General features: G+C 37.8%; 2 protein-coding genes across 3 annotated transcripts; both read left to right on the forward strand.

The window, feature by feature from the left end:
* Positions 1–31,896: 31,896 nt before the first annotated feature.
* Positions 31,897–36,682, forward strand: LOC107817045 (GPN-loop GTPase QQT2). Of its 2 annotated transcripts, none has more exons than XM_016642816.2 (7): positions 31,897–32,030; positions 33,030–33,098; positions 33,216–33,324; positions 33,458–33,684; positions 34,952–35,242; positions 35,877–36,082; positions 36,202–36,682. In XM_016642816.2, the coding sequence occupies exons 2-7, from the start codon at positions 33,039–33,041 to the stop codon at positions 36,476–36,478; spliced, it is 1,170 nt and encodes a 389-aa protein (XP_016498302.1). In that variant the 5' UTR covers positions 31,897–32,030; positions 33,030–33,038; the 3' UTR covers positions 36,479–36,682. The 2 variants fall into 2 exon arrangements, with proteins under 2 accessions (XP_016498302.1, XP_016498303.1); XM_016642817.2 differs by having other exon boundaries at positions 31,906–32,030; positions 33,027–33,098.
* A 1,587-nt stretch (positions 36,683–38,269) lies between these two features.
* On the forward strand, positions 38,270–55,298 carry LOC107817044 (general transcription and DNA repair factor IIH helicase/translocase subunit XPB1-like). Its single transcript, XM_016642814.2, has 20 exons — positions 38,270–38,495; positions 38,618–38,661; positions 38,766–38,838; positions 39,961–40,129; positions 40,225–40,447; positions 40,561–40,617; positions 40,804–40,947; positions 46,584–46,664; positions 47,887–47,974; positions 49,707–50,044; positions 50,666–50,741; positions 50,835–51,028; positions 52,094–52,257; positions 52,366–52,438; positions 52,815–52,928; positions 54,131–54,211; positions 54,324–54,383; positions 54,486–54,569; positions 54,676–54,818; positions 55,035–55,298. The coding sequence occupies exons 1-20, from the start codon at positions 38,480–38,482 to the stop codon at positions 55,120–55,122; spliced, it is 2,310 nt and encodes a 769-aa protein (XP_016498300.1). The 5' UTR covers positions 38,270–38,479; the 3' UTR covers positions 55,123–55,298.
* Positions 55,299–69,643: the final 14,345 nt, after the last annotated feature.

A 69,643-nucleotide genomic window follows, 5' to 3' on the forward strand; every position in this document is an offset into this window, starting at 1 on the left:
TTAATCCTGTTCCCAGGTATACCTTTCGTTCGGGCAAGCGCTGGATTAATATGACTTGCTCCAATTCTTCGATCGTTGATTGGGTGGCGTCAGAATCATCGGGAAGCACGAAGGATCGAGGAATCCTATGATCATCATCTTCATCGATCTTCTGATTTTCTGGTTAGGTTAAAGCTGGTGTCTGTGATTGCTATTTGGCATCTTGTTCCCCTTTTGAGCTCGATCCCTTTATTGGCGAAGGCGAGGATATCAGATTCGCTACCTCGACGGCAAATATTTCTCTTGCGGCTGGTTGCTCTCCGTACACTGTTATGACCCCCTCGATGTTGGGAATTTAAGAACTTGGTGTAGGGTCGAGGGTACAACTCTCATGTTGTGGATCCATGACCTTCCAAAAAGGGCATTGTACCTCATGTCGCCTTCGATTACGTGGAACTTCATTTCCTGGATGGTCCCGGCCACGTTTATCGGCAAAATTATCTCTCCTTTGGTGGTTTCACATGCCATATTGAATCCGTTTAGGACCAGGGTCGCGGGTACGATCTGGTCCTGTAGACCGAGTTTTTGTACGACCTTCAACCTAATAATATTGGTCGAGCTCCCTGGATTAATTAACACACACTTAACTTTAGTTTTATTCATAAGTACAGATATTACCAGTGCATTGTTATGAGGTTGTATGACTCCTTCTGCATCTTCATCATTGAAAGAATAAGTTCCTATGGGTGCGTAATCCTGAATTCGAGATCGCTTTTTCTCTCACAATCGATGTCTTAGTGCGTTTAAGCACCGACCCTTGAGGGGTATTGACACCGCTGATGATCATGTGAATGATGTGCTATGGTTCTTCTTGTTCATTCTGCTTGCCAAAATCCCTGTTTTTGAAATAGTTCTTCGCCCTGTCGCTTAAAAATTCTCGAAGGTGCCCTTTATTGAATAACCGGGCTACCTCCTCTCTTAGTTTCCTGCAATCTTTCGTTCTGTGGCCATAGGTGCCATGATATTCACACATTTGATTGGGATTTCTCTGGGCAGGATCGGTCTGTATGGGTCGAGTCCATTTAGTGTCTTTGATGGGTCCGATAGCCGACACGATGGCGGATGCATCAATGTTGAAGTTATACTCCGATAATCGAGGCGCTTCCTTAGATCCGGTAGGCCTGTCAAACCTACTTCTGTTCATCGATCTCCGAGACCCTTGACCTCGATCACTTGTCTTGTTGATTTGTCCAGGGTTACGTCTCGATTCATTGATTCTGTGGTTTTTGTTATACGGTCGATATCGATCCCTGATCGGACCTTGTTCTCGATTGATATCCCTTCGAGCAGCGGGTTCAGCCCCCAACTGATTATCTTCACTCTAATTTTTGATTGGTACTGATTGTGCACGTTGGCCCAAGTGATAGCTGGGTACTCGATCAGGTTATGCTTCGGTCGCCATGATGTCGTCAAACTTCGTTCGTTCAAACCTTGAGTGAAAGCTTGAACAGCCCAATCATATGTGACTGGTGGCAGATCTATTCGTTCTATTTGAAAACGAGATACGAACTCTCTTAGCATCTCGTTATCCTTTTGTCTTACCTTGAAAGGGTTTGATTTCCTCGTTGCGACCTTTATGGCCCCGACGTGTGCCTTTATGAAAGAATCTGGTAACATGGCAAATGAATCGATCGAATTCGGTGGTAGGTTGTGATACCAAATCATTGCTCCCTTCGAGAGGGTCTCTCCAAACTTTTTCAACAATACAGATTTGATTTCATCGTCCTCCAAATCATTACCCTTGATGGCGCACGTGTAAGAGGTGACGTGTTCGTTGGGATCGGCCATTCTGTTATATTTGCGAATTTCGGGCATACGGAATTTTTTGGGGATTGGTTTTGGGGCCGCGCTCGAGGGGAAAGACTTTTGCACTAATTTTTTGGAATCCAACCCTTTTATCATTGGTGGAGCCCCCGGGATCTGGTCGACCCTGGAATTATATGTTTTTACTTTTTTATCGTTGGCTTCGACTCGCTTTGTGAGCTCCTCGAGTATTTTAACGATTTCGGGAGTAGTCCCCGATTCTTACTCATTTGACCTCACTATGGCTGGCTCCGTTCCATGGGCAATTTCTCGGGGTGGATTGGGCTCCGGCCTACTTGGTAGTTGGGTTTGGCTCTACAACTGAGATATCGCTACCTATTAGGCTTGTACCATTTCAAAAATCATACGCAAGCTGACGCCGTTTTCCTCAATGTTATAGGTGTTTCGAGCTGCAGACCGAGTGCCACCATGAATGTTATTTTCAGGTTCATAATGTATGTTCGCCTCAATGGCTACATGCGAATTGATATCTATCGGCACTCCGATCCGAGCTCCAACGGCGTTGACAAGTGGTCTTTCGGTATTGGTTGTCAAGTTGTTGTTCTCATCTTGAAGACCAACTTCGTTGTCGATAGGTAAAGCCATTTGATTGGTAGTTAGTCGTTGCTAATCCGAGATACTTTCGGAAACAAGCGCAAAATTGTGTGTTTTTGCAGATTCGTATCAAATAACCACTGTTATCCTTATCCCCACGGTGGGCGCCAAACTGTTTACCCGAAAAATGGATAGAGTTGAATTTGTACGTAGTTCTAAGGATATATGGTATGGCTTAATACAAATCGTAGGGATAAATAAAAATATCAAATATGAATTGCAAAGAATGCAAAGTAAACAAGGTTGTAAAGAAGATGATTTTTAGGACTAAGCAAGTTGAATCAATTTATGAAGCTTAAAAGAATAACTCTTCAATAGAGGAGAATATGGTGCTTGAATTACAATGTAAGCCAAAAAAACTGCCCTCTACAGAAATGCAGTCATCCTCTTTATAGTGGAGGATCCTACTTTAGATATAATTTAAAATACATAGTGGAGAATCCATGATAAATCAGTTTTTCCTTAATTTCTGTCGAGATTCTCTCCCTTAGTGTGTTTGCAACGGCTCTCGTCTGTGAGCTCGAACTCGATCGACCTCAGTGTTGGTAGGTAGTGCTAATAGAGCTTGATATGGACTCGGGATCAGGTGATGATTCGTACTCGGTCCCGGTTGGCCTCTGCCCCTTAAGCTCAAAATCATTTCATCTTAGTTTGATTCGAACCCGAGCTCGATGATGACTTCGAACTCGGTGTTTGACTTATACCTGGAATCTGAAGCTTGTTTGTACCATCTTCGGAACCCATCTCGAAGTCTTTCTTCGATCCATTATGTTTCGACCTCGATCAATCATACGAAAGCCGAAATCTATTTCGACCGTATATAAAGATAGCACTCAATTTAGAACTAGTAGAAAAAGTGACATAGTGATAGTTAAAGTATCCTGCAGTGGTTTAAGGAATGGATTCTTGGAGAGGGGATGGAGAACAAAAAAATCACACTCCCTTATGGGTGGGGCCTACAAAAAAGTTTCTTGAAGGAGTGCGAAGATTTTGTAATGTATCATTCAATGTTAGGTGATGGGAGCATGGTAAGTTTTTTGGGGGTACAATTGGTGCAGGTACAACACTTTGAGTATCACTTCTCCTAATATGTACAAAGTTTCATGCCAAAAGGAGTTGCCAGTCCAAGGGACACGAAGGCTACAAGGTGGAGAATTTCATCGTGATTTGAAGTTTAGGAGGAACTCGCAAGACTAGGAGATTTATTCCAAAGGTTGATTGGGTCGTTTCACGAACAAAAATTACACATGAAAGTCGATGTTTGGAGATTTTTAGGGGGGATAGTGGTGTTTCTTTGTTAAGTCTTATTATGAGAAACTTCTGGGCATGGAGGAATCAACTTTTCCATATCTCTCTGTATGGATCCTGAGGTTTTCGAAAAAGTTGTGCTTCTTCACCTAGTTAGCTACAAGACGGGTGATCCTCATGGCTATTAATTTGAGGAAGAGGAAGATTACATGTATCAACTGGTGATTTATGTGTAACTGTTCGAGAGAAGATGTGAATCATCTTCTTCTAATTTGTCATATAATGTCTCGTTTGTGTTTGGATGTACTGGGATGGTTTGGTCTTCAACGATGATGCCACACTCAGTCAAAGAAGCCATGTTCAGCTGGACATATAGAAGACGGAAAAGAAGACGGAGGGCGTGGATGTAGTCCAAGGGACACGAAGGCTACAAGATAGAGAATTTCATCGTGATTTGAAGTTTAGGAGGAACTCGCAAGACTAGGAGATTTATGCCAAAGGTTGATTGGGTCGTTTCACGAACAAAAATTACACATGAAAGTCGATGTTTGGAGATTTTTAGGGGGGATAGTGGTGTTTCTTTGTTAAGTCTTATTATGAGAAACTTCTGGGCATGGAGGAATCAACTTTTCCATATCTCTCTGTATGGATCCTGAGGTTTTCGAAAAAGTTGTGCTTCTTCACCTAGTTAGCTACAAGATGGGTAATCCTCATGGCTATTAATTTGAGGAAGAGGAAGATTACATGTATCAACTGGTGATTTATGTGTAACTATTCGGGAGAAGATGTGAATCATCTTCTTCTAATTTGTCATATAATGTCTCGTTTGTGTTTGGATGTACTGGGATGGTTTGGTCTTCAACGATGATGCCACACTCAGTCAAAGAAGCCATGTTCAGCTGGACATATAGAAGACGGAAAAGAAGACGGAGGGCGTGGATGTTGCTCCATTGAACTTATGTGGACCGTGTGCAAAGAGAGAAATAGGAGAGCTTTTGAAGAAATAGAGCGGGATGTTGTACAATTGAGGAAACCTCTTATCACTTTATCTCTTTTTGGTGCACCGATGAGATCCCTACAAGTATAAAAGATAGGGTGATGTTTATAGACAATCATATTTTTGTAAGGTATTTTATTTTTTGGTATACTTCTTCTATACGGGCGAGTTTTTGCCCTTTTCCTGTAAAACTTGATTACCTTATAAAAAGCTCACCGTAATGATGAAACTTCCCTTGTATACTCGCCTTACTTCCATATTATGTGTCGTCTTTTATGTTACAAATATTTATTATATACGATTCGTACTGACACGTGGTGCTAGTGATGAATAGAGAATACCCCTAGTGTGAGAATTTGTGCAGGGAGTTCATTGTACAAATGAAATTATTTCCTATTTTTGATCCTTTGGATAGCCAAAATGCTTCAGATGCTTAGAAAATAACAAGTTTTTATAACTTTTGACACACCTCCTTTTTCCCGAGGGATAGAGGGTTTTTTCAATTAAAGTGACATTATTCGAAATGAGATTATTCATAAAATTACGTGCTCATAATTGTTCGATGATTTGATGATCATAATTGTCATGTTTCACAGACTTGCTAATTTAGTGGATGTGTCTTTGTACTCTATTGACTAACAAGTTACTGGGCTTTAGACCCATCTCTAGTTGGAGAAAAGAAAAGGGCCAAATGATTTTCGAGCCCATTTTGCTTGTTAATAAACCAAAACAAACACAAAGAATTACGTTGCCCACAAGGTGTTTGACAATTTGCCAACATACTTGCATTCTTTTTTTTATTACTAGATGTTTGATGCCCGTGCGGAGTACGGGACCAACAATTCGAGTTGGACTGTATTAATTAGAGCTAGACTGTATTAGTATTATCTGTTGTTATCTGCAAATACACAGAATAAAAGCCATTTCGTAAATTCAATTATCTTTGGAGTAAATATGGATGAATAGATTTGTTTTGAATAGCATAAAGAAACTGCTTTGTAATCTTTGATAGGAACAATGGGAGTCAATGGTGTTTAGTGTAATTCATTATTTGAAATGGAAAGATTCAAGCATAAAATATTTAGATTTTTATGCGAAACACATACCATATTCTTGCATGAAATATTAGAAATCACTGATGAACTATATTACATGGCCTAACTTCAGATGCAGTATCTTCAAAACATCGGTTGTTCCTTCCCTTCCAAGTTGTGACGAGCAAGTACAATATTTATGTTTGTTTCCCTATATTAATCTTCCTTCCTATCTAGCTTCTGATATATAGTTGACACAGATTATAGGTTCTGCCATAATCAGTTATGATATCATAAATTTGTATAGCATGAAAACTTGAATCAAACAAAAAGATATGTCCTTCCCAAGCATACATTAATTTTTACCCAAGCAGAAGGAAGGAAAATAACATTTTAACACCAAATCATCTCGCACTTATTGATATTATATTTGTCTTCTTTCAACCTAAACGTTACTTGGACCAAACACTTCATCGTAAGCACTGGGGAATTCAGACGACATTCCTGAAGGTAGGTAAGTGATATTTGACTAAAAATCCATATTTTTGCATTTAATTTGCCTGGCATTATACCTCGATCTAGTTAATTTTTGTGTGAATATTTGTGACTCGAGCTTAATAATGTTATTTATATGTGTAGGGGTCAATTGGAAGTGATTTGGGGAGTTTGCATGCAAATTGACGTCAAAAAGGGAAGAATTTAGAGGAAGTATAAGTTTGGTGACCAGGTTGGCGCTAGGTACCTACCAAAATGCCAATGACAGAAGACCAAAAAGTTTGTTGCCCAGGTTGGTGCCAGGCGCCAAGCGAGACGCCAAAGGGTGAATTTTATCCTAATTCGGCTGAGACTTGGGGATTTCAACCCTACTCGTCCCCAATATATATAAAATGGGTTCTAAACCTATTTTTGAGGGGCTAACATATTTTGGACCAAGGGAGAGCACAGAGCCACCGTGGAGGCCGAAATTCATCAAATTTCATCTTTCTTCCATCAAACTTAGTAATCTTTACGTTTATTTGGATGAATTATTATTTTGCTACCATATCTATGTGGAGCTAAACTTCGCGTTCTAGGGTTGTTGTTGTCATGAATATTGAAGTTTATTAATTACATCACTGTTAATTCGAGTTATCGTTGTTGGTTGTTTCTATAATTCTGTGCATAATTGCTTAATTGTTTGGCCACCAGTTGAGTTCTATTTACTATCTATGCTATGCTTGAGAAAGTCGTGTTTAGATTAGAGTAGAATCAGAGAGAGCTTGTTTCTGAACCCGTGGCTCGGAGAGAGATTTCGCGGTTAGGATAGGAATATACCTAACAGTCTTGCTTAGTTGAATATCGTACTATATTCGTTCATGATAGACTCAATACCATAAAAATATAGGATTGATATATCGTGGATAGGCGAATAGTATTGTGGGAATATGCTATTCATATAAACTATCCGGTCAACTAGCAATCATAGATAATTCAGATTAACAAGTGTAATTACGAAATTAATAGGATTGACAAACCGACCACTACCCTGGAATCTTCATCTCCTTTGATTAAAATCCAACCACAATCGTTTGCTCCTAATTAATTTAGCTAATTGCTTGTTTAATTTCTGCAAAAGTAGTTTAGTAGAAAAATAATATTTTTTATTATCTTGGACAGTATATTGATTTTAGTTTGCTTAGTTAACGATTAATCTAAGTCTCTGTGGGTTCGACATTCGACTTTCGAGTCACTTTATTACTTGACGGCCACGTATACTTGAGTGTACTTGGAGAACCAACAGTAGGCAAAATTATGCGTTCACACCAGAAAATTCACCATGTGTGTATCCATCTTCTTGTCCGGCATCTGAAAAATTTTGGGATATGCCTAGCATGTAATTAAGATTTCATATTGTGATCAAATTAATATTCCAAAGCCTTTATAATTTGTGAAAACAAAGAAGAAAAAAGATGCATATCCAGCAGGGAGCTTGGAACGATAGAGAACCTAGACTCTTGTCTAAGCTTTCAAAGAAAAACTTATGCTTCCGTGATTACTTGGGGGAAAAAAATTAAAGCTCTACGATGTGTAGCAAACACCATACCACTTAACTTAGTCAAACTGGATCAGTTTTAAGGCTGTCAAAACCCATGAGTTTGTTGGTAAGGTAAAAAAATACAGCAGTTAAGAAGTACTGACACCTTTTTATTTTGTATATTCAGAAGGAATTATGTGCTCGAATAATTATGTCACATATTACCCCTCAAGATGTATAGTGATAAGACAGCCTTGTATGATGCATAAATAGAAGAGTAGTTCATGTTAAAATGCCATCCTCCCACTCATATAATACAACTATCGATAAAATCAGAAAACTAAACTTCAGCTACATTCGTGAAAACTCGGAGAGTAGGGGAATAAAGGTTTTAATTCTTCCTTTCATCTTTTATAGATAAAACTAATAATACCTCGAAATGCAATCTTAAAAGTTTATCAACTTTAAACTTCCACAAAAACAAAGGAAAAATCATCTTTGGAGAAAGTCCTTCAACCCTACAAGGAAAATCATGTTGTCACAAATTCATAGTATTGTATCAAGAGTACTCAAGAATAGAAAACTTAAAATATTATAAAACACTAAACTACATCTTTGAAAAACTTTTCACACACTTTATATGAATCAGGAGTTATTGAAACTAGCCATAAATCAGGGAAGAGTCTTAAGATGCTCTGTATGTTTGTTTAAAGCATAATCTAAAAAAGTAAAACCACAAGTATGGAATCAATGACTTCACTAAATCAACTCAAACAACACGATAGGAAGAGCTAGCTACAGTTTTGGTAGTAAAAGTATTTGGAACCTTAAAGATGTGTCCTTTTTTTTCGTTTTTATTTTTTCATTATTTATGTTTTACAAATCAACTATGATTATTGGTGTACTCATTTGAGCTCTGTGCAAGTATTTCTAGGGTGCACCAAGTCAAAAATATTAAAATAAAAAGCCACAAAAAAAACTAATTTTATATTTTAATTATCCTCAGTGAATTTATATGATTAGTTCACCATCTGCACATGAGCGAACATATTAATATCATCAAACATAGTTACAATTTTGTTGTACACCTAAGATCTTTTTCTTTCAATTTTTGCCTATCTTCTTCTGTTCTCTTCAAAATTTTCAGTTTCATGGCGGAAAATTCATGACTGTTGTTATAAATCTTGAATAGATAGCATTCATATTCCGATGGAAAACCCAACCCTTGATATATGAATCAGCCGATTTAATCGTCTCTATTAAACTCATTTTCTCAAATTCCCTTCTTTTTTAATTTCTTGATCTGCATTTGCAACTTACATCTTCTTAGTTGGCTTAACAGAGAATCCTTGGTTGGATACTTCTGTGACAAGCAGGAATTTTTAAAGACTAATGGTATCATAGGAAAGGAAGTTGATAGTAGTCTCCGAAGAAAGAGAGCAAAAAGATGATTCTCGATAGTTCCTTAAGCATAGGTGGCCAAAAAGAAAGGAAAGTGGTAATACACGTGGCAAAATATGAAGAAATTGGATAATACCAAGTACATGGTATAATTAATACAACTTTTTGTACAACTCTTCAATGCAGTGGCCAACCATCTCACGGCTCTTCTATATAGTAAAAATATAAATTTCATATTCCTGGGCCTTTCACACAGGAATTCATAATTGACTCATAAACACTTGTAGTTTGCTTTAGGCATATTTAAATAAATTATCATGATTATGGGTATGATTCCTGTGGCATAGTCATGATACGTAATCCCTGATTCGAGTGTGCATTTCACGTGACTCAACTGTAACTTCAAATAATAATAAAAATAAACATGTTGTAAATCGCGGGTGTGTCTCACGTGACGTGATTCGCAATGTATACAAAAACAATAAGTGCGCGACATCGCGACTTATTTAAATAAATTTCATAAATCCTAAAAGCAATTAAAATTTTATTAAAAGCGGTTAGAAAATTAAAAATGCATAATAGTCTTTAAACATGTATTAAATCAGATAATTAGGTTAATTATTAATAGTTGAGCGACCGTGCTAAAATCACGGAACTCAGGAATGTCTCACACCTTCTCCCGGGTTAACAAAATACCTTACCGGTCTTCTATGTTCGCGGACCAAAAAAAGAGTCAATTTCCTCGATTTGGGATTCTAAAATAAGTCGGTGACTTGGGACACCTTAATAATTATCCCAAGTGGTGACACTGAACTAAATAAATAATCTTATTTTGAATAATGTCACTTTAGTTAAAAAAAAACTCCCTATTCTTCGGAAAAAGGAGGTGTGACAGCTCTGGCGACTCTAATGGGGATCGAACCTAGAATCTTTGGTTCACGGTTCAAAATTCGAGCTTAGATGACTTTTATACTTGGCTTTTGTTTATTATCTGATCATACGTGTTTGGACCTAATCTGCTAATTGCCTCTCTTTACCGCTTTGATATTGCCGTGAACTGTATATAAAACTGTTACGACACCCTTCTTCTCTCTGAGTCTTCTAAATCTTCTGGGAAGCGTGCGCTTCGCGTGGCTTTTTTCTGTTAGAGTCATACCCCTAATTTTAGAACGAGGATCAGATAAGTTGCAAAGCCGGTGAAGCTTCTGTATTCCCGGTACGCTCCCCCTCCCCCCGGCTCGAGTTGTCCGCTCGGGTATGTCGTGTCTAGAACACACACCCAGGTTTTTAAACCTAGAATAACATAGTCCCATGCCGGATCCCTAGCAGGCACGTTTGTTTGCATCACGTGCATTTGATTTTGGAGACTCAACACATGGGTTGGGTCCGTCTAGGACCGGTGTACCCAAAAATTAAAAGTCCATTCTAATGCATTTTACGTGCTACTTGTGCATTTGTTTGATTCAACTATTGCATATTGACTGGCTTCTGAAATAGGAAAGAAAAATCAAGAAAAAACCAGAGAGAGAAAATAAGAGAATGAAATTCACCCGATTCTCATAAACTCATGTGTTCAAAAATCGAAATGTGTCAAAATTATACTCAAAAGGTGTTGAAAATTAGACTGAGATTTTGAAATATTCCCCGCTTCTGACCGAACACTGCGGGTCTGATTCTCACCAGATGTGAGATACGTAGGCAAACCTCATCGGCTTAGTCCCTAATTTTTAAAAATTCAAAAATATTTTCCTTTCATTCCTTTTTTAGAAGTCTTTCCTTAGAAAATTCAAAAAAAAAAAGGGACTTAAAACCCAAAAAAATATATTTTCCTTCTTTCCATAGTCTTTCATACGAAAAAAAAAAAATCAATCAAAAATCAAAATCCAAAATACAGGTTTCCTTTATGTTAAAGTATTTCCCCCAAAAATTCAAAAAAAATCAAAAACAAAAATTCAAAAATATTCTCTTTCTTCTTTAGAAATCTTTCTTTTGTAAGCATAATAAAAATCGAAAAATTGAAGTTAAAAAATATTTTTTCTTTTCTTTAGAAGTACTTTCGTAAATTAAAATGAAAACTCATAAATCCGAAATATTTTCTTAAAAGTCCCTCTTCCGACAATTGAGAGGCATCATTCAAAATCCAAAAATATTTTCTTTCTTCTTTAGAAAAAGAGAAAACGAATGAAAATTCAAACAAAAATATTTTCTTTTTACTCTTGAAATTCCCAAAGTTCAAAACAAAAGAAAAGAATTTTTAGAAGTCTTTCTTTCGGAAAAAAAAAATTCAAAACCCAAAATCCAAATTATTTTTCCATGATTAGGAGCCATTTGTTCCTGAACTATGTAATGATCTGATTCATGCGGCGTCATGATACGTAGGCAATACCTATCGGATTCGATCATAACCATAAACAAAGTGAGTGAAAAAATAAACAAATTAAAAAAAGAGAAAGAAAGAAAGAAAGAAAAGATGAGTGAAAAAGAAAGACAAATAAAAGAGAAAAACAAAGAGCAAAAACAACAAAAAGAGAAAAAAATCAAGATGTGAAAGATAAAAAAAAAGAGTGGAAATGAAAGAAAAGAGGTATAGAGTGAAAAGGGACATTTAATGGTTGGGATGAAACACGCAACCATTCAAACACATAGTAGAAGCTTTTAACTGTTAGGTGCATTGCGTCCCAACGTGTGATTTCCTATATGTTAAATATCTTAAAACTAACAAGGTTGTGATGTATGCAAATTAGCCAGGTTCTGTTTAGGTGGTTGGTTTTGTTGGTAATCTGGCTTCTCCTCCATACTTCACAAGATCTAAAGGCAAGGTTCCTATGGCCTCCGACAATCATCTACCAATTATCGTTCCTGAGGATAGCCCAGCATCGGCTATTCCACAACCAGAATTAGCAATTGCTCAAGAGAATAAGATGTTGCGTCTCCGCATGATGAAAATGTGGGACACCTGGTCTAATAGTAGGGAACCGCCAAGTGCAATCCCTCGGTTCCCTGAGTTGATCCCGAGATCAGGTGGGGTTGCCAACGTCTCTATGTCCAACCTATTTATTTCATGCAGTCACCCTCCAATGCCGCTTAACGGTCCCGGAATGCTTTCTGTGGTTCTCCCCCCAGGCGCCGGCCTCAAAGGCACCGCCAACAATGTTCTTTGCAGCACCAATTTTCACCACAACACGATCAACTATACCACGACCGTATGTTGAGTCTCCAAAGTTCAACTTTCAGGGTCCACAGTTTCAACCATAAATAACATATGTGACTCCATACTCATTTACTCAACCACCGTAATATGATTTGTCGGTAGAGCAAGAAAAGACTGTCAAGAATCCCGAGCAAGAGGAAATGGCTCGGAAGATGATAAGCCTGAAACAAAGCCTGAAAAACATGCAAGGCCTGAGTGGCCAAAAGAGTATCTCATACTCCGGGTTGTGTATGTTTCCCACATGTTCACTTGCCGACTGGCTTCAAAATGCCAAAATTTGAAAAGTACGACGAGCATGAAGACCGGATCACTCATCTGAAATGATATTGTAACCAGCTGAGGGGTGCGGGTGGAAAAGAGGAGCTGCTAATGGCCTAAAGCCTCATCGGAATTGCTTCTGAGTGGTATATGGATCAGAAAATTACCCATTGCATGTGTGGGACGATCTAGCCCGAGATTTTGTCCGCCAGTTCTAGTATAATGTGGACATCGCTCCCGACAAAAACTCTTTGTCTAATTTGAAAAACAAAATCACAGAAAGTTTTCGTGAATATGCTGTCAAATGGCGTGAGCAAGCTGCTAGGGTAAAGCCTCAAATGGACGAAGCAGAAATGATTGCGGTATTTCTACAGGCCCAAGAGGCGGACTACTTTCAGAACATGATGTCAGCTATGGGTAAGTCGTTCGTTGAGGCTATCAAAATTGGAGAGATGGTAGAAAATAGGTTGAAAACAGGCTGAATCTTGAGTCATGATGCCTTTAAGGCCACATCACAGGCCGTTCAGAATTGTTCGGAGGGTTTGATGAACATAAATTGGAGAGAAGAGGGAGCCATGATGGCTTCGAGCTCTAAGGGGGCCCGCATGGCATTCAACCAATCATATATGCTTCATAAGGTCCCTCAACACTATTATCCCCATTAAGATGCTGCTTATGCAGTGTCACCGCCTCCCTATGCGGCGATGAACGCGCAACCTTATACGCGGCCACATCATTATACATAAAACCGAGCTCCACCTCCCAGAAATTACCGTTCCTACCAAGCTCCATATAATTCCCAACAAAATGATCCCCAATACAATCCTCGCCCAAGAGAGCCTTTCAGAAAGAATCAGTTCACCCTTATTGGTGAATCATACTCCAGCTTGTTCCAAAAGCTAGTCAGGCTAGGTCTGATGCAGCCAGTGACCCTGAACTGGCCAAAACCTGAGTCCCCATCGCACCAGCTAATGCTAGATGTGAATACCACTATAGAGCAGTGGGACATGATACGGAAGACTGTTGGACTCTTAAGAGAGTAGTGGAAGACCTCATCGAGGTCAAAGGCAGTAATGCTTAGAGATGAAGAGGCCCCTAATGTGATGAACAATCCTCTGCCTACTCATACCAATGGGCCAGTAGCCGGCATGATCTGTAAAGATGAGGAATTTGATTTGTAACTGAAGTCTATTACAGCCATTGCCGAGACAAAAGAAAAGCCAAAAAATGGTCGTGAAGCCTGAAAGTTCCCCATCAGACGGGAGTCTCGGTAACCAGTCTTGCTATCCGTTCTGCGTCCGGATTATTTCAGGGTGTAATCCGGATGTTTTACTTTTATTGTCTTACTTTCCAATGTAAACCCTTATATCTTTAAAAATCTAATAAATGAAATTAATATTTCATTGTCCATGTCTTTTTTCTTACTTTTTCACTTCTCTTATTCTTTTTTTAGTTATGTTAAATGCAGATTTTAATGACATGATATGCTTGCGGACTTCATGCCCAGATCCAAAAATGTTGTCAGACCCCGAAATAATGAATCAAGAAATAGAATGCTTTGAAGACAAGACTTGTAAGAAAATAAGTAGACAATTGGAACGAAGTTGAGATTCCCTCTCTTCGGATCATTGTTGGAGCCGAGAATGAGGATAAAGATTAGGTCAAGAACCGATTGGAACAATTGACATTGATTGATGGAAAACGATTGGCCGCAGTTTGTCACAGGCAGTTATACCAACAAAGAATGGTCAGTGCCTACAACAAGAAAGTGCGGCCCAGAAAATTTAAAATAGGACAACTCATTCTGAGACGTATCCTCCCACCTCATGAAGAAGTTAAAGGAAAATTGGCTCCAAATTAGAAAGGTCCATACATTGTAATGATAGTACTGCGAAAAGAGAGCGTTGAACCTAGGAAGCATCGACGGAAATGTCCCTGAGACAACTGTCAACACGGATGTAGTCAAAAGTTACTATTTTGACCCTCTATGAAGCAATGATATTCTTTCATTGGGATGTCGAAGGCTTTTATTCTCATTATCCAAACACTATTAACCCCTTTTGCCAACTTGAGTCGGTTACCTTCCTTTGATTACCCTTTTTGGAACTTGGAAGTGTTATAGAAAAAAAAAGGAAAAAAAACAAAAAGAAAATGAAATGAAAAAAAAGGAGGAAAAATAAAACGAAAAAGAAAGAGAAAAGAAAACAAAACAAAAGAAAAATAAAACAAAAATCAAAACAATTCATGTTCTTTGAACTACGTTCGACTTGATTCCGAAAGGATACGTAAACACCCTCTTTCTGAGGTTCAGTCACACCAAATAAAAACTCACATTCCAAAAAAAAAAGTTAAAACTGGGGCAGATGTTACAATGGTTCGGCGATGATTTCGCCTGAAAGGTTCCAAAGTTGTAATTCAATCCAAATCCCTTTTTACCCAAATCCTTTTCAAATCCTTCCGATCAATCAACGAGAATGTTCAAGAATTGGAGGATACATTCACTTGGATGTGATGCAACCAAAATGAGACTATGAGAGAAATAAAATTAGAGTCTTATTGGTGAAAATCCTCACGGGCACCGTAGGGCGATGGAGAGCAGAGAAAATGAAAATAAGAGAGAGTCTTGTTTGTGAAAACTGGCAAAGGGCACTATAAAGGCGATGGTGAGAAGAGAAATGAGAGAGGCCAGTCGGTGAAAACATGCAAAGGGCACTACTGATCGAAAAAGAGGATCCTTACAGTCATTGATACTGACACAGTCCTAGGCAATGTTTCTCAGTTTCGAGGCAAAAGTTATGATGAATTTATGACAGTCGGACGGTTTACACAGATCGGGAATCCAGTCCAAAAGGCATGTCATGTTCATTGAAGTCCGCATGTACTCCAAATAAGTCCTTTTCTTTCCCCAAAAGGGACACCTCTTGTTTAAACTCATTTTCCCATTCCATTGTTTGCTTTTCTTTGAATCCCTTTCGGTCTAACTCTGTTCCAAAAATTAGGAAAAGAAGGGACAGTAAGACTGATTTACATGGCTTTTGTTTGATACAAGCTAATATTCAAGAAGGGACCCAGCCTTGACAGGGGCATCAGGTCAACCTTGACTGGCCATGGTGGCTGATGCTTTGAAATAAAAAACTCTCCAAAGGAGGAAATCAAATTGAAAGTGCCTACAAGGGCAAAATGAAGTTGAAAGTTTAAGTCCCAAGTTGCTAACCATTTTGGCAAAGTTTGAAAAGCCAAAGGTTCCCCAACTCTCTGAAATTGAAAGTTTTGGAGGAAAGAAGTCGAAAGTGAAATGCCACAAAGGCAAAATAAAGTTGAAAAGGTTAAGTCATACGCGGCCAACCGTCATGTAAAAGTTTGAAAGGTCAAAGGCTCTTTGTGGCCAGAAATGCAAGTGGTATTCAGGAAACAACTAGCAGCACGTTAAAATCATCATCAAAAGATGATGGGCCAAGATCAAGTGACTGAAACACGCAAGGCCGCAAAACCAACCATCGTTTCAAACTGACAAATTGTTCTTTGTTTGAAAAACAAGAAACAGGTGCAATCCAAAAGCAACCTTGCAAGAAGCAGGTGCAACCAAAAAGAAACTGCATGGGGGCTAGAAACAGCTCTGCAGCAGCAACAATTCCAAAAGGGAAGTCTTCTCCAAATTCTTTCCCGCATTTTACTCATTCTCTTAATATATAAAAAATGGAAATGAAAAGAAAGTAAAGAAAGAAAATTCAAAGTAATGGTGTCTCCAATCCTTAGCTGCAGTTTCCAACATAGGGTCTCCACTCCCTAGTTGACTTTATTTTAGACATAGGGTCTTCACTCCCTAGTCTGCTTTTCCAACATAGGGACTCCACTCCCTAGTTGATTTTATTTTAGACATAGTGTCTCCACTCCCTAGTCTCTTTTCCAACATATGGGCTCCACTCCCTAATTGATTTTATTTTAGATATAGGGTCTCCACTCTCTAGTCTCTTTTCCAATATATGGTCTCCACTCCCTAGTTGATTTTATTTTAGACATAGTGTCTCCACTCCCTAGTCTCTTTTCCAACATAGGGTCTCTACTCCCTAGTTGATGTATAGGGTCTCCACTCCCTAGTCACTTTTCCAACATAGGGTCTCCACTCCCTAGTTAATTTTATTTTAGACATAGGGTCTCAACTCCCTAGTCTCTTTTCCAACATAGGGTATCCACTCCCTAGTTAAAGTTATTTTAGACATAGGGTATCCACTCCCTAGTTGAAGTTATTTTAGACATAGGGTCTCCACTCCCTAGTTGAAGACATAGGGTCTCCACTCCCTAGTCTCTTTTCAAACATAGTTTCTCCACTCCCTAGTTAACGTTATTTAGACATGGGGTCTCCACTCCCTAGTATCTTTTCCAACATAGGGTATTCACTCTCTAGTTGATTTTATTTTTAGACATATGGTCTTCACTCCCTAGTCTCTTTTCCAACATAGGGTCTCCACTCTCTAGTTGATTTTATTTTTAGACATAAGGTCTCTACTCCCTAGTCTTTTTAGTAATATAGGGTACACCACTCCCCCATCACATTTCACCAACGTAAGGTACGTCAACCCTTAGTTGAGGCACCATTTAGACAACTAGGGTAAACCATTCCCAAAGAATCATGTTTTCTCCGGGTATACCGTTCCCAACCTTTTTATTGCTTTCAATAATGAAGTAGCATAGAGTTTTATTACAAATAACTCACGAAATTTTTCTAGTGAAATCTAAGGCAGAAAAATTTCGTTTGTTTGTTCGTCTTGGTGTATGAGCAGGCTTTACCTCGAGGCACAGGGTTCGAGATGACCAAAAGAAGAAGTCTCAATCCAAAATAAAGAAAATAAAATAAAATAAGTGAACCCAAAATGCAGAAGCGAGTGAAAAGATGTGGATTGCTCAAGACATGACTGAAGTCACGAATATCGCACTTCCCGTTTTGATCAGAAAAGCCGGAGAAGAACGAACTAGCACCTGTAGCTAGCAAACATCAAGATTCAGATCAAAGTCTGCATGAAGAACCAATCAAGACTCAAGATCAAGTTTCAAAAGACTTATATATATGAATCTTGTAACTCATAACTGATAGGCTTGTTTAGGTTCTTTTCATTTTGATTTTGGTGTAATAAGGGGTTCAACAAGCAGTTACAACAACAACAACAACAACAACAACAACAATTAGATCATAGCTTTTCGGTAGTCCCAATTACCAAAACTTCCAGCACTACACTGACCTGATTTTTTTATAGCCAAGGATATGTAGGCAACCTCCGAAGCAAAGTTCGGTCAAACTTTTTCAAAATGCTTGCGAATGGAGTGTCAAACGGGCAAAAATTGCTCGTAATTGCTCACTTTATCTTTGCCCGAAAACTCTTCGTATTTCCGAGCAAAGAGGGGCAGCCGTGAGCACATAATTTTTGCCCTACGAAAATACTCCTATAGAATCCACAAAAACTAATTTTTTTTCTAATTGTTTCTGATTTTATAGAATTTTAGGAATTCCTTTTTAATTGTTTGTTTGCATTTAGTTGCATTTTTTGTGCATATTTAATATCTTAAAATCATAAGAAAATATCATAAAAATGTTCAATTCTTTATTGCATAGCATTTTAGATTTTAATTGCCTTTTTAGTTTAATCACATAATTAATAATTGAAAATCACAACAAATACAATGGTCATTTTTATATTTTTAGCTCTTAGTTTTAAATTTATTAGTATTAAGTTAATTAATTATTTAAATATTAGAAAATAGTAAAGTAAGTCAATTTTACAAAATGGTTTAATTTGGATTATTGAGTTGTAGTGGCTAATTTTGCAACATTTAAAGAATAAAAAGAAAGAGAAATTTTCAGAAACCACTATGTTTTAGTGATTATTAGCTTGTTATAGCTACCATTTACTAAATTACTTCCTATAGCTATGTTTTCAGTTGTTATAGACTGTATTCGATGTATTTTTGCTACTGTATTCATGAATACAATAGCAAAACTCGGCGAAAAACAGCTAAGCAGAGAATGTATTCGACTGTATTCGTGAGCTGTATTCGTGAATACAGTAACAAAATTTGAGAAAAAAAGGTCTTCAGCTTCAAGTTCCTCAGCCCTAAACTCCGTCCTTAATCCACCGATATCCATGCCGCCGCCATGTGGGGCGTCGCCGCCGTTAAATGAAGACAGTTGTTGAAGAAGCACCAATTTAAAGGATCAAACGGAAACTAGAGACAGAACTTCTTCAGATCTCACAAGGCAAACATGAACAATCAATGTAAAATCTAAAAAAAATTTAGAATGTGTAACACAACTGTGTGAAAGAAATCGCCGGCCGGAGGAAGGGGTTAGGGGTGACACAACAAGGAGAGGGGAAGTGGTCGCTGGTCGGATCTGTCGTTGGCGGAACTCAGCCCCTGCTAGGGTTTCTAAATGCAGGGGGGGAAAAATCGAGGAAAAAAGAGAAGAAAGAGGAAAGAGAAAGGAGGAGAGAGGGAGAGAGAAAAATAATACACAGCATATTTAATGACTTAAAGGTAGGAAGTGGCCATAAATAGATATTTTGCTATAAAAATTAAAAGGTAGCTATAGGAGATAATTTTTTAAAAGGGTATTTATTTATAATAAATAAAATATCAACCTTTGCTATAGGAGGTAAAATTTCCTACAAAGAAAGAGAAGGCTGCTAAGGTTAAAATCGGACTTGGTCCAGGAATCAGGCCCCGTCCTTTACCAAAATCCCCATGTTAGCCCAATTCCTGACCCAGTCCACAACTCAGCCTGCTCCGGACCTTCAAAACGACGTCGTAGAGGACCTAAACCCATTCCCCTCTCTAACAAGAACGAACCCTCCCTCATTTTTACTAACCCTAGCAGCCGCCTCCCTATTCCCATTTCTCTCAAGACCAACGCTCTCTAACACTCAAAAAACCCTAGCCGCCCCCCCCCCCCCCCCCCCCCACACACACACACACCCCACTCAAACACATTGTTTTTGGTAGAAACTTTACATCCTTTTATTCACACTGACTTCTTTTGAAAACAAAAATCTGAAGTGCAAAAGAATAGATAGAAAACAAAAAAAAAAAGAAGAAAGAAGAGGAAGCTTTGAAAATCTGGGTTGCAAAAAGGTTTTTTTTTTAGATTGCATTGTTGCTGTTCTTCGCTGGTTCTCTGCTGCTTTTTGAATTTGCTGAGCTTTACTCTTCAGCTCGCCTTTATTTGGCCATTGTTTCTCTGTTTTATCCTGCATTTGGGGTAAACACAAAAGCTTTGCAATTACATTGATCTATAAAGTTGATTTGTTGATTTATGCCGGAACATGTTGAATAGATTCTATTGAGCTCGAAAATATATTGTTCTTATGTATCTGAAGACTGCTTTCTTGGTTTCGGTTTGTATGGTTATAAATTGATTGAAAACTATATGAATCTGGGTTGTTTGCATAATGGTTTGGAATCAGTTAATCAAGGTTTTAGGTGATAGAATTAGCACATCTCTGTACTCTTAGTCATAGTTCGAAATTTTCAATTGCTGGTTCGTGTATAACTTCGAAGTTTAAATATAGGCTATGGAATTGGAATTGTTGCAAAATGTTTGATTTCCTGTATGTACCAGTTATGTCAAAGATAGCAAGTTGAGTGCAGAACTTTGGAGTTACAGAGCCAAATGGGCTTAAGGCTAATTGGCCCTGCCAGCCCAGTAAATACGTGTTCACCAAATCGCTTGCAAATGCAATATGATTTCAATTGTGGCGATTCCTCAGTAAATCCAATTCCATAATGTATTTAGTGATCCTATCCAAACTTCTTTTTTTATTATCTTTCATACATGGGTGCGCTATTGATTTTGGCAGTAAACACCGTAGCTGTGAGACATTGAATTTGAGCTTCAAGGTTTAAGCTTAAGATCAATCAGACTAATTCAATTGCTTCGTTGATTTCTCATACCAAAAAATCTGCTGTGATAATGTCATCAATCTTTGTATGATAACACAATCGTAGGGTAAATGAATCTAACTCATTTCATAAACCTTATCCATACTTCTTGATGTCCTCACATGCAATCTCAAACTTCGAAAGTATCCAAATTCATAAATATCGTAGTTTGCTTTAGGCACATTTAAATAAATCATCGTAACTATAGATACGGTTCCCGTAACATAGTCATGATACATAATTCCCAATTCGAGTGTGTGTTTAATGTGACTCGACCATAACTTCAAATAATAATTATAATAAACATGTAAATCACAGGTACGTTTCACGTAATGCGATTGGCAATATGTACAAAAACAAACGAGCGCGACAATGCGACTTGTTCAAATAAATCTCATAAATATTAAAAACAATTAATAAATAATTAATTGCGGTGTAGAAGCAATAATGCACAATAGGTTTTAAATATGTAATAAATCACATAATTAGGACACTTATTAATAGTTGAGTAACCGTGCTAAAATCACGAAATCCGAGAATATCTAACACCTTCTCCCGGGTTAACAGAATTTCTTACACGGTCTTCTGGTTTTCGCAAACATTAAAACAAAGTCAATTTTCTCGATTTGAAATTTTAAAATAAATCGATGACTTGGGACACCATAATAATAATCCCAAGTGGCGATTCTAAATTAAATGAATAATCCCATTTCGAATCATGTCACTTTAATTGGAAAAAATCGGAAAAAAGGAGGTGTGACAACAATAAATTGCAGCATTGAGTATTCAATTATGATTTCAAATCTGGCTAAAATGTTTGACAACTTTTGAAACGTCAATCAAAGAGAAAATCGCACTTTAAGCTTAAACAAAATTATTACAAAGGTAAATGATCCTACAGCCAGTTTTCAGAATCTCATGAGTTGCTTCAGAATCACTAACTTTGCTCCAACATCCTATATTCCCGCAAGTTTAAATCACTCTTATTACCTGACCAACATCACAAGCTCGTTTATGAAGAATAAGGAATCAGTCAATAGAAAAACTTAAGTTGTTCCTAATAAAATAACCACAAGTGCAATATATTCAGCCGTAGAAGAAGGAAATAGACAAACTAAATCACAATGCTATATCAATATCTTCATAACATGACTGACTCATGATTCATTTCAGTACAACAGTAACATGTTTGAAGCACATTAGTGGATGAAAGAAGCTTAAATTGGGTGCTGCAGAATATGCCAGTCACATATGAGTTTAACAGGGAATTCCAATCTTGAATACCATACTTTAAACATTCAAAATCAGGAAATCAACACAGCAGGCCATAAACAATTCACTTCCTCATTTCATAAACTCAAACAGCAACTAATTTAGTGTAGAGCACACCTAATTTGCAGTGAATAACAAGGAGAGACCCAATAAAGGTTAAAAATAGAAGTATGAAGTCCAACAGTGATCAACAGCAGCAACAGAAAATAGCTTCAAATCTCAGTCGAAAATCGGCTTCGAAGAAGACAGAACTTGTATAAAAAATGTAGCAGAAATTACAAGTTGGGACTGCTAGGGTTTAGGTCTTGAGAGAGATGAGAGCGATGAGTTTGTGAGGTCTCTTTTTTGGGGTTGGGGGGTGGGTTATGGTTTGGTTCGGACACTTTTAAGGGGAGGGGAAGGTTAGTTCCTGGCCGTCCGATGAGAGAGGATGAAAGGCCAGGATTATGGGGGTGGGATGGGGTGGTGGGCACACATGAGGTTGGACCGGATAAAAAGGGGTTCGGGTTGAGGCGAGATTATGGTCAATTGGGGCAACTGAAGTGATCTTGGCCCAAAATCAAAACAAGACATAACCAAAACCTTTTCTTTCTCTCTCTCTCTCTTTTTTTTTTTAATTTTCAAAAACAAACATTTTGTTAAGCACTACTAATTCCCATTAATTTGCAAAATTAACCTAATATTTTCTAACAATTAACTAATTTGATTAACTTAACATTAATGAAAGGAAATTATCAATTTAAAACTAAAAGCTAAAAAATATAAAATGACCATTGTATGTTTGTGATTTATATTTAATAATGCATTTAATTAATGTAGCTAAATCCTAAATACAATTAAGATCTAAAATGATATGCAATGAAGAATTGAACATTTTAATGGTATTTTTATGATTTTTCTTTTTAAAATATTAAATATGCACAAAATGCAACTCAATGCAAACAAACAATTAAAAAGGAATTCCTCAAATTTTATAAAACTCAAAAACAATTAGAAAAAAAAAATTACTTTTATGGATTTTGTAGGAATATTTTCGTAGGGCAAAAATTACGTGCTCACAACTTCATGCTTTAAGAATTCAAATTTACACAACTCTTTAAAGTGTAGATGTTGATTTCCCTATCAAACCATTTCTTACGACCTACTTTAGTAAGTTTCTGCTTACAATCCAGTCAAAGTGTGTTAGAGAAACATGTTCAATATATTCGACTTCTTGATAAGTAACTTTATCTGGTAATCGATAGTAAAGTGTGACTTCTGCACAAGTTTCTTGCATATTTCATCATCAATGGTTCCAGAAAGCATTATATTTTTGTAGTAAAAGTTGAATGTAAAAAACCTGCAAGCTACATTGATGCATTCTCTGTCCAAAATGCCCACAGGATGGATGCCTTCATCCTCCACATCCCCTAGTATAACAGGTAGTTGACTTAGATCATGTTTCTCCATTAGAGTTAGAGCATACAGGGGATCTGTATTTGGAGTCACTGTGCATGATACCCGGCAATTATTGCCATTTGACGAGCAAACTCCAGCTACTACAAGCTCCTGAATTCAATATATTTGAAAAATAGGTAGTTGTTATACATGAGGATAAATTAGCAAAACCAGTTTTTTTAACTTAATGATACAATACAAAATCCATGTGAATGAGTAGTTTGATTCAAATAAAAGAACTATCAAAGTTGTTGAAACTAATCCAATGGCCAAATAATCATTTGTTTATTAAAAGGTAACATATTTGAAAAATAGGTAGTTGTTATACATGAGGATAGGTAGTTGTTGTACGTGAGGATAAATTAGCAAAACCATTTTTTTTAAACTTAATGATACAAGAAGGAATACATGATCTGCAATATTTTTACATCATGAAGCTATGGTAGTTTTTTTTTTTTTTTGGGACGGATTTTATGCTGGAGTTAATGGTATTTTTGGGCGAAAGGGATCTATTCCCGTGCGTAATGGTGCTCTTGGGTGGCGTTAATGGAGCAAAACGGAAACGAAATTTGAGGAAGTCCCTTTTTGCTTGCTGCGGCGCTCAGGGTTAGGGTTAGTGAAAGAATTGGATTTTATATGGTCATTTGGGGGAATATGAGCCATTGGATGTGGGAGGATGGAAGGCTCAGATTAAAGAAGGGGTGTCATGGGCGGCTTTCCAACCATGCCCCATGACCCCTTGGACGCGCCCCGTGGCGTCCTGGCCAGCTTCCCAATGCCCGTCGCCACGGTCGGCCCCGTGGTCTCGGCAGCTCCAAGTGACAAGCGCGCAAGTGCCTTTGTCGCCCCACCGATAGCCATCGCCAGCGCCCAGCCACAGGCATATGCCAGCAGCGCCGCGCGCGTAGACAATGCCGCGCGCACAGACCCTGATGCTAAAGACAAAGTTGCTGTCAACGAACTTGTTTCTACTTTGTAGAAGACTAAGTTCTTTTCATTGTAAATATAGAGTAGTTTTGCTGCATTTTCTTTAAGTGTGATTTTTCAGCTTTCATAGATCTAGTCATGTAACTTTGGTTTTATTTTTTTAAGCATTATTAAGGGGGACCAAGCAATCAAAACTTTCAAGCAAGCAAACAATTCTCTGTACTGGTATCTCTCTCCTCCCCTCCCCCGACACCGTCTTGTTTTTCTGTAATAGCTTTCATTCAATGCAATCAAGCTTTCTTTCATTCTCAATTCTCTTTTCTGCTCTCTTTCAATTGCTCATGACATTGATTTTCCCGTACGGCACTGACAATCTAGTATAGCGTACGGAGGGGACCTCAGTTGACGGACAGCAACCGTACTGATATCGGTTGCTTAGCCTTACGTCGCCCTTCCAAGGAACTTCAGGAAGGCGCCGCATAACAGTTGGTATCAGAGCCTAGGCTCGACATCGGACGAGGGATTACATTGCAATTACCGCCATTTCTGACCATGGTGAATTATGGGGATCGCATCGCGACCCTTGAGGGAACGGTTGACGCATTACGGCCCATCGTGGAAATGGTGCCTGACCTAAAGACCAGCCTAGTGCAAAGGTTGGACGACCTGGACCGCAGACTGATCCAGGCCGAAGTTGACATAGAAAACATCAGTCGCGACTCTGAAGGAGACTGGCAAATGGCAGTCACAGAGGCAGCCGGAATTTTTGGTAAATTTCAGATCCTCCAACAGGAGTGCGCCGAGGATTTAGCCAACAGGGCACAAGAGGCAGACATGGTGACTGCTATGCAACAAACTATAGACAACTTGACAGGCCAGCTCAACGTTGTCAATGCTACTTTACAAGGCCTGCTTCGAGGAGGTGGAAACCAAATCGGGGGTATTGTGAACCTCGCCCATGTGGCCCAAAAACTGAAAATTCCTGAGCCAAAGCCATACAGTGGAGCTCGGAATGCCAAAGAAGTGAAAAACTTCATCTTCGACATCGAACAATACTTTGATACCGTGGGGGGCCTATAATAAGCTAAGAAGGTAGCAACTGCTGCCATGTATCTTCAGGGTGATGCCAAACTCTGGTGGCGGGTGAAATATGAAGTCATCAAGGCTGGTGAAGATGCCCTCGAGACATGGGCATAACTGAAGACAGCCATACGCCTGCAGTTCTTCCCCGAAAATGTTGAGTACAATGCTAGGAGAAAGCTACGGGAGCTCCGCCAGACCAAATCAGTGCGGGATTACGTGCGAGAATTCTCTGCGCTCATGCTGAACATCCGCGACATGGGGGACAAAGACAAACTATTCACCTTCCTGGAAGGGTTGAAACCTTATGCCCGCATGGAGTTACAAAGACAAAGGGTAGACATGTTACCTAAGGCAATCCAAGCAGCAGAGTGCCTTGGGGATTATCAAGTGGAAACCCGGAAGGACAGGCCTCAACAGCCTATCCGAGGAGGATACAAAGGAGGCCAGTCGAACACTGGTGGCCCTAGCAGAAGTGGAGACCGGAGTGCACCCAAGTCTAAGGCTTCCTCTTCAAGCACTATTAGTGTTGCATCTAACAACAATGATCGGGGGAGGAAACCCCCATCAGGATGTCATCATTGCGGCGGACCACATTGGAACAATGAATGCCCGCATGCACAGATGAACGCCCATCAAACTTTTGAGGATGGGTCGGATGCTGATGCCGATGATGCGGACCAGACCGAACCAGTTGGTGCATTCAATGCCATTGTTGGCTCTTTTTCTGAGCCCCTAGCGGGAACCAGTGCTGGTATCCGTAAGAAGAAGGACCTCTGTCCAATCGCCAAGAAAGGGAAAAAGAAGGCAAACGAAATGACTCTTCCTCATCAAGAAATGACCTTAATGTTCGTTGATATGAAGGTAAATGGCAAGCCCATTCGGGCGATGATAGACACGGATGCTACCCACAATTACTTAGCCTCGACTCAGGTAGAGCGCCTTGGCCTAGTTGTAGGAAAGGGCAAGGGTCGTGTCAAGGCTATCAACTCACCACCTCAGCCAGTGGGTGGAATAGCCAAAGAAGTACCGGTGAAACTTGGCCCTTATGAAGGAAAGTTCAACCTGCGCGTGGTGATTATAGATGACTTCGAGTTGGTAGTGGGGTTGGAATTCCTGAGACAGACCAATACCATGCCCGCACCGTATGCAGACTTGCTACTGATGATGGGAGAAAACGGAGCTAAGCCCTGCATTATTCCGTGCATTCCCATGAAGATGGCCGCCGAGAACATCTCGGCCTTGCAGTTGAAGAAGGGGGTAAAAAGACATGAACCCACGTTCCTGGCTACCCTCTGCATGGAAGATATAGAACGCTCCTCGGGTCCCATTCCTGCACCCGTAAAGGAGTTGCTTCTGGAATTTGAAGACATCATGCCACAAGACATGCCAAAGCGTCTTCCGCCTAAGCGAACTGTGGACCATGAGATTGAGTTGGTGCCGGGTGAGAAGCCACCTGCCCGGGCGCCATACAGAATGTCACAACCCGAACTCACTGAGCTTCGGAGACAATTGACGGAAATGCTAGACACAGGGATCATCTTGCCCTCCAAATCCCCATACGGGTCCCATGTGCTATTCCAAAAGAAACATGATAGTAGTTTACGACTTTGCGTGGATTACCGGGCTCTAAACAAAATCACCGTGAAAAATAAGTACCCTATTCTGCTAATGGCAGACTTGTTTGATAGACTGGGTGGTGCAACAGTATTCACCAAAATAGACTTGAGGATAGGTTATTGGCAAGTTCGGATTGCAGAGGGTGATGAGCACAAGACGACCTGTGTGACAAGATATGGGTCGTACGACTTCCTGGTTATGCCCTTTGGCTTGACTAGCGCGCCATCCATATTTTGCACCTTGATGAACCAAGTCTTCCAAGAATACATTGATGAATTCGTCGTGGTTTATTTGGATGACATTGTGGTATATAGCCAGACACTGGAAAAACACCTGGAGCATTTGCGGAAGGTTCTAGCCCGATTGCGGGAGCACGAATTATATGAGAAGCTATCCAAGTGCTCCTTTGCTCAGAAACAAATTGACTTCCTCGGACATGTCATCGAGGAAGGGAGGATCAAGATGGACCAGTAGAAGATTCAGGCCATTACAGAATGGCCGCCTCCTAAGGATATTCATGCCTTGAGGTCGTTCCTTGGTCTATGCAACTTCTATCGGCGTTTTGTGAAAAGTTACTCCCTCATTGCAGTGCCGCTGGTAGAACTTCTCAAGAAGGCCACCCCGTGGGATTAGGGCCCCAAGCGGGCAGAGGCCTTCGACGCATTGAAGATGGCTATGTCTAGTAGCCCAGTCTTGGCCCTCCCTGACTTGGCCAAGCCATTTGAAGTGCAAACGGATGCCTCTGACTATGTACTTGGTGGAGTATTGCTACAAGAAGGGCATCCCGTAGCGTACGAGAGCCGGGAACTGAAGGATGCAAAGCGGCGCTATGCCGCCCATGAGAAAGAATTATTGGCTGTCGTTCATTGCTTATGCCTTTGGAGGCATTATCTACTGGGAGCCCCATTCGTGGTCAAGACGGACAACACAGCCGTTAGCCATTTCATGACCCAGCCAAAGCTGAATGGTCGACAGGCTACCGAAGTGGAGTACCGAAGTGGAAAGACCAATCATGTTGCTGATGCACTTAGTCGGAGAGCTGATCTAGCATCGATGTGTGTACTTGCCGCCCTAAAGGGAAGCGAAGTAACCACTACCATAAAAGACCAGATACAGGATCTACTCATCAAGGATCCTGCTGCACAGTATTTGGTTGATTTGGTAGGACAGGGGCAAGACTCGCCAGTTCTACACCGAAAATGGTTTCCTGAAGGTGAAAGGGAACCGACTTTATGTTCCTAAAGGAGGAGATCTGCGACGGGCTCTTCTTGCGGAATGCCACGATACTTTATGGGCCGGTCATCCCGACGAGGAACGCACCATGGCATTACTTCATCGTGCATATTATTGGCCTCAAATGGTTGATGACGTCGCTCAGTATGTGAATACTTGTCTAGTATGCCAGAAGGATAAGTTAGACCGCTTGACGCAGGCAGGGCTCTTGGAACCCCTAGCTATCCCAAAAAGACCTTGGGAAAGCGTTTCCCTGGACTTCATCACCGGATTGCCCAAGGTCGGAGATCTCACAACTATCTTGGTTGTGGTGGATCGGTTTTCCAAGTATACTACCTTTATAGCAGCCCCACAATATATATCAGCAGAAGATATAGCTTGACTATTCTTCTCTCATGTCGTCAAATATTGGGGCTTACCTAAAGACATTGTTAGTGATCGCGACTCACGCTTCACTAGCAATTTTTGGACCCAACTCTTTAAGTGCCTCGGGTCAAAATTGAGTCATAGCTCAAGTTTTCATCCGCAATCTGATGGCCAGACGGAGCGATTCAATGGCATGCTAGAGGAATATCTTCGGTACTTTGTGACCGGATCGCAGAAGAATTGGGTGAAGCTTCTGGATGCTGCTCAATTGTGTTTCAATTCACAAAAGAGCTCAAGTACCAACAAAAACGCTTTTGAAATTGTTACCGGACAGCAACCGCTACTCCCACACACAGTGAACGCACCAAACATGTCAAAATCTCCTCGGGCTGCTAGCTTCTCAAAAGAATGGCAGCAAAATTTGGACATAGTGCGGAGCTATCTTGTCAAAGCCCAAAAGCGGATGAAGAGGCATGCTGATCAGAATCGCCACTTTGTTGAATACCAGGTGGGAGACAAAGTGATGGTCAAAATCCCAAAGCGGTACTTGTTTGCAGGGGTCCATGACCCTCGCCTATTACAAAAATATATTGGACCTTTGTCCATTGAAAGGCGCATTGAGAAAGTTGCATACCGGGTGGATACCCTAGCTTGGTGGAAAATCCATCATGTTTTCCATGTCAGTCTCCTGAAACCTTTTCGGGAAGATATGAAGGATCCTTCACGAAGCCAACTCACAATACCAAGTATTCGAGGCCCGAATTCAACCGGGAAAAGGCGTGCTGAAGCTATTCTTGACGATCGAGTGATTCACGCCTCAAAAAAAGATCACCTAGAGTTCTTGGTGAAATGGCAGAGATGTGATGCAGAGGAGAATACTTGGGAGATGGGAACAAACCTCAAAGCCTACAAGAGCCTGATTGATGATTACCTTGCAAGAAAGGCACCGAGGACGTCGCCAACTCAGGTGGGGGAGAATGTTATGGGCGGCTTTCCAACCATGCCCCATGACCCCTTGGACGCGCCCCGTGACGTCCTGGCCAGCTTCCCAACGCCCGTTGCCACGGTCGGCCCTGTGGTCTCGGCAACTCCAAGTGACAAGCGCGCAAGTACCTCTGTCGCCCAACCGATAGCCATCGCCAGCGCCCAGCCACAGGCAGATGCTAGCAGCGCCGCGCGCGTAGACAATGCCGCGCGCGCAGACCCTGATGCTAAAGACAAAGTTGTTGCCAACGGACTTGTTTCTGCTTTGTAGAAGACTAAGTCCTTTTCATTGTAAATATAGAGTAGTTTTGCTGCATTCTCTTTAAGTGTGATTTTTCAGCTTTCATAGGTCTAGTCATGTAACATTGATTTATTTTTTTTAAGCATTATTAAAGGGGACCAAACAATCAAAACTTTCAAGCAAGCAAATAATTCTTTGTACTGGTGTCTCTCCCCCCGACACCGTCTTGTTTTTCTGTAATAGCTTTCATTAAATGCAATCAAGCTTTCTTTCATTCTCAATTCTCTTTTCTGCTCTCTTTCAATTGCTCATGACATTGGTTTTTCCGTACGACACTGACAATCTAGTCTAGCGTATGGAGGGGACTTCAGTTGGCGGACAACAACCGTACTGACATCGGTTGCTTAGTCTTACGTCGCCCTTCCAAGGAACTTCAGGAAGGCGCCGCGTAATAGTAATGGTGCTCTTGGGTGGCGTTAATGAAGCAAAACGGAAACGAAATTTGAGGAAGTCCCTTTTTGCTTGCTGCGGCGCTCAGGGTTAGGATTTGTGAAAGAATTGGATTTTAAATGGTCATTTGGGGGAATATGAGTCATTGGATGTGGGAGGATGGAAGGCTCAGATTAAAGAAGGGGTCTGGCGGGTCATGTATTTTGGGCTGATGGGTCAAAGGAAGAAAAGACTTTGGTTCTTGCTGGGCTAATCCGAGATGGGCTACTAAAGCTTCAAAATTGGGCTGCTAGTTCAGAAAAATAAATCGTTTTTGGTCCAAACTTAATTGTTCCTTCATCAATAGGAATGAAATCCTATAAAATATTAACTAATTCTATTTAACTAACTACTATATTCAATTAAATATACTAATAGAAATATAACTATTTTTGTATTTTCGAACTTCTGTTCTAAAAAATTAAAATTAAAAGTAAAAATAGACTAAAATCCTATGAAAATAAAATAAGTAGAATATTTTTTAAAAATACTAGTTTTAAAAGTTATGCGGGTAAAAAATTACGTGCCTATAGCTGCCCCTCTATTCTTAGAAACACAAGAGAATTTTTGAGCAAAGAATTAAGTAAGCAATGTAATTGATTTCTGACCTGACACTTATGCAAAAGAAAATAAATATGGATTAAAAGATTGTGACCGAGCCCTGGTATTTGAGCTGCCTACATATCCTTGGTCAGAAAGGAATCAGGTCACGCGTAGATTATCATAAAGTTTTATCTCTAGATTACCCATCAATAGTTTTTCAATTTTAGTGAACATATTCATATGATAAATATGGAAAATTATTTTTTCATTAATATATTTCTAAATATATTTAATTGAGTGGATATCGGAAACAGAATCTCTACCCAGGGTAGAGGTAAGGTTTGCGTACACACTACCCTCCCAGACCCCATTAGTGTGATTATACAGGGTTGTTGTATTTAATTGAGTGGATACAAGATTAATTTTTTGTATATCTGTAAATTTATAGGCTTTCAATATTATTTATTTAGCCTCCTTTCTATCTCTTTATTTTTTTAAAAAATGGGTCAAAATTGTAATCCATGGACGTGTTCTTTGGATCTACGCAAGATAATATATTATTTTTTCATTGATTTCAATTGACCAAACACATGGTATTTAAATAACTTTATTTAACTCCAAAATATGTGTGGAAAAAAGGGACTCATGAATCGAAAAGGACTTAAATTTGGGCCAAGGTTATAATGTGATTCTCATGTGTTATTATCCTTCTTTTATAAATTTATTATATTTTGTAGTTCAAATAAGGAAGGATTTATGACACAAAATCTAGTTTATTTTGAATTTTCAAATATTCGAAAAATAATGAATTGTTCTTTCCTAAATATTAAGAGATTAATTATATGACTATTTTGTCTAGTATGAAAGTAATTTTTCAAAGGGTAAAAAAGACGAACGACATTTCGATAGGCATTTGTGCTTTTAATATAGTATATAGATATAGATATAGATATAAATATAGATAGATTAACTAAATATAAATTACTTCCTAAAAAAAGTATATTAAAAAATATTTTTAAAAAAATAATTTTTAAAATAAGCTAATCATAGAGGCTTGGGAGAAGGTGCAACTACTAATTTTTTTTTTTTATTTCTCCGACCTAATATTATTGGGCTTAAGCTTATTCTCACCTTTTTCTTTCTAATTTTTTTTCCCCTTTTTTTTGAAGTATAACAAAGTATTTACTTCCCGTCCTCTCTCTAAAGTCATTCTCCCTCCCCTCAAAAAGCAAAACCCTCCATTGCTTCCACTCCGCCAGCCTCCGCCGTGTCTTCCCCTACCAATTTCAGTAAGTTGCTCGAGTTCCACCAATAACTGGTTTTTACATCGTTGATTTTCTGGGAAAAGTAAAAGTACTATTGAAAATTATTTGCTGCCTTGCAAAAATCTAGCTTTGTCCCAAAAACTTCCAGTCTCTGGCTATTGTTAGTTTGTGTTTTGAATATTTTGTAAAAACTTGCGGACTTTGTTCGCCGAGCTGATGACACTGACATATAAGTTAGGAAAAAAAAAGAAAAAAATGAAGACTTTTGGCTTTTAAGATTCAGTAGTTGTTCAAACGATTTTCCGCTAAATTATTTGCTCTTCAATGAGCTTCAATACTTTTTTAAATTTTTTTTGAGTTTCTTCAATGACTGGGGTGTTAAAAGGTGCTCTATGTTGTCGGGTTATTATCTGAGCTTCTATTCGTGGCTTCTGTTTACTTAAAAAGTATTTTTTACTGTAATCTTTTATTGTTCTGATTATTGTAGCTTGAGCTGCCATTAGAATGGGGTCCATATTCGACATGGCCATTTAGAGATGATTAAAGTTTATATTTTTAGGTTGTCATAATTATTAATAACTCTTTTAAATCCATTTGTGTATATAAATTGAAAAGAGGAGTGCCTCGAATCGTAGCCTAGCGACACTATGTTTTTTTTAGTCGTTTAAAGCTGATGCAGTGCTGTTGAGACAATTTATGTCATGTTCTGCATGGAATTTGAGAAGTTTCCGCACTAGTTCGAAAACAGTATCACTAGCTTGAGCTTTATCAAAAGTCAAAATTCGTTTGGGCTTTTTGCTTAAGCAGAAGAAGAAAGAATTATCCATAGTAGTTTGAAAACAATTAGCCTTCGTCAGCATCCTCATGGAATTTGATGCAGGGCTTCGTGATGTTCCTACATTTATTAATTATCGCCATCTTTGCTATCTTCCTTTCTGCTCTTACTGTTGATACAATCATAGTTATTTTAAATTGGGGGAATAATCACATTGAGGGTGACCGAAAACCTCATTGATTTAGCAGATATTCTGAATGGAGATTGATTCAAAGGTACCAGAAGAGGATGAGGGTTCGATGCAAGTTGACAGTAAGGTAATATTCCTAATTTGGATTACTTTTACAATTCTTCAGAATGACTACTGTACAACAGAAGAAGCTAAGCCTTGACTAATATTCTCCCTTTTTTCCTCCTCGATTGTTTGGTCATAGGTTCAGGGGAAGGATGACATATCTAACTCGATGAAAAAGCTTAATATCGAGGGATCATCCTCCACTTTCAAGAAAAAGCCGGTCATTATCATAGTGGTTGGGATGGCTGGTAAAGTCCTGTTTATTTGGATTATGGAGTTGATATATATACTATTGGTTAAACACAAGCATTGCCCAAGTTGTTTGTTTCATTTTGTGTTGAAGGATTGAACTTATAGAACTTGTTTTAATTTGATGACTAGGTAGTGGAAAAACAACATTTCTCCATCGGCTTGTTTGCCACACAATGGCATCCAATATACGGGGTTATGTTTTGAACCTTGATCCTGCCGTCTTGACCCTTCCATTTGGTGCAAATATTGATATTAGAGACACTGTTCGATACAAGGAAGTCATGAAGCAATTCAATCTTGGGCCAAATGGAGGAATTCTCACTTCGCTAAACTTGTTTGCCACGAAGTTTGATGAGGTAAAACTTGATATGATCTGATTTTTTTTATTGAATGCGTGAGAAGAATTTTTCTTTCGTCTTTTTCTTAAACGTACGTGGTCTAGAGAAAGCTTGTTTGTAGTTTCCTTCCTCTTTTATCTTTGTGGTATACCGTCTTCTCTTTGTCTGATCACTTATTGTGGTAGAAGAAATGGATTGGATGAATTTCTCGATATTAGCTAGCATAAATCATAGTGTATTTGCATTTTAGTCAGCTATTGATTATGGGCCTATATGAATTCAACAATAAAATTGCTCAAACACTTGGACAATATTTTGTGTCGTTAATCTGAATTACATAATTTCATTCAATCCACTTATCCTATTCAGATTTTAATCTTCATGTTCTTGTTAGACCTGTTGGATTATGAAGTCCAATTTTAGATCTTATCACATCTCATTATGTTCAATCATATTCCCTTAGGTTCTAGTTTACTCCTAAGAAATTTGAAGCTGGTCAACCTAGACTAATCAGCACTTTATTTGCTCTGGTAATTGGTTCCACCTCTTCCCAGTTTGAAACTTGTGGATACATGTGAGGGCATACTGTTTTGAAGTCCAAAGTGCTGCTGATTAGATTGGCGTGTTTGTGACTAGTTTTATTTTCTGATTGAGGCAAGGAACTGAAAACTCTCCGGGCATATATAAAAGAGGAAGTGAAAACTCTTCGGATTACCTTATCAAGCCTTTTTTTATTTTATTTCCAAGAGTTTCCTTGCAGCATGGTGTTGGTATCTCAGAGTGTTACCCATGTCTCTAAACCTTGATTTTGAGACCCTATTTTTTTCTTAATAATAGGTTTGACGGCCAGATGGTAGAAATCTCTTAAGCTCTGAAATAGAGATGCTTCTCTAAAGTTCGCTGAAACATTTCTCCATAATCTTTCCTTCTTTTAGAACTCTCAAGCGGCATTCATCCATCTAAGCCTACTTGTGTGTTTGTTACTTTGATGTTCTGGGATGACGTCTGTATGTATTGTTTATCAGATTTGATGTCTTAAAGAGCATAAGTTAATATTTTTTCTGTTGCAAGAATCAGCAACGTCGTTTTGAAAATATGTGGTGGATAAGATGTGAAAGCAATAAAATCCATATCTGATGTTTGCTCAATTTTCGCTTATTTGTTCTTTTCACCAAGTCTCTCATCATGTAGCTAGCAGGGATTTGAGGGATGAAAAGCTTTACATGCATTTTGTTTTCTCTAGCTTTGTTTGAGACAACAGCCTCCTCTACTTACTTATTTGCAGGTGATATCAGTCATTGAAAAAAGAGCAGACCAGTTGGACTACGTTCTCGTGGATACTCCTGGACAGATTGAGATATTCACTTGGTCTGCCTCAGGCGCAATTATAACTGAAGCTTTTGCATCCACTTTTCCCACTGTGGTGACGTATGTGGTTGATACACCACGGTCTGAAAGTCCAGCTACTTTTATGAGCAATATGCTGTATGCATGTAGCATCCTCTACAAAACAAGGTTGCCATTGGTATTGGCATTCAACAAGACAGATGTGGCTAATCATCAGTTTGCTTTGGAGGTAGTAGAATAAATCCTGACATTTCTCTAATTTTTTCCTTGAAAAGGGCTAGGAGTTGGGAGAAAGAGAAAGGGTTGGCTGTCTCCACTATTAGTCCATTTAAGGTTACTGTGGAAATTATTCCATTTATGCATCTACTATAAACCAATGACGTCGTTCAAGATAATGTATAGGTGGATCAAAAGCTATTACCGTTTATCTCTAATAATTGTTATATTGAAACTACGAAACAATTGTATTGACAGTTAACACTGTTTCTGTTGTGTGCTGTATCTGCTTGTGACGTAGTTTAAACCAAAGAATCATGTGTAAAGCTTTACTTATGATGGTTGTCGAGCAATTGCGTGTTTGTTTATCTTAGAAGCCATGATCGATCTTTTGAGCTTGTTACATAGTCAGTAATGTGGCTATCTCCTGTAAATACTTGCAGCACTTTGCTGCACATTAATGTAGTGTCTTTCACCAAAAAAAAGTGTGTTTTATTTATGTGTGTGTGTGGGGGGGGGGGGGGGAGCAGGAGGGGTTGAGTATAAAGTTAAATTCTTACTATTTGGATTCCTCTTACTTTGTGCCTTTACATTCATCAGCTGCTTTTCTGGAATTGTGATTTCTGATGTTACGATTTCAAATGCAGTGGATGAAAGATTTTGAGGTGTTCCATGCGGCACTAGATGCTGACAGTTCTTACACATCAACTCTGACCCGAAGCCTCTCACTTGCACTTGAGGAGTTCTACAAGAATCTCAGATCTGTTGGAGTGTCTGCAGTTTCAGGGGCTGGGATGGAGGAGTTTTTCAAGGCAATTGAAGCCAGTGCTGAGGAGTACATGGAAACTTACAAGTATTAACCGAAACTTAATGTTTATATCTCTTGAATTGTCACTGATAACTTGAAATGCTTATCCGATGCTCAAAAACTATTATGTCCACTTTCTTATTGTTGCAAAATTTTCCTTTTAGGGCTGACTTGGACAAGAGACGGGAGGAGAAGCAACAGTTAGAGGAAAGACGTAGAAGGGAGAATATGGAAAATTTGAGAAAAGATATGGAGAAAACCGGAGGACAAACTGTAGTACTGAGCACTGGTTTGAAGGATGGAGAAGATAAGGGGAAGGCTATGATGGACGCCGAGGATGAAGAGGAAGAAGAAGATGATGACATCCAGATTTTTAGTGAGGATGACGATGGTGACATAGACGAGGACGAAGATGAAGAAGTTGCTGGCTTTCCATTTTAAGATTGTACATGGTGTCTTTTGAGAAACACAACCCTGTATAGGACTGATCAAAGTGCTAAACCCAAAATTGAGGGACACAAAATCGAATTCACTTCCTGTAAATGTGACTTTGCCAGTGGTTGCATTTGATGTTATAATTATGTAGTTTACGAGTTAGGTTTATCTGGATTTGTGGGTTTGCTGATGGAAATCCTTGCTTGGTAATGATTCTCAACTGAGTTACCTTTCAATTCTTAACAATTTGCTAGTGTTTTTTATTTGGTCCATATTAGCATCATCAGAAATAGTAAAATATATTCCCCTAAATGTTTCTTCGTTTTACTTGTTAATGAAGGTAGAGAAAATGCAGAAGAAACCTGATGTGAATCAGATTATCTTTTATTTGCTCAACCTGATGTGAATCCAATAGTAAAACACCTGATGTGTTTTACTACTGGAAATGACGTAATTTGAGTCACCATGCAGTCATGCTTGATGGTCAGACGATAATATTTTATTATCGTAGAAAAGTATTTGATGTCTCATACTCTCATTATTTGTTTTTCAACGGGTTTGTTTTTCAATGGGTAGTACCTTTTGTTCCGGATACGATAATATTTTATTATCATAGAAAAGTGTATGATGTCTCATACTCTAATTATTTGTTTTTCAACAGGTAGTACCTTTTGTTTCGGATATAAAAGAAGTGTTGTTATACAAGACTGTTATATAGATGTCTGACTGTACTTGTAAATAATCTAAAATGAGGATTTCAACTTTATTTGGTTTTTGAATTTTGATTGTTAAATCTTTTTTAATATATCAAACACATGCAACTCTTCATTCTTGAAGCAAACACCTAAGATTCCTAACCGATTCGAACTTGTTCCTAGTTGACAGCTTAATATCATCCTCTTAAAGTTATTATTGAAGATTATAAATATTTGCTGAAAGTCAATAAAACAAATTTTATATTATGGAGAGGCAAACTAATATTTAAACCGCTAGCAAATGAAAATTGGAGACATGAATATTTGTTAGTATGAAAAAATACGATCAAGGAAATAAAAATTTCCTTCTGCAAGATTCAAGCAATATAGCTTATGAAAAATTTAATATTTCTATTTTGTAATTTGCAATGTACCAAAGAAAAAAAGGAATACCGAGACAAGATATTCCAAATAAGACATAATATTGTCTACGTATTTAATTTCTCCATTGGCAAATAAGTCATCTAAGTTCTGTATCATCATAGTTATTTTTCGTCTGTATCATCATAATCAATAGTATCGTCTTTAGGTTTGGAGGTTTAACTGTAACTTTTAAATAGATCAGGGGTTAAACTAAAAAAAACTGAAAAGTTTTCTTATTTCCAGTAAATACTACTCCTATATAAGTATTTCATAAGAGAAATCAGACTAAGATCCCGTTTGGATTAGCTGATTGTAAATAACTGATAAGTTTGAAGTGTTGAAATTGATTTTTTAAATAAGCATTTACATGTTTGGATAGACGTGCTGAATTTGACAATAAACAATTGATCTGTTTGATAGAAAATTGCTGATAAGTTATTCTTTTATTAAAATAACTAAAATATCCTTAAAAACTTTACAAAAAGTTATAAATTTTAAAAGTTTTTTTGTAAAGAAAAAGATAAAAGAATGAATATGAAATGAAAAAGAAAGTTAGAAAATTTATTTTGGAAAAAATATTTTGTGAATTAGAAAATATTATTAAGGATAAACTAATAAAAGTATTGGTCAAATTAAAAACGTTTATAAGCTAAAAAGGCATAAATAGGATTGACCACTCATTAAGCACTTGGCTTTTGGATATTTAACAGACGCCCATGAAAGCCAAAACGTGGTTATAAGCATGTTTAGCCAAACACCCTCAACTATTTTGCTAATTGGCCTCAAAACCGCCATTTCAATGGATTTACTGTAACAAGGAAGGAGAAAAGAGAAACTCTCAAGAGCTCATATTTTGGGATTCAGCAAGCAGATTGAACCCTCTCGCAAAATGGGTCACGGACATGGTATTTTGCATTCAAAGATTTTAACTTTTTTACATCATTAACAAAAAAGAAATCCCCCAAAATTAGTAAAATTGTTTGGAAAACAATTTGATGAAATTATGTATATTATTGAATGAATTCAGGTGATAAAGGTCGACCAGGCAAAAAGATCAAGTTTTCTTCTAAGGTTCTTCAGTTTCCCAGCTAGTTTCATGTCTTATTTGCTGTTTTATTAAATAGATAAAGATTGTATTTTTATTACTGCGTTTCAATTTTTTTGTGATGATGAAGGAGGATTATCGGTCTTCAGCTGCTGCTGATGATCAGTACTACCCAGAAGAAGGCGGTGATGATTTTCAAGATGGTATTACTCTACCTTTATTAATAGAGGCGGATCCAGAATATAAACAAACTTGAACTATATATGTGTAAAGTACATATAAAGAATCATTTTAAAAATATGAGTTTGTGTTATATGCACTTACGGTGCAAAAAAATGTTTATATAATGAGGTCACTTATTAGTTAATTACATATAAATCTCATATAAATCTCTTGTAAAGTAGTAATTGGTAATCTGATAGAAATGGTAACTAACATGGTATTACAGTTTAAATTCACTAATAGTGTAAAAAATCATTACACTGTAGGTGTATATAACTTAAATCCAATAGTTTTATGTATGTTTTAAGAGCTGCACCCAGAGGCGGATCCAGGATTTGATGACGACGGGTGCCATTATTTTTAATACAAACCTACCACTAGCGAAGGAGATTGAATTAGGGTGTACATTCTGCCGGTTCAACCCATTTTGAATTAGTTCGGTTCGGTTCAATCCGATCCATTATGAAATAATTCAATCAGTTTACAAGATTTTTAGTACATAAATAAATATGTGATCACCAAAACAACTGTCCAATTCGATCTAATTCTCTCAATACAAATTCTATTTATTATGATTAACAAACATAAATAAAATTTAAGTTAGCAAATACATCTAATCAACCTACATATAGCTAGATAGTATTGCGTTTATTGATGCCATCACTTTTAAAAAAATCAAGAATAATATAACATTAGATGATTAAAAAAATGATTAAAATCACATTCAAATAAAAATTTAAAGATCTAGAATGAGAAAAAGAAAGTAAAGTGACATTTGATCCTAAGTTTGGCATGTGGAAATTTGGCAACTCAACCGTGACACCCATAGTCATTTTGTTACCTTCGGGTGCCACTGAAAACCTATATTATAGTTTCCAGTAAAATACCAATACATAAATAGAATTTTACCCGAGCGTCCGGGTGCCGTACCACCCCAAAGTCCCTACATAGATCCGTCCATGGCTGCACCCATTGCCTTTTAAATGCTGAAGGTGCTTTTGCCATGCTTTATAGTGTTACACTTGGTGATGCTTTAATAGGATAAATTTGTGTCATGTTTCAACTCAATTGATGTGGAAGTTTTGAATGACTTTTATATTTAGGCGAGAGGGAAGGGAAGAAGATGGATTTCACTAAACTGGAACTCAAACCCGATCACGCCAATCGCCCATTGTGGGCTTGTGCTGATGGAAGAATTTTCCTTGAGACCTTCTCTCCATTATATAAACAAGCCTATGATTTTCTCATTGCCATTGCTGAGCCTGTTTGCAGGTACCTTTTGTGTGGTTGATGATATACATTCTACGTTTTTGTTTGTTTGTGGATGTTTGGAGAGGATTAACGGAATTGCTTTTTTATTTTTGTAGGCCGGAGTCGATGCATGAGTACAACTTGACACCTCACTCGTTGTATGCAGCTGTGTCAGTTGGTCTCGAGACTGAAACTATAATAGCTGTTTTGAACAAATTGTCAAAGACCAAGCTTCCCAAGGAGATGATTGATTTCATTCATGCTTCTACTGCTAATTATGGGAAAGTGAAGCTCGTACTTAAGAAGAATCGCTATTTTGTAGAATCTCCATTTCCTGAGGCAAGATAATTAGCTATAGTAACAATGATTTAACTTGAGATATCTTATTGAACTATAAGGTTCACCGTGGATTGCTACTAATTAATTGATTCATTTGATGTGATTATTTGTAGGTGTTGAAAAGATTGCTCAGTGATGAAGCCATAGCAAAGGCTAGAATTTCTTCTGAGGTTTGTGTTCATTGTGATTGAGTTGCTTGTTTGCTGTCTGTAATGGTTATCAAGAATTTGGCTGCATTGTCTTAAGCCTTGTGAGGCAGAATCATGAAAAAAAACCCTAACTTTGTTTTGATGCTTTGTATTTCTGTTACAAGTAGATACTACCAAGTGAATTTTAATTGTCTTTTTCGGTTACAGGGGATGCATGGAAGGGATGGTTTCACTGTAAGCAAATCCGTAAATGAAATTGAAGGCAGACATGATGAGTTGATAAATGAAGCAGATCTGGCAGCGGCAGCTGAAGAAAAAGAAACTCATGCATTTGAAATAGACCCTGCTCAGGTAATAACTAATGCCTTGCGGCAAGGTGGTCTCATTTTACACTCTTTTTAGCTGAGGTGGGGGTTTGTGGTGTCAGATGCTGCATTGAAATAAGTTGCAGCATTTGCATGAAATAACCAAACGTTGAATATTCTAATTCTCATGCAGTTCTCCAAATTCACTTGTTCTTTGAATTCGTTTGGTTTCCAGTTTTCTTATGGACATTCAAATTTCCTATGTCAAATAAGCGTATCCAGATGTAAGCACAGCCGTCGTTACACCTATTAAGGATGTTTATTCGCTTGTCTCTCTTTTGCTGTTCCCTTTACTTAGTATGTGACTGTCTAACTTTTGAGCTACGATTTGCAATAAAGTATGCTTTGTGGGGATTTAGATACTGTTAGATATGAGCTGAGTTGACACCAGTTTTGATACTGTTTTATATTGATTCTCTAGCAGTATGAGTAGGTGGTGGTTTGACTAGTCAATTGGTTAACAGTAAATAGGACCAGAACTAATGCAACAGTTTATTTCACTACTTATTAGAGTTACTTGATGTCACGACCCAAAATCCCACCACAGGCGTCGTGATGGCACCTAGTCTCTAAGACTAGGTAAGCCGATTTCAATTACATTTTTGGAGCCATTTTTTTTTTAATTAAATAAGTAACCAAAACTAACAGCGGAACAAATATGAATGTACAACCTCCCAAGACTAGTAGTACTGAGTCACGAACTCTAACTGAATACATGGAATGATCATGAGGACCGAATATACAATACTGTTTGATTAAAATTAACAGTATAATGAAATGAAAAGACTCCAAGGGACTACGACGATCAAGCAGCTCTACCTTGAATTCTTACGATCCCGCTTTAACTCTTCTCAAGTCCGATGTCTCCAATACCTGGCTCTGCACAAAAATGTGCAGAAGTGTAGTATGAGTACACCACGGTCGGTACCCAGTAAGTATCAAGACTAACCTCAATAGAGTAGAGACGAGGTACAGTCAAGACACTCACTAGTCTAATAACCTGTGCAATATAATATACAAAATAATAGAAAACAAATAATAATAAGGGCAGGATAAAATAACCAGTGATATGCACAACAAACAACAAGAATACCATTAATATCACTCAACAATTAATAAATACAATTACACCCAATTAAATCAAGTCCTTCAAATAAATGTCTTTCTCATATAATTCTTCCAGATAACTCTCTTTCAAATACAATTTTCTCAAATAATTCTTTTCAAATATAATTTCCTCAAATAAATATCTTTCAAATACAATTCTTTCATATAATACTTTCTAAGTAAAAATCCTTCCAAATAAATATTTTGAATATAATTCTTTCAATTAAAAAGTCACCATGTGACACCTCATTTCATAATCATAAAAATACGGGTCTCGGCCCTTTTTTATATTTCCACGGCACCTCGTGTCCATAATTAAATCATCATATTTTCCCGGCACCTCGTGCCCTCATTTCATATCACAACTGCGCGGACAATTCACGTGCCAATTATCATTATCATTTCATCACAGCACCTCGTGCCCACATTTCATATCACAACTGCACGGACAATTCACGTGCCAAATATCCTCATTATTTACTCACGGCACCTCGTGCCTACATTTCATTTTATAAACCGCCTGGCAATAGCCACATGCTCTCAATTTCAACATAAATCAGATTGTTATCAATTTACCAACAACAAGACAAATTGCACAAGGTATAAAAGTAAACACAAGAAAATCACAACATCACATGAAAATTATCAACACCACAACCCCACATCATCACATATCGTCCCTGACAATAGCCACCCTTATCGCTCCTATTGCCACCCTTATCACTCCTATAGCCACCCTTATCGCTCCGCCCAGACAATATCAATAGCCACCCTTATCACTAATATTGCAATGCCACCCTTATAACCACATAATATCAACGGTGAAATGCCACCCTTATCTCCCCAAAATAACAACTCACACAACACAACAATTTACACGGGAAATTATCACAGCAACATAACAAAATCAATTCATATCACAATTTGCCCAATGACCACAACCAAATTCCAAAGCTACAACCAAGTCAATTAATTTCACAACAAATAGCCAAAAGCTCCACACAATGTGTACAACACTCAAAAACAATCAATAGAGATAGAAATTACTCAACATAAAGCAAAGTCTTCATTAAATTCAAATTTTCAATAATTATATAAACACCTCTTCTTAAGCTCATTTAATTAATTATTTGCAGAGGAAAAATCCATAATGAAATTAAATTTCAATAATTATCAAACCAACAAATTCACGGAATTACATAAATGATCAAGTAACAATCACATCAAATTGTCATATAACAACAGATTCAACAACAACAAGGATTTAGGCACGACAATTAGATGATTAAATATATACCAACAATTACCCAATTTACCACACAATATGCTCAGGACTTTAACTCAATAAAATTTACACATATAAGCCGAGTATGTACTCGTCACCTCGCGTACACGGCTTTTCACATTTCGCAAATGGCACATAAGACTCGATGCCTAAGGGGTAATTCCCCCACTCGAGGTTAAGTAAGACACTTACCTTTTTGAAGTTAGGCCGATATTCCAAAATAGCCTTCTTGCTTGAATTGACCTCCGGACAGCACAAATCTATCCAAATTAATTGTATAACTTCATTAAAATTCATCGGAAATAATTCCGGATAATAATACGTCGACTTAAAATTTTATTCTAAAAAGTCAACAAAAGTCAACGCAGGACCCGCCTCTCGGAACCCGACATAATTTTCATGAAATCCGAACACCCATTCCGATACGAGTTCAACCATACCAATTTTATCGAATTCCAATAACAAATCGACCTCCAAATCTTAAATTTAAAACAAGAGGGTTTTCTAAATTTTTCAACCCAATTCACTAATTTAGTGATAAAAACAACAATAGATTTATGTAATTTAACCAAAATCAAGTTAGTAATTCTTACCCCAATGTTTTCCTTGAAAAACTCTCGAAACATCGCCTCACCCGAGCTTCCTTGGTCCAAAAATGGAAGAATGACACGAATTTGGACTTTATTCTGCTGCCCAGGGGTTTGTTCTTCACGTTCGCGACACTCCCCCCGCGTTCGCGATGAACAAATTCTTCAAAAGTCATTTTCAAACTCTTCTCAGACAGCCTTTAGTATAATGGTCATAACTTTTTGTACAAAACTCCAAATGATGAATGGTTTGACTTTCTGAAAACTAGACTCCAAGGGCTATAACTTTCATTTGTTGCTCATCTCCCAATTCCTTATATATATTTTTTTGATAAGGTAAAATGTATTAATCAAAAGGGAGAGAACTCCCGTATACACGAAGTATACCAAAGACGTAGAGAATTTACATCAGAACATGATTCTCTACAAAAAACGCCCAATCTTCTATACAAGTAGGGGCTAAATGAGTGCACCAAAAAGCGATCAAAGATAAAAGACTATTCTTAAGATGTGAAAAAGGAGACTCAATCTCCTCAAAAGCTCTCCTATTTCTCTCCCCCCATACTACCCACATGAGAGCTAACGGGGCGAACTTCCACGCCTTCTGCTTTCTTCTTCTACGAAAACCGCCCCAGCTATGTAACATTTCCTTTACAGAGCTTGGCATCACCCATTGAACACCAAAAAGATTCAGGATTGACCTCCACAAAGCAGAGGACACAGGGCAATGCAACATAAGGTGATCAACTTCTTCCCCTGAGCTTTTGCACATGTAGCACCAACTAACAAGTGTAATTCCCCTATTTCGGAGATTTTCAGCAGTCAAGATCACTCCCCTTGCCGCTAGCCATGCAAAAAAACACACCTTCGTGGGCGCCCTAGGAATCCAGATCGAGGAGTATGGAAAAGTGGTCTCCTCTCTCACCAACATACTCTGGTAAAAGGACTTTACGGTGAACAAGCCATCGCCACGCAAGCCCAATTCCTTATATATTACGAGATATAAGCTTCCAAAGTCAGCCCTGTGCAACAGAGATTTCCAAACTCTTCCCGGACAGCCTATAGTGTATCCACCATAACTTTTTGTACACAACTCCAAATGACAAATGGTTTACCTTTTTGAAAACTAGACACAAAGGGCTACAACTTTCATTTTTGGATCATCTCCAAATTCCTTATAGATTGCGAGATATGAGCCTCTAAAGTCAGACGACGAACATCAAAATTTCCTTCTTCGCGAACGCGAGAACCTCTTTGCGAACGCGAAGAACAAAGTACTAACAACAAAATTCTTCTTCGCGAACGCGAGAGGCTCCTCGCGAACACGAAGAACAATACCAGAACTAGCAACCAACAGCATCAAAACACCCAAACTTGGTCCGGAACCACCCCGAATCAAACCCGAGGCCCCCGGGAACCCGTCCAATCGTACCAACCAGTCCCAATACATAACACGAACCTGCTCGAGGCCTCAAATCACATCAAACAACATCAAAGCCACGAATCATACCCCAATTCAAGCCTAATGAACTTTGAAATTTTAAATTTTATATCTTGTGCCGAAACACATCAAATCAATCTGGAATGACTTCAAATTTTGCACACAAGTCATAATTGACATAACGAAACTATTCCAATTTCCAGAATCGGATTTCGGCCCCGATATCAAAAGTCAACCCCCGGTCAAACTTCCCAAAAATTCATCTTTCGCCATTTCAAGTCAAATTCCTCTACGGACCTCCAAATAATTTTCCGGACACGCTCCTAAGTCCATAATCACCGTACGGAGCTATTGACATCATCAAAATTCCATTCCGGAGTTGTCTTCACACAGTTTCGACTACGGTAAAAATCCTAAGACTTAAGCTTCTGTTTTGGGGACCAAGTGTTCCAAATCACTCCAAATTATCCGGTAACTGAATTCAACCACGCACGCAAGTCAATACACATAATAAGAAGCTGCTCAGGGCCTTATGCCGCCAGGCGGGGCTTAAATTCTTAAAACGACAAGTCGGGTCGTTACACTTGAAGACCTTCTAATAGAGATATGTCTTATCTGTGCTCATTTCAGTGTTGTCAAAGGCGCGCTTAAAGCGCGCTTAAGCCCTAAAGCGAGGCTCAAAACATGTTGACCGCTTCGCCTTGCTTTGCGGGCGCTTCAGTGTCGCATCAAGGCTCTAAGGCATACTTTTCTTGCCCATGAGTGTAATCTTGAAAATGTGATATTTCACTTTATCGTTATTTTTTCTTCAACTTTTTTTGTCCATATATTTGTTATTCATGCTTATAATTATTGGTCTTGGACTACATATACATATTTTTACTTTTTCCTCCAGTTGCGCCTTTTTTCATTAAAGCCCACGCTTTATTTGCCCTTTGCGCTTAAAGCCCCAACGGGCCTTAGAGCTTTTTTGCGCTTTTCGCCTTTGATAACACTGGCTCATTTTTGCATTGTGTTTTCCACTTAGAAATTTGTGCTTCAGTATCATCCAAATATCTTCTTAGATGGCTGCAATTGCCCAATGGATTTGCTGTATCTCATTGTGTGGAGACTTTTCTTCCTGGTGTAGGGAACATGTTTGTGCGTGAACACACTTCAACTTTGCTTAGACATTGACAGTTTACCAATTTGTATATGGACAGGTGGAAAATGTGAAGCAGCGGTGTCTGCCAAATGCTTTGAATTATCCCATGATGGAGGAGTATGACTTCAGGAATGATACAGTGAGTTGCTTCTTCCTTTTCTTTTTTGGCATCAGTGTGGAGCAGTGCACAGCGAGTAATGTAGCTGAGGCAGAATCTTTTACAATAACAACAACAATAACCCAGTGAAATCCCACTAGTGGGGTCTGGGGAGAGTAGTGTGGACGCAGACCTTACCCCTACCCCGAGGGGTAGAGAGGCAGAATCTTTCCTACTGTAAAAATTGGAATCAGAGTTGCATATGAGTAGTTTTGGCTGAAGGAACCACTTTGTTTTGTTATACGTGTAACGCCATGAGATCACATTGTTCTATTTTTACCGCCTTTGTACATTTATAGGAGTACTAATATGCCTAGAAGATTAAAACAATAACTAGAATATCAACAGAAACTTCTGTTTTCAACTAGACGCTTGCCAGATGAACTTGCATTGATGGGGGGATCGTAGTTGCTAAAGGAACCTGGTATTTTGGCTAAAATTGAACCTAATGGGAGGGGCCCTCCAGAGGGGTCCACCTTCAGCATTCAATAGGTATATACTGTCGACATGGTCTGTTTGACACAACTTTCTAGTGTTATTCAACTTTCAAGAATTTAAATTCATTGCACCCAAGGGTGTGATGTAGTAGTCCATGAAGTTGGTGCAAACTTTGGAGATCTGGCTTCAAATCCAAGCAGAGACAAAAAAAATTAGTGATCTCTTCTCATCTTCTAAGACTTGGTTTTGATAGTTATCTGGTACATGTGCTGGTGGGAGGTAGCGAGTACCCGGTGGACTAGTTGAGGTGCGCACAAGTTGGCCCGAAAACCACCGTTATATAAAAAGAAAAAAAGAATTTTACTTATTACACCGTTCACACTTTAACTTTGATGTGATGTTTCTCTCTTTTCAACCACAATTTAATATTCCAGTCCATTATCATTAATATATTTTATAAGTCAAATTAACATCTTAAATTTCGTGGCTGGTCAAACACCATTACATAAAATTTAATGGAGGGAAGTACTTGACAACTAGGCTTTTTGGGTTTTTAGGTGAGTATTAGATGAAATGAATAAGTTGCTTGAGGTAGTAACTAAAATGGTGTGTGACTAGTATTGCAACATGTGATTCGAGAGCCATTTTCGTGATCCGTAGAGGCCAATCAAACTTTTGGTCTTGAGTATGAGAAGATTGAGTAATAAATTATCTTGCATCATGCAATGGCTAAGTAACTCCGCTTAATGGCCACTGTAAATTGCAGGTTAATCCTGATCTTGACATGGAGTTGAAGCCTCAGGCACAGCCACGGCCGTATCAAGAGAAGAGTCTTAGTAAGATGTTTGGAAATGGTAAGGATGTAGAGACCAAATTTTACCTAGCAAAGGACTTACTTTTTATGCTTGGTGCTTCCTTCTTGTTTTGTTGTCTATATGAATGTCGGGTGTCATAGTCAATGGATTTTGTTTGCTAAAACTTGTTATGTGCTCTTCTGTTCCCTTATTTTTCTTAGTATTAACTTAACGTAGTGATTATGCTTGTGTGCATTACTTTTTGGGTTTCGTCCTTTTCGATAATAAATTACTTTTGTTGATTGCCCAAAGATTCGTGTTGGCATGATGTATTTTGAGATTATAATATAATTGTCAGATTTGCTTTCTAAATAAATGGGACAAGACAAAGCATGCACATTTCTCTCTGATTGTCTTTATCAGCTCAATCTGCTTGTAGTAGACACTAGACAAATAGTTTTCTATGTTTAACAGCAGATTGACGGAGAATTTTCAATGATAGTTACATTCTTTTATGTTGCAGAAGTAGTAGATATAAACATTTCTCTCAAAGCATATAGGACGCCGGGAATATATATTAATGCAAAGTTGTTGCATAAACCGCATTTACGTACCGCTTCAAGATGTCAAAAGTAAAAAATATGCGGATCAGGGTAAATAGAAGCAATGGTGAACTGGTCAAAATAAGACAAATATTATTTTAGCTGTTTCTTGATGGTAAAATTGGTTATTGCATAAAACAACCAAAACGGTGCAAAGTTTATTTTTTACTTCAACAATGCTAACCTCAAGTAGAAAACATTTTGATGTGAGGAGTGACTCTTCATTAAAGCCATTGATTTGGCGTTTTGGGTGGATTCTTGTTTCAATCTGATTCGTAACCAATATTCTAATGTGGAGTTAAATGTTTTTCTGAAATCCAGCCAGCCACCATTTGAGTTGGTCTGCCCAGGAATTCCTTGTTTTTCTACTGCACATTATAGGCTAGTGAAAACCAATTTGTTGTACATCAAGTTCAGTGATATCTACTGTGCTTGAAAATCAATTCAAGCACAGGCACACACGGAAATATAGTGAGTGGGGTAATTTAGGAGTGAAGATGTAGTTGTTAAAAAGGTAAATAAAGGATTCTGGGGGATGATTGATTATTGTCACAGTATATTGGAGTCTTAACCTTCACACAGTGAGAAACACAGTCATGCCACAGTTATGATAAAAGAATTCTCAATAGAACAAAGTGTTGGTTGGTGCATTGGTTAAATGGCAGGTGGAGTGTTGGCCATAGTGTTTACCTTATCCAAAAAAAAAAAGAGAAAAAAAAAGAATGCTCAATAGAAAGATACAAAGATGTGAGAAAGCTGCATCTTTTCGCTTGCAAAGATGATATCTGGTTTCGTACGAGTGTGTGCTTTGTTATAACAGGGGGAATTAAGGTCAGTTTCATTTATTTAGCCTACTACTGTTAGTTTTACTGTTGAACTTCATTTTAACAAAAAGTTATAAAACAGAAGGGAAAACATTGTGTAAATATTCTTAGCATTGGGTCTATTGCCCTTGTCGATTTCTTGGTATTTTTGTTTGGCATGTGTTTCCTGAAGGTTGGGATGGCTGGGTAATTATAGGTAATGACTAATGAAAGTTGGACATCTTTCTTAATATTGATCTTTTCAATGGACCCATATCTAAATTTCTTTGGTGAGAGGGATTTTAAGATGTTTATAGTTTTTGGGTGTTCCAAGAATTACATGTAATCCAATTGCCTCATCGATTAAATTTATGTTAAATGCTTCAGGAAGAGCAAGATCTGGTATTATTGTGCTACCTTGTGGTGCCGGAAAGTCTTTAGTAGGTGTCTCTGCAGCAAGCAGAATAAAAAAGAGCTGCCTTTGTTTAGCAACAAATGCTGTGTCTGTGGATCAATGGGCTTTCCAGTTTAAGTTGTGGTCTACTATCCGAGAAGAGCATATATGTCGTTTCACTTCTGACAGCAAAGAGCGATTCCGTGGAAATGCTGGCGTGGTGGTGACAACGTATAACATGGTTGCTTTTGGTGGGAAACGTTCTGAAGAATCTGAGAAGATCATTGAAGAAATAAGAAATAGAGAATGGGGTTTGCTCCTCATGGACGAGGTAAATGCTTTTTCTTGCAATATTTCAAATTTTGCCTTACAAATAGGCATACAATATAGAGAAAATACTATCTTTTTTCAGGTCGATGCAAAACAATCATTTATTTTGAAAGCTATCCTTAATGTACAAATATGTGTGTGGGGTGTGTGTGTGTGTGTGTGTGTGTGGGGGGTGGGGTGGTATATTCACAGAATTGATTAACAATTTAGTATTTGTTGGTTTAGTTTCCCATTTCCGTGTCACTCTTGTACTCAGTTCTTACCTATAAGTAATAGACAATATCGTCTCACTGTTTTCTTTTTATTGGAATGAAACATGTTACTTCATAAAAATAGTAATAAATAATGGTCAATTGGAATTAATAGTAATTGCTGATTATTCTAATATGATATATCTGCATTTATTTGAATGTTTAAGATATTATTTTCACTCTATGTTAGTGCTATGTTCAACACAAGAAAATAGTTTTTTTTTTTTTAAATTTATTTTCTGGTTCAGTACAAGTATCTTGTGGGAAATGCATGTCACAAAATTTTCCTTTAACTGTGGATAGATATTTAAGGTAAAGTTTGAATTTATATTGGCATAAATATAGTGGTCTTTTTCCTGGTATTTATGTAGGTGCACGTGGTTCCTGCACATATGTTTCGAAAGGTCATTAGTATCACGAAATCACACTGCAAACTTGGGCTTACTGGTACGTATTTCAAAAAGAGAGTTCTTGCAAATTGCTATGGTAATTTTCTTTGGTATTTCACAAAATCTAATGGACTATTTGGCTTATTAACAGCTACGCTTGTCAGAGAAGACGAGAGAATTACAGATTTGAACTTTCTTATTGGTCCCAAGTTGTATGAAGCCAATTGGTTGGATTTAGTGAAAGGAGGATTTATTGCAAATGTGCAATGTGCTGAGGTGTGGTGTCCAATGACTAAGGAGTTCTTTGCTGAATATCTGAAAAAAGAAAATTCAAAGAAGCGACAAGTATGTTCTCTTTTGTAACTGGTCCATGCTTAATGCTTAAAATAGTATTTGATGAATTTACATAATGACTTATTCATTTATTTCATTGAGGAACACAGTTTGGACCTTAGAACATAAGTAGATTTTGGCATTTGTTTTTGTGATAAGTCTGTTAAAATGGATAACAACTTGTGGGACAGTGTAATGAGAGATCTTACTGCTGTGAAAACATCATAGTTTCACTATTTACGTGATTGTATGCAAGTCTGTGAAATATGAAGGGTTAGTCCTGACAGAATGACCTTGTTCTCTCAAAGATTCTGTGAACAAAAACAATGAACTGACCTCGAGTGGAACGAGCCTAGAAGATGAATGAGTACTAAAATTTTCTTGTTCTATCCTCTCCTGACTTCTTGTATTGCCCATATTCTTAAAATCCAAATTTTGCAGTCTCTATTTCTGTTTCTCCTAGTAAGTGGGAATTATATGTGAGATTTCTGTGTTGTACTCCACAGAGATGAGTCTCCTGTACTTCCATATAAGTTGGAGTTACATGAGAGATTGAATGTCTCGTCTGCAGGGACAAGTGTCAGAAGTAATAGATTCGAACCAGTTAACTGCCACAATTACTCACCAGCATTTTCGTGTTCATTTTTTTTCCCTGCCCTTTTCCCATTTGGTAAAGCCCACACTCAAAACCCCCTGCCCAGGAGGCAACTATGGTCCTTTTCCAGTTTGCTTCCTTGGTGACTTTAACTACCAACTTCGAGTGGTCTTGTAACTTGAGCTACCTCACTTGTCTTTCCGTGTTCACTTCTTAAAGCATTTATCATCAGAACTCCAGCAAAAGGGACTGAGATGGTCCTTGGCCTTTGGAATGGGACTTGCTATTTCCAGCTTTTAATATGTCCCATACGTGGATATTGTGATATGATGGCTTTATCATTCATAATTTCTCTTTTGTAAAATCATGTTTGTTTGACTTCTGTAAGACAATTTTTCAGTAATATTCTTGAGTTCATCTCCCTTCCTTTTGGCATATTGTTACTATTCTTCTTTAACTCTTATAACCATGTGATGTTCCAGGCACTTTATGTGATGAACCCAAACAAGTTCAGGGCTTGCGAGTTTCTTATCCGTTTTCATGAGCAGCAGCGTGGGGACAAGATAATTGTATTTGCGGACAATCTTTTTGCACTTACCGAGTATGCGATGAAGCTTCGCAAACCTATGATCTATGGTGCTACCAGGTTTACACAAGATGTCATATCAAAGATTTATTGTTTCGCTATTTTAGATTCCTTTTTGTTGTTTCGTCATTTAAGATGTCTTAATGGGCAATTTATCTTGTTATGCAGCCATGTTGAAAGAACAAAAATTCTTGAGGCATTTAAAACAAGCAAGGAAGTTAACACCGTATTCCTATCCAAGGTATTATATTCAAGCAGATTTTTATGTCACCAGTTGTGCCGGAGTGTCAAAATTATTTGTGACTACTTGATTTGATGATAATGGCTTGATTATGGACTTGGGGACCAAATATTGCTCGCAGTCTTTCTTACATATGCGTGTGTGTGCATATATATGTTATATGCAGACGTTTGCATCTGTACTTGTGCGGAGTCATGAATCTCAAATTTGTAATGCCATATATCATTTGCATTTTGCTTGTTTTCAGTTAAAACATAGTCTTTTGCTACCTATTTATAAGTGTTACATTCGAAGTTATTCTTAACTTTCTCACAATAATTGTTACATTCCAAGTTTTTCTTTTGGGTAATGATGTGATTTCTGCTTTTATTTACAGGTCGGTGATAACTCCATTGATATTCCTGAGGCAAATGTTATAATACAAATTTCGTCACATGCTGGTTCAAGACGACAAGAAGCTCAACGTCTAGGGCGTATTCTTAGGGCCAAGGTTTGTCTGTTTTCTCGTTCAGAATTGCCTCCCTTGATTCTTATTTCAAATGCTAAAGTTATGATACCTGATAAAATCTCTCTAGTGAGTTATGCTCCAGGTAAATCCTTTGTACAAATAACAAGGTTATCATTGTGTTCACTATGTATTTGACCAAAAGATGGTAGTCGTCTTCATGGTTTTCAGAGGGTTTTTTGTAAGCAATGTTGACATTTAAAGAAGCGAACAAATAAACAAATCACAGTAACGACATCATATTATTTATTATCACCTTACTTTTTACGAGGGGAGAAGGTGGTTTCAATTCTGTTCCTGTATCCTTCTTTAACAAAAGAGGCTTAAAAATTTGGAAACGCACGCATCCAGGTCGAGATCAAATCCCCAACCTCTATTAGGCAAATGCGGTGCTTGACCAGTGGGCACTTTATATTATCGGTACCAACTTTCTTTGCATATTATTTACATGTATGCATAGTAAAAAATCGCTTCACTTAACTTGTATCCGTCCCCGGTCTTCTTCATCCTTTATCTGTGGCTATTAATAGTGTTGGACAAAGCGTGAACCTTCTGGTGATACTAGCTCCTTTCAGGTGGAAGTTCCTCCTGATATGCTGAGCATTATGGAATCTGTACTTGGCTCACAGACTATTCTATAAGCATCTCTATGCAAGAGGATAAACAAAAAAGCTACTTCCACGGTCTTAAACATAAAAAGTTCAAATAACTTATTTAGTGGATGTCCAAATGAACTTGTGGTTGAAAATGCCTGCATCTCTGGAAAGAAGCATTTAGTAAGTTGGAATTTCTTAATATTGCTAACTTTATCACACCTACTGGTTTTAAGCATCTCAATCAAGTATCTTTTAGGTGGTCTTATCTTTTGTGGAAGTTTATTCGGCATAAACTTGCCAGTGAGAGTCAAAAGGGAATTGTAAATTTGAAGTTAAGCTTGCTTACTCTAGGGAAATGCATGTGTGTAATCAATATCTGACCTCTGGTAATATCAAGATCTGATATCTAGATGGGCTGCAACCTTTTCTACACAACATGTGAACTATTGATAGCCCTAGTCTAAATTATCACTATGAATATTGAATCCCCTTGGTTTCTTTGAGTGTTTACTTTTTTTCTTTTTTGAAAATTCTGCCTCCGCGACTGATGTTTCCTATCAACCAGTCTTTAATTCATTGTTGGGTTGACAGGGGCGCCATCAAGATAGGGTGGCAGGAGGTAAAGAGGAGTATAATGCGTTCTTTTACTCCCTTGTGTCAACAGATACCCAGGTGCAGAATCTTTTCCTGTTTGCTAGTTTCTGTTTGTGTATGATATCTTATGCTCTTATTTGGTAATGACAATTTTAGTAGAGTATGACCTTATTAGCATGTTCAAATGCAGGAAATGTACTACTCAACCAAAAGGCAGCAGTTCTTGATTGATCAAGGTTATAGCTTTAAGGTACTGGCTTTTGGCAAAGCCACTGATAGCATACATGTTCCACCTTTTCATCTGGATACAACGATCGTTCATAGTTGCTGTTCTGACCTGTTCTTGTATTAGGTGATCACAAGCTTGCCGCCTCCTGATTCTGGGCCTGAGTTAAGCTATCACCGTCTTGATGACCAGCTTCAACTTCTTGGAAAGGTTCTTCTACTTTCTTTTTTTCTGTACATCAAGTAAAGAGTTTTTTCTTTCCGTAATATATTTTAAGATGTTGCCCAACTTATGTGCTCTTTACCTTCACCTATAGGTACTGAATGCTGGTGATGATGCAGTCGGTTTGGAGCAGCTAGACGAAGATGCAGATGATATAGCTCTTCAAAAAGCTCGTCGCTACGTGGGTTCTATGAGTGCCATGTCAGGAGCTAAAGGGATGGTTTATATGGAGTACAAGTATGGTTATTATTCAAACTTTGCAGCTTCTTGCTCATTTAATATACCAAATAACCCTCTCCGAGTTTTTCACTTGAATGGATGCTTTAGTTATATGTTTTTTCTATATTGGTTTGTGAGAGTTGGAGATTTGCTACAAATGCAGATTATGAAATGCAAATTTCAGTATAGAAAGTGAAATTCTTTTGACACTAACTACCTGTATGTCCAATGCAGTACGGGAAAGAAGCAGGGAGGCCTTATTAAAAGCAAGCCTAAAGATCCAGCCAAGAGACATCAATTATTCAAAAAACGCTTTGGTTGATTCATCCATGAGGTTTTTGGATATACTTTTCTCCATTTAATTGTTATCCATTTGTGTACCAGTTCACCAAGTAACCAGGCAACTGCTTGTTTAGTACTTGGAAAGAAGGGTAGGTACATGAGACATGGATATGAATGTAGCAAACATAAAAATATTTATAAAATGAAATTCAAAAACCACTTCTTATTTGGTTATTTTGTAGATTCTGTTTTCGATAGATTCTGTTTTCAATTTTAAAGCGAATAGATCGCTCATCAATTTCACTTTAATCTCAAACTTGTAGGGGGTGGTCAAATGAGTCCTTTATTTCCATTCTGCTTTATCTGGTCAAAGTTGTAGGAGCCTTGGTGTAATTGGTAAAGTTGTTGCCATGTGACTAGGAGGGTCACGGGTTCGAGGTTGTTTTCCGAGCCGTGGAAACAACCTCTTGCAGAAATGCAAGGTAAGGTTGCGTACAATAGACCCTTGTGGTCCGGCCCTTCCCTGGACCCCGCGCATAGCACGAGCTTAGTGCACTAAGCTGCCTTTCTTTTTAATTTTTTTTTTATCCGGTCATTATTATCGAGCATTTCTTCTGCAGTTTTTTTGGAAGTAGCCATGCCAATGGATATTTTGGCCAATATACAATTGTAGGAGCATAATTTACATGCTAGAGTTCTTACATGCTAGAGCATAATTTTGGCCAATATACAATAGTTCTAGGATTCAACTTGCCTCGCTAGTGCTTCACCAATTTTGAGGGTATCGTCTATGAAACACAATTTATTGAATTTTTTGTTTCGTACTGATATGTATGTATGTGTATACACACATACATCACGATATGGTTCCTAAAAATGTGAAAAAACAAATTTGGAATACTAAAATTTATAGCAGGAAGTCATGATCTAGGAAAGAAAAATAAAACACAACCCTATGGCTAATTTTCTTCTTTCAGCCTCAGCTTTAAAGTTAATGTCGAGGTGCAAATACCAATGAAATACGAAGGCTTGCCTATCTTACCTGTATGTTGATATTTTCCGTATTAATCTGCGCTACAAGTCCTGTTTTACTGTGAAGAAAAAAGTACAGCAAAATGCATTAATTTTAATTGCATCATTTATTTTTATTTTTTTGCTAGGACAACATATTGGAGCAATTGTAAAGTCGTCTCCGTGTGACGGTCATGAGTTCGAACCATGAAAACAGCCACTAATGCTTGCATTAGAGTATGCTGTCTATATCATGCCCCTTGGGGTGTGGTCCGGATGTTTTATGCATCGGGCTGACATCACGCTCCTTGGGGTGCAGTCTTTCTCCGTATCCCGTATAAATCTGGGATGCTTTGTGTATCGGGCTGTCAAATGCTAGAATAACATAGCCAAATTAAAAGAAAAATAAACTCGTTACTACTAAATCTGGATTGCAGTGTCAATGATTTGGCATCGACTAGATAAGAACACAATCTTCAAAGTAGAGTTTCTATTCCAAAGTATCATTTGAAAATGATAGTTTGGTTTGTGAAAACTATACGCAGTGAAGTAGTCCTTGTCTCCTTTGCATTTCTTGTTATCCGAATATGTACTTAAAAAGTCGCTGTTACACAAAGAAGACACTGCTTAAAGCCTTAAATTGATTGATGCCTATTGACAGGACTGTTTTCTTTTTATCAACTTGGAGTTAGTTCAAAATTCTCGAGAATGCAAATATCAGCTCCGAGCACAGCTTAAAACAAGATTCCACAATCATTTTTCCCTTTTCGGCATCCGCTATTTGAGACATACTAGCTCGAGTAAATTAGATTCGTGCGTGATAGACCAACTACAGTGTGTACGCAAACCTTACCCCTACCTTATGAAGGTAGAGATGTTGTTTCTGAATGACCCTCGGGTCGAGAGGAGCGGGATAGACCAACTAAAGAATAAAATATTTTCGACCGAGAAGTTTTCTATTTTCAGAATTCGAACTAGAGACATGAGAAATATTCTATAATTACAAACACACAACTAGCATATTAGAAAAGCTTCTTAAGAAAAATAGAAAGGTAGTGGCTGAATGGCTTCTCTACAAGTTGAAATAGCTAGAATAACTTTGTGACCATAGACCATAGGGTTTGAAAAAGGAAGAAATAGGGACAGAAAATGACCTGCGTAATGGAAACTCTTACCTGTTAAAATTGGTTTTCGAGAGTCGTAGGGACCTAAGTTTTACTAGAAAAATGAAGCCTTTTCCAAGAATGGGCGGTTCTAATAATTAGAGCTTTGCACACAGAGAAGAAAATTATGAAACAAGTTAACGGCATCGTATATTTTAATAATTGCAAAGATATACCAATTGAAAAATTTCCAAGAATCAATTACACTTAACGGTGTTGGAAAAAAACAAATTAAGATGTTGATGAATCCCATATATCTAGTTGGGAGTTTAACTTCTACAGAGGAAGTAAAAGTTGTTATACTGTCAAGTAGTGGGGAGTCAGAAATTTTAGTACGGTGACTCAAAATAAAAAAAAAATATATACGAAGAAATCAAGAGAATTTTACATTTACTATATATACATAGAAAATAATTCTGAGTTAGTATATATAGTGTAATAATTTTTCGGCGAAAGGGTTCGTTCCCTTCCACCCTTGGCTCTGCCCATGTTATCAGGCTATCATTTAAAATATAATTATAAGTAATTACTTATCATAAGTGGGACTAGTAACTTAAAAAATAAGCCAAGTAATTTTTTGTAAATGATAGAACTCTAGTAGTAGTAGTGTTAAAATACTATAAAAAATTAATCTAAATAGCCGTCCATCCAACTACTTGAACTAAAAATAGTCGGAAGAGGCGGCAATTGGATCTTCATTAGCAGCCATAACAAAAAGGAAGGGTCAAAGTATATAATGTCTGATCTCAGACTTGAAAGGCAACTTTAGTTGTTATTATTCATATATACCTATAATATGTCTCAAACTTTCCTTGACATTACCTAAAATGAGAATATTGCTAGTTACAAACTCAGAAAGCAGTGGACATAAGGTCCATGTCACAAAAAAGAAGGCAAAATACATAAGTAGCCACCTGACCTATGGTCAAATCCCCGTTACACACTTTCGGGGAACGAATATTACTTTACACACCCAACCTTTCCAAAGTATATCTAAGACATACCACTTTTGCTACGTGGCACGCGCGTGCGTAACAACAGAGATAAGAGTGTGAACCCTCTGAAAAAGCATTCCCAAATATATTTAAGTGCCACGTGTCAAAATTTTATATATTTTCTTTTCTTAATTAGTGGGTCCCCATAACCCCACCCTCTCCTTCTCTTCTTCTTCTTACTTACATACCACCTCTCCCCGTTTTCCTCTGTTTTCTCCCAACCCCTTCCCCCTTTTTTCATCTTCTTAACATGTAATTTACTAATCTATTAAACCCATCATAAAGAATTAATCAAATAACTTGCTGTAAATTTTCTTTAAGAGTGGCTACAAAAATTCTTTTGCTTCTTTTTCTACCATTAAGACCCACTTTATATAAATCGAAAAAAGAATTATATTTCTTGAAAATGGCTGAAATTATACAATTCTTCAGTTCTATTTCCTTCATCTTCAAGATTCGTTACTATTATGACATGTTAATCATGGAGGAAAGATTTTGGTTGGCGATGGAGGAAAACGAGAAGGGTTTAGGGGGTAGAGATTGTGTTTATTATTGGTGGTGGAGTGGTTCTGAAGGGGTGGTTGGGGCATGAGGGGGTTCAAGATTTGATGAAGAAGAGAAAAAACGGGGAAAATGGGTTTGGTTTTGGGGCGTAGATGGAGGAATCTTATGGTGGCTGCCATTGTTGTGGTCGCTTCTGATTTAATGGTGAGAGACCTGGAGGAAAGAACAAATAACCGAAAATTGAGCAAACACCAGATATGGATTTTATTGCTTTCACATCTTATCCACCACATATTTTCAAAAACGACGTTGCTGATTCTTGCAACAGAAAAATATTAACTTATGCTCTTTAAGACATCAAATCTGATAAACAATACATAAAGACGTCATCCCAGAACATCAAAGTAACAAACACACAAGTAGGCTTAGATGGATGAATGCCGCTTGAGAGTTCTAAAAGAAGGGAAGATTATGGAGAAATGTTTCAGCGAACTTTAGAGAAACAACTCTATTTCAGAGCTTAAGAGATTTCTACCATCTGGTCGTCAAACCTATTATTAAGAAATGTTAGTTTACAGATATGTATAGTGTAGTCTCGTCCCACATTGGAAGAGGAGTAATATCTCCTTGTAGTGTATAGCTATAAATAGGGACCTCTTGTATTGTATTTATCATCCAATATCAATAACATATTTTCTCCCGTGCCTTCTCACAAGAAAAAAAAAGGGTCTCAAAATCAAGGTTTAGAGACATGGATAACACTCTGAGATACCAACACCATGCTGCAAGGAAACTCTTGGAAATAAAATAAAAAAGGCTTGATAAGTTAATCCGGAGAGTTTTCGGTTCCTTGCCTCAATCAGAAAATAAAACTAGTCACAAACGTGCCAATCTAATCAGCAGCACTTTGGACTTCAAAACGGTGCGCCCTCACATGTATGGGAAGAGGTGGAACCGATTACCAGACCAAATAAAGTGCTGACTAATCTAGGTTGACCAACTTCAAATTTCTTAGGAGTAAACTAGAACCTAAGGGAATATGATTGAACATAATGAGATGTGATAAGATCTAAAATTGGACTTCATAATCCAACAGGTCTAACAAGAACATGAAGATTAAAAGCTGAATAGGATAAGTGGATTGAATGAAATTATGTAATTCAGATCACCGACACAAAATATTGTCCAAGTGTTTGAGCAATTTTATTGTTGAATTCATATAGGCCCATAATCAATAGCTGACTAAAATGCAAATACACTATGATTTATGCTAGCTAATATCGAGAAATTCATCCAATCCATCTCGTTTACCACAATAAGTGATCAGCCAAAGAGAAGACGGTATACCACAAAGATAAAAGAGGAAGGAAACTACAAACAAGCATTCTCTAGACCACATACGTTTAAGAAAAAGACGAAAGAAAAATTCTTCTCACGCATTCAATAAAAAAAAAATCAGATCATATCAAGCTTTACCTCATCAAACTTCGTGGCAAACAAGTTTAGCGAAGTGAGAATTCCTCCATTTGGCCCAAGATTGAATTGCTTCATGACTTCCTTGTATCGAACAGTGTCTCTAATATCAATATTTGCACCAAATGGAAGGGTCAAGGTGGGGAGTTCTTGGAGGGAGGGAGCCGAGGGTCTATCGGAAACAGCCTCTCTACCCCAGGGTAGGGGTAAGGTCTGCATACACACTACCCTCCCCAGACCCCACTAGTGAGATTATACTGGGTCGTTGTTGTTGTTGTTGTTGGGAGGGTCAAGACGGCAGGATCAAGGTTCAAAACATAACCCCGCATATTGGATGCCATTGTGTGGCAAACAAGCCGATGGAGAAACGTTGTTTTACCACTACCTAGTCATCAAATTAAAACAAGTTCTATAAGTTCAACCCTTCAACATAAAATGAAAAAAAAACTTGGGCAATACTTGTGTTTAACCAATAGTATATATATCAACTCCATAATCCAAATAAACAGGACTTTACCAGCCATCCCAACCACTATGATAATGATCGGTTTTTTCTTGAAAGTGGAGGATGATCCCTCGATATTAAGCTTTTTCATCGAGTTAGATATGTCATCTTTCCCTGAACCTATGACCAAACAAATTAGGAAGAAAAAAAGAAGAATATTAATCAAGGCTTAGCTTCTTCTGTTGTACGGTGGTCATTCTGAAGAATTGTAAAAGTAATCCAAATTAGGAATATTACCTTACTGTCAACTTGCATCGAACCCTCAACCTCTTCTGGTACCTTTGAATCAATCTCCATTCAGGATATCTGCTAAATCAATGAGGTCTTCGGTCACCCTCAATGTGATTATTCCCCCAATTTAAAATAACTACGATTGTATCAACAGTAAGAGCACAAAGGAAGCTAGCAAAGATGGCGATAATTAATAAATGTAGGAACATCACGAAAACCCTGCATCAAATTCCATGAGGATGCTGCCGAAGGCTAATTGTTTTCAAACTACAGTGGATAATTCTTTCTTCTTCTTCTGGTTAAGCAAAAAGCCCAAACTAATTTTAACTTTTGATAAAGCTCAAGCTAGTGATATTGTTCTCAAGCTAGTGATACTGTTTTCGAACTAGTGCAGAAACTTCTCAAATTCCATGCAGAACATGACATAAATTGTCTCAACAGCACTGCATCAGCTTTAAACGACTAAAGAAAAAACATAGTGTCGTTGGGCTACGATTCGGGGCACTCATCTTTTCATTTTATATACACAAATGGATTTAAAAGAGTTAGTAATAATTATGACAACCTAAAGCAAAATATAAACTTTAATCATCTCTAAATGGCTAGATTGCTTCCCATGTTATGTTGAATACGGACCCCATTCTAATGGCAGTTCAAGCTACGATAATCAGAACAATAAAAGATTATAGTAAAAAATACTTTTAAGTAAACACAAGCCACGAATAGAAACTCAAATAATAACCCGACAACATAGAGCACCTTTTAACACCCCATTCTATGAAGATACTCAAAAATTAAAAAAAAAAACCGTATTGAAGCTCATTGAAGAGCAAATAATTTAGCGGAAAATCATTTGAACAACTACTGAAACTCAAATGCCAAAAGTCTTCATTTTTTTTTCTAACTTATATGTCAATGTCATCAGCTCGGCGAACAAAGTCCGCAAGTTTTTACAAAATATTCACAACACAAACTAACAATGGCCAGAGACAGGAAGTTTTTGGGACAAAGCTAGATTTATGCAAGGCAGCAAATAAATTTCAATAGTACTTTTACTTTTCCCAGAAAATCAATGATGTAAAAACTAGTTATCTTGGTGGAACTCGAGCAACTTACTGAAATTGGTAGGGGAAGACACGCCGGAGTGGAAGCAATGGATGGTTTTGCTTTTTGACGGGAGGGAGAATAAGTTTACACTATGTTTGGATCATTGTTACCCATCGTTTTATAATGTATTGTATTGTATTGTACTGTATTGTATTGTATCGTTTTATGGGTACAATGTTTGAATAGATCGTATCGTTTGCTGTTGTTAAATAACATTTTTGTTATTTGGTTTGACTGTATCGTACTATACTGTAACTGATAGGTTCACTAAAATACCCCCGATTGTTTAAATAAAATTTATCAAGAATTACACTCCCCACGGTGTGGGATAATACTGGGTATGTTGTTGTTATCAAGAATTACACATAAAAATAATTTAAGAAAATATCTTTTTACTAAATTATCATTAATTACGTAGCTTGGAAACAAGAGCAAAAACCTGGAAAAAAAAAAGGTTAACTAATATTAGCAATAACAAAAAAAAATTAAAACGATGGAAAGAGACAAAGAATCAAACGTTGGATAAATATAACGGGGCAAGCCAACTTTAGAAAAAATTGAAGAAGACAAAGTAGGTCAATAGGTTGGAGATTTGGAGTTAAAATAAAAAAAATTAAATGATAAAATAGAATTATGGAGTAATAAGTAAGGGCATAATTAGAAAAGAAAATAAGAAACGATCCCACCACACCAAATCGATTATTTCATAAAATGGGGCTTTTGGTTGTTCCGGAACAATGCATTTAACAATACGATACAATCGATTTTAAATAAATCAAAAAAAACATTGCTTTAGAGAGAAAGAACATGAAGTAAATACTTTGTTATACTTAAAAAAACGGGGGAAAAAAATAAGAAAGGAAAAGGTGAGAATGAGCCCCAATAATATTAGGTCGGAGAAATAAACAAAAAACATTAGTAGTTGCATGTTTGCCCAAACCTCTATCATCAGCTTATTTTAAAAAGTAATTTTCAAAAATATACTTTTTTAGGAAGTAATTTATATTTAGTTAATCTATACTATATTAAAAGCAGGAAGGCCCTTAGCGAAATATCGTTCGCCTTTTTTACCCTTTAAAAATAAATTTCATACTAAACAAAATAGTCATTTGATTATTTTTCTAATATTTAGGACTTCAAAATCAACTAATATTCCGCTTATTAAATCTTTCCTTATTTGGATGATGTAAAAATTCCTAATATTCAGGACTTCAAAATCAACTAAATTCCTTATTAGGAATTTTTACATCATCCAAATAAGGAAAGATTTAATAAGCGGAATATTAGTTGATTTTGAAGTCCTAAATATTAGAAAAATAATCAAATGACTATTTTGTTTAGTATGAAATCTATTTTTAAAGGGTAAAAAAGGCGAACGATATTTCGCTAAGGGCCTTCCTGCTTTTAATATAGTATAGATTAACTAAATATAAATTACTTCCTAAAAAAGTATATTTTTGAAAAATACTTTTTAAAATAAGCTGATGATAGAGGTTTGGGCAAACGTGCAACTACTAATTTTTTTTGTTTATTTCTCCGACCTAATATCATTGGGGCTTATTCTCACCTTTTCCTTTTTTTTTTTTTTTTTTTTCTGCTCCTAATCTGTGTATTTATCTGGTGGTTTATGTTGATGATATTATTATTACTCGCAATGATCAGGATGGTATTACTAATCTGAAACAACATCTCTTTCAACACATCCAGACTAAGGACCTTGGCAGATTGAAGTACTTTGTAGGTATTGAGGTCGCTCAGTCTAGTTCAGGTTGTTATTTCACAAAGGAAGTATGCTTTAGACATTCTTGAGGAGACAGGAATGATGGGCCGCAGACCTGTTGACACTCCTAGGAATCCGAATGCTAAGTTTCTGCCAAGATAGGGGGGAGCCTCTTAGCAATCCTGCAAGATATATGCGGCTGGTTGGCAAATTGAATTACCTTACAATGACTAGACCTGACATTTCATTTCCTGTGAGTGTTGTAAGTCAGTTTATGGACTTTCCCTGCGATAGTCATTGGGATGCAGTTGTTCGCATTCTTCGGTATATAAAATCAGCTCCAGACAAAGGACTACTATTCGAGGATCGAGGCCATGAGCATATTGTTGGATACAAAGATGCTGATTGGACAGGGTCACCTTCTAATAGACGTTCCATATCTGGATATTGTGTTTTAATAGGAGGTAATTTCGTCTCTTGGAAAAGCAAGAAACAGAATGTAGTTGCTCGATCTAGCGCAGAAGCTGAATATCGAGTCATGACTCTTGCAACATGTGAGCTAGTTTGGATCAAACAATTGCTCAAAGAATTAAAATTTGGAGTAATCAGTCAGATGGAACTTGTGTGTGATAATCAAGTTGCCCTTCATATTGCATCAAATCCAGTGTTCCATGAGAGTACCAAACACATTGAGATTGATTGTCACTTCATCAGAGAAGAATCTCAAGAGATATTGTTACAAAGTTTGTGAAGTCAAATGATCAACTTGCAGATATTTTCACCAAGTCCTTCACTGGTCCTCGTACAAATTATATATGTAACAAGCATATATATAATTTATATGCACCAGCTTGAGGGATAGTGTTAGAGTTAGTTCATGTATAGTGTCCCACATTGATAAAGAAGGCTTTAGGTATATGTAAACATTGTATATAAATAGGGCTATTGTAAAACACTTAACATATATCAATAAAATATTTCTCCTGTTCCTTTATTTCTCAAGGAGATTACCCACCAAACTTACTAATACATTTTTATTCATAGTAGGGGGGTCAGAATTTGGACAACTAACAGTAGTTCTACCGGTTGGAAAAATCATCCGCAAGGAGGCAATCCATGAAAACTAGTTAAAGGAGGGATCAATAATTTTATTTCACGGCCAGGTCATTTTCTAGTTAAATTTTCTCCCTCCGACTCAAATTGAATGTCCACTTTCCTTTTGTTGGTTGTTAGAAAGTAATGCGAATTTAGATAACAAATGTATATACACACAAATAATGAAATCAGATCCCCATTTCCTATTCCTATAGAAACTGTCTCCTCCATCCTAAAAGATTTAGGAAGTAACTATTGACTCCAAAATACTCCCTGCTTAACTTTGAAAGTCACATATTCCCTTATTTAACATTTGATGATACATCCTTCTGTATTGGTGGAAAAAAGACATTACACGTGGAATATTAGTAAGCTGACGAAGCATGACGCGTGGAACAATAGCATAGTGACAAGTGGCACTCTCAATTAATAGAATTAAGAATATAAGGAAGGTACAGGGGAAACACCTACGAGACAGTACAACACAGAGGATCGGGCCTGACAGTTGTCAAAGAAGAGGCGAGAACGGAATGAATAAAGGTAAAAAAGAAGGGAAGATACACGAACCAGAAGTAAATAAGGGGAATCAGAGCCGTTATAAGGCATTTATAGCTACAAATACGTCAGTTATGGTTATCTATCATAACGGGCAATCAATACAATTAATGCTCATAATGAATTCGAATTAAGTGGGGAAAACGTTATGATTGTACGCCCCTATATAAAGATAAAGAATTTTATTTGTAAGGACAAGTTCCAAGTACTACTGAAATACATTCTATAATTCTCTGCTTTATCAAAGTTTTCTACCTTGATTTTAGGGATTGATTGTCGTTTCATTCCTTATTTCTCTTTGTTAATTTACGCTATTACTTTTGCTATTTTCCAAATAGATTGTTGGGGAAGTGAAGTAAAACTTGGTTATCAGTAACCCGTTTTCTTCTAAATATAGGCTTTGACTGAAAATTCTATTTTTTGGTTAAACAAATTGGTTCCGTTACCAGGAATCTGATAATCTTTTCACTTTCCAAATTCTTCTTTCTGACAACCAACTATGTCAACTGTTAATGACAATAACAAGCTGAACCCACATGAGGGAACTCCACCACTCCTCTCTCCAACAGGATCCCCTCGTCAGTCCCGTGAAGGATCACCTGAAAGATCTACATCACACGCTAATGACCAACAAGGGGACGAACAAACTGTCGAACAGGACGCTTTAAAGCAATTGATTGCAGAACACGTGAATAGTGCTCTTCAAGCCTTTGTTATGGGATTGCCTAATGTGCCACAAACTCCTCCACCGGTCAATACAACAACTTTAGAAAACCCACGCTCGGGGCTCGACAATTCTGGAAGTGGAGGAACTCCCAATGAATCTCGTGATGGGAGGTCAGGTAAACCAAATAATTCTGATTTACAAAGTTTGGTACTAACTTTGCAGAAACAGTTGAAAGAGCAAAATGACGCATAGAGCAAATACTTGGCGTACCGCCCGTGATTAAAGGGGTAGATATTGATAAATATTCACAACAACCCTGGAAGCCAAGTGCAGCTCCTTTGCCAATTCCTAAAAAGTTTAAAATGCCTGATATTCCAAAATATGATGGAACAACTGACCCTCGATATCACGTAACTGCGTTCACAACTGGCGTGAAGGGCAATGATTTAACCAACCAGGAAATCGAATCAGTTTTGGTTAACAAATTTGGTGAAACACTCACGAAAGGAGCATTAACGTGGTATTCTCTTTTACCTGAAAGCTCTATTGATTCTTTTGCTGAGCTTACTGATTCATTCATAAAAGCACATTCGGGAGCTCAGAAAGTTGAAAAAAGGATGGAAGACATCTTTAAGATAAAACAAGGAAATACAGAATTATTCAGGGAGTTTGTGGATAGATTCCAACGGGAGAGGATGATGCTACCACGAGTACCTGACAACTGGGCAGCTATGGCATTCGCAAGCAATCTAAACGAGAAAAGTTCAGAAGCCACGAGGAGACCGAAGGAAAGTTTGCGAGAATTTCTAGCAACAACGTAGAAACGTGTACATCACGAAGTTGCGGATAGAAGAAGATACGGTTGCACAGCCAAGGGTTGATGAAAGAGCAGAATCGAGACGTTCAGAATCAGAAAAAAGAACCGAAAAAACAGATATGAACCTTACATGGGACCTGCAGGGCGAGATTCTCGGTTTAAACAAGAAAACATACGATCTGAATCGAGATCAAGGCAAAAAGATACGGGCTCTTCATCTAGATTCAGAAAGGAACGGGATGCACGAGGCAGTGACTCCAATACACATGCGAAGATCAGAGATTTCAGTTTTAGCGTCAGTACCTCCGAGTTAGTAGCTGTTTTAAGAGGTATGGGAGATAAGGTGCGATGGCCTAAATAAATGAGATCAAACCCGAGCAAAAGAAATCCAGATTTCTGGTGTGAATTTCACAACGATCATGGTCATAGAATAACAAATTGTAGATTACTACAGGGAGAAGTTGAGCATTTGTTGAAGCAGGGTTATTTAACTGACCTGTTCAGCGAGAAAGGTAGATAATCATATATGAAGAATAGACAAGAGCCTCCGAAACCCCCGTCTACAAAAAGAACGGTCAATGTAATAACCGGGGGAGATGAGGTCAATGGTGTGACATATACAGCTGCAAAAAAGACGTCAAAAGTCACGGTCACTCATGGGAAGCGAGTTCGCCAAGTCTTGGATGAAGACAGTATAACATTTGATGATGAAGATGCGGACGACTTGATAATTCCTCATAATGATGCATTGGTAATATCTCTACTTGTACACGATACTAACGTTAAACGAGTTTTGATTAACCCAGGTAGCTCCGTAAATATCATTTTACTAAGGGTGGTGAATGGAATGTAAGCTAACGACAAGGTGATACCAAAGGCACGGTCTTTGTCTGGATTTGATAATTCAAGCGTTATCACAAAAGGGGAAGTAGTGCTTACCACGTTTGCAGAGGGAGTTATCAAGGATACAAAGTTCCAGGTGATAGATGCAGACATGTCTTATAATATAATTCTAGGAAGACCATGGATTCACGATATGGATGTTGTACCGTCCACATTGCATCAAGTAATTAAATTTCCTTCACAATAGGGGATTCGACAAATCCGTAGAGATCAACAGGCTTCTAGAAGTATCAATTCAGTGGTGGTTACAAGCACAGTGAACGATGTTGCAGACGAGAAATAGCGACTACAGAATTCAGTTGAGGATGTAGTAATACAAACCTCAACTGAAGGCAATCCAGGACAGACAGATGTTGATTCAAGACCCGATGTTATTCAAGATGTTAGTTTACAGATATATATAGTGTAGTCTTGTCCCACATTGGAAGAGCAGTAATATCTCCTTGTAGTGTATAGCTATAAATAGGGACCTCTTGTATTGTATTTATCATCCAATATCAATAACATATTTTCTCTCGTGCCTTCTCACATGGTATCAGAGCATTAGTAAGAAAAGATCGCTGTGCGTCATTCCGGCGTTAAGCGGGAAGAAAGAACTTAGTCATCGTGCAATTTTTCCGGTGCCTAAGGCTTGTCTAACTGAAAGTCACTTTCTGTCGGTGTTGTGCTAAAACCAACACCACCATGAGGTAGATCACCCTCCAACGCCCAACCCCTGAAATTTTATCCGGCAGAAAAGCAGCCACGCTCCTCCACGAGCCGGCAACAACTTTTCCGGCGAGGGTTCCGGCCATTTTTTGGCGAAGCTTCTTCAGGACAATGTGCTCTCCTCAAAATTCCGAGCCTACCCATCTAATTCAAATCTAATTCCGACCATTTTTGTATTTTTCCGGCGTGAACAGTGACTTTTCCGACCATTTTTTGAAAATATTTCTTCAGGACAGCTTGCTCGCAAGGGAATTCCGAGTCTATCCATCCTGATCATTGTAGCGACATGGGAACCGATGCTTTGAATAGTCGGATGGTTTCTTTAGCAGATTATATTGAATTCTTTCAGTACAAAGCATGTAAGCAGACATCTTCTGAGATAGCTTCTGTTGTTCAAACAGGTAATGGCGTGACTTGTTTCTCCCAATCTTCATCCTCTGAGTCTTGGGTCATTGATTCAGGTGCATCAGATTATATTTCTGGTAACAAATCTCTTTTCACTACTATTTCGTATTCTCAATCTCTTCCAAAAGTCACAATGGCCAATGGGTCTCAAACCATGGCAACTGCAATAGGTCAAGCAAGCCCACTTCCTTCCTTACCTTTAGATTCAGTCCTTTATGTTCCCAATAGTCCTTTTAATCTCATAATTGTTAGTCGCTTAGCCAAATCACTTAAATGCGCTGTTTTATTTCTTGATGACCATGTTTTTATACAGGAACGCAGTACGGGGCGGATCATTGGTACCGGGCGTGAATCAAACGGACTTTATTACCTTATCCTTGCTAAATCACATGGACTCACATCTTGTCTTCCTTCTACAACTTGTCCTGTTACTGATTCACAAGATTTATTACATAAACGGTTGGGACATCCCAGTTTGTCAAAACATCAGAAAATGGTATATGGTTTATCTCACTTGTCAGCTCTAGAGTGTGAGTCATGTCAGCTCGGTAAGCATACTCGCTCCCATTTCCCTCGACGTCTTGATAATCGAGCAGAGTCACCTTTTACTTTAGTCCATTCAGATGTTTGGGGTCCTAGTCGGGTCAGTTCCACCTTGGGATTCCGCTACTTTATCAGTTTCATTGATGATTATTTCAGGTG

Source organism: Nicotiana tabacum, chromosome 19, assembly GCF_000715075.1.
Source record: "Nicotiana tabacum cultivar K326 chromosome 19, ASM71507v2, whole genome shotgun sequence".
NCBI classification, from domain to species: domain Eukaryota; kingdom Viridiplantae; phylum Streptophyta; class Magnoliopsida; order Solanales; family Solanaceae; genus Nicotiana; species Nicotiana tabacum.

Excerpts from the sequence above, each read along its gene's own strand:
- LOC107817045 (XM_016642816.2), top strand. The coding sequence starts at position 33,039 with ATGGAGATTGATTCAAAGGTACCAGAAGAGGATGAGGGTTCGATGCAA. Across the intron at positions 33,325-33,457 it reads CATAGTGGTTGGGATGGCTG|GTAGTGGAAAAACAACATTT; the intron begins GTAAAGTCCTGT and ends TTTGATGACTAG. Across the intron at positions 33,685-34,951 it reads TTGCCACGAAGTTTGATGAG|GTGATATCAGTCATTGAAAA; the intron begins GTAAAACTTGAT and ends ACTTATTTGCAG.
- LOC107817044 (XM_016642814.2), top strand. Across the intron at positions 47,975-49,706 it reads TAGTAAGATGTTTGGAAATG|GAAGAGCAAGATCTGGTATT; the intron begins GTAAGGATGTAG and ends TAAATGCTTCAG. Across the intron at positions 54,819-55,034 it reads ATGGTTTATATGGAGTACAA|TACGGGAAAGAAGCAGGGAG; the intron begins GTATGGTTATTA and ends TGTCCAATGCAG.